The sequence below is a fragment of the Lactuca saligna genome, chromosome 4 (genome assembly GCF_052625555.1).
Source record: "Lactuca saligna cultivar CGN05327 chromosome 4, ASM5262555v1, whole genome shotgun sequence".
Classification (NCBI taxonomy): domain Eukaryota; kingdom Viridiplantae; phylum Streptophyta; class Magnoliopsida; order Asterales; family Asteraceae; genus Lactuca; species Lactuca saligna.
In genome coordinates this window covers 166,598,800-166,670,888 of record NC_136420.1, presented here as the reverse complement: position 1 = coordinate 166,670,888, position 72,089 = coordinate 166,598,800, and the positions used below count along the sequence as shown (strand labels likewise).

At 36.4% G+C, this 72,089-nt stretch overlaps 3 protein-coding genes across 3 annotated transcripts; 1 reads left to right on the top strand and 2 right to left on the bottom strand.

Moving 5' to 3' along the window:
• The first annotated feature begins 12,156 nt into the window (after positions 1-12,156).
• LOC145038907 (flavonol synthase/flavanone 3-hydroxylase-like) lies at positions 12,157-13,729 on the top strand. The gene is made up of 3 exons (XM_078987124.1): positions 12,157-12,563; positions 12,941-13,262; positions 13,356-13,729. Exons 1-3 carry the CDS (start codon positions 12,205-12,207, stop codon positions 13,620-13,622), a joined length of 948 nt encoding a protein of 315 aa, XP_078843250.1. The 5' UTR covers positions 12,157-12,204; the 3' UTR covers positions 13,623-13,729.
• A 24,627-nt stretch (positions 13,730-38,356) lies between these two features.
• LOC145043044 (HVA22-like protein a) lies at positions 38,357-39,962 on the bottom strand. The gene is made up of 5 exons (XM_078991582.1): positions 39,776-39,962; positions 39,284-39,310; positions 39,063-39,185; positions 38,700-38,943; positions 38,357-38,615 (listed from the first exon to the last, which is right to left on the bottom strand). The coding sequence occupies exons 1-5, from the start codon at positions 39,835-39,837 to the stop codon at positions 38,550-38,552; spliced, it is 522 nt and encodes a 173-aa protein (XP_078847708.1). The 5' UTR covers positions 39,838-39,962; the 3' UTR covers positions 38,357-38,549.
• Positions 39,963-40,517: 555 nt separating this feature from the next.
• On the bottom strand, positions 40,518-44,869 carry LOC145038906 (transcription factor BHLH062-like). The gene is made up of 5 exons (XM_078987122.1): positions 44,831-44,869; positions 44,400-44,475; positions 43,508-43,635; positions 43,296-43,423; positions 40,518-40,806 (listed from the first exon to the last, which is right to left on the bottom strand). Exons 2-5 carry the CDS (start codon positions 44,423-44,425, stop codon positions 40,672-40,674), a joined length of 417 nt encoding a protein of 138 aa, XP_078843248.1. The 5' UTR covers positions 44,426-44,475; positions 44,831-44,869; the 3' UTR covers positions 40,518-40,671.
• Positions 44,870-72,089: the final 27,220 nt, after the last annotated feature.

The following is a 72,089-nucleotide window of genomic DNA, read 5'->3' as shown; positions in this document are numbered from 1 at the left end:
TGGATTGCTTTGAGTAATAGTTATCCAACTAGGGTTTGAGTTGTAACCCTTAAGGAGTCTACAAGTATAAATAGACCCTATGGCTTAGGGAAATCGGTACATCATCTAGAGAACCCCTGGCCGAATTCCATCCTCTCTCCTCTCTCTCAAATCATCCTCTTTGCTAGTTGGTGTTTGTAAGCCAATAGAGGAGTGACAATTGTGACTCTAAAGCTCCAAGAACAAGAAGATCAAACAAGTGTTTCAAGGTATGCTTCTAACTCTGGTTTTGTGTTGTTCTTATACCTAATAAGTCATTAGGAGTCTTGGATTCAATGCATGTTTAATTATAGAAACCTAGATCCGAGCATTAGGGTTTGTATGCGCACTTAGGATAGTTCTTATGTACAAAACCCATCACAAGCAACCTTGCATTTGCCCCACGCAACCTCCGAAGGATACCTCGTCTGACAATAACTGCCCTATCTATATACTACCGCTCATGGCTCCTTCAATCCTTTTGATCCATCTGATCATGATAGACTGACAACCTATCGCCACTTAATCTGATGAAAAAAGGTGAATGCTACCAGTACCACTTTAGTCTTACATCACGCCTGATCTCCAATGACCTACCGTTTCCCGAATCTGATCATACTGTGCATACTCACATTCGTGCGGTTGATCTGCCCTGGCCTAAATCATCTAAAGGAATCCGTGAGTGAATCATAAATCTGTCACATTCTCATATTTGAGTAGGTACCGGTGAATGCTATGGGTCACCTCACAGTCTTACAACACTCCCATATTAATTAAGCACTAGTGAGTGCAACAGACTACCCCCACAATCTTACTATACCAATATACTAACGGCTAACTAACAAATGTTATGGGCCACCCCAACAGTCTTACAACGTTTCAACTCTATCTGCTAACTAGTGAATGCTACGGGCTACCCCGCAGTCTTACACACCTCTACTCTATCTGCCAACTAGTAAATGCTATAGGCCACACCGCAGTCTTACAACACTTCCACATTACCTGCTAACTAGTGAATACTACGGGCCACCCCACAGTATTAAAACACTTCTACACTACCTGCTAACTAGTGAATGTTATGGGCCACCCCGCAGTCTGACCTCCTCTTCTCAATATGCTCCAAATCAATCTCCTGATGTCGGGCTCTAGAGATCATATCATTCAGGGTCCTGCACCATGAAATACTCACAAATTTCCTGATGTCATCCCGCAACATATTGTGATACCTTAATTTCTCCAACTCCTCATTTGCTATATATTGTGGTATCAATAAAGCACTCTCCCTGGAACTTGGCAACGATCTTTGCCACCGTCTCAATAGTCTGGCAGAGATCCATGAACTGTCGCACCAACTATTGCACCTCAATTGCCAGTGCAAACTCAGCTCAAAACCTGTTCCATAAGTCATCCCATGACATAGCATCGACCGCATCAGCACCCAACTTCGGAATGGCGATCACGCCAGTGATGATCTTGCCATAGGAGTATACTATGTTCTAAGTACTGAAAAGCTCTACCCCTCCGAGAGCTTAGGACCATCTGAGAATCCTCACAGAAATTTGGTCCAAACCTTTTCAGACCACTACTACTTTCAGATATTCCACAAGTTTCACACCCGATCGATCCACTTCTTAGACTTGATCAACGTTTACCTGACCTCACTCTTCGTATCCCACTCATCTTGATAGAGACCATTGACAACCATAACCTCGTAGATACACCAGTCGAACCCCTATATAAGGGGGAGTGGACTTCATTCCACTCTTTTCCCACACCCATATCACCCTCTCTCTATACTCTCTCTCTAGACTCGTTTTCGACTCGAATCCGCAACCAAATCGTAAGTCCACTTACCCTAGCTTGTTCCAAACATCTTGGCTTGTGATTATACCCCAAAAATCAGACTTAGAAGCTGTGAAAGAGGAGTTTACGGCCTAAGATCCTCCTTAGGCCGTAAACACCTTAAATGTGGCCAAAATGACCCGAACTTGTCCCGTTGAGCCTAGGAACCAATTATGGAATTTATCTAGGAGTGTTTAAACATGAAAACACAATGATTTAGGGCCTAAAATAGATTTTACGGCCCAAGCACATGCTTAGGTCGTAAATACCTCTTATGATGGTTTAAATGCCCCAAAAACACTCCCAAACCACCCTTAGGCTTAAGACATAATTTAAGGGATTTCTATTTCAGGTTTAGAGCAGTCAAACACAAGAAATTGAGGGATTAATAGGAGTTTACGGCCAGACATATGCCAAGGTCGTAAACACCTCCAAATCAAGCCAAATGATGGTTTTAATTCCCTCGAATGGCCTCATACCTCATTATGAATTACTAGGGTTGGAGTAGGGACTTAAAACTTCAATAAAAATCAAGGTGTAGGAGTTCACAGCCGTGAACTCCCATAGGGGTGGTTCATGGGACATAAACTCCCCTATGGTCCCTTTAAAAGCCCTAAACCCATTCATACCTTCCGGATTTGGACCTAGCAAAATTCCACGAACAAGATAGAGCCCTTAAAACACCCTAGAACCCCTCACCATGAGTTTACGGCCGTAAACTCATGGGGAGTTGTCCCTGGGCTATAAACACCATAAGGTGAGTTTACTCTTGAAGAGTAAACTCTATTCCTAAGCCATTTGAGCCCTTAAATGTTACCCAGGACACCCCAAACACTTAACCAAAGTGTTTTCCACTCCTTAGAGTACGTATACTTGTTTAATTAGTATTAAATATACTAATTGTATGTGAACATATGTTATCATATGTTAAATAGGTCTCTAAGTGTGCCCAAGTCCTTACTTGACACCAGACACCCAACCGACACCTTCGTCGGATCCACTTACACCAGGTGAGTTCATACCCCTGAATGAACCTTTTATATGTTTTTACATGTTTTATAGGGGGGAATACAAGTTAAACATGCCAGTTATCATATCAATCATATGTGATTGATAACCCACATGCACACGGATTTACCACACTGTTAACTGTTTTACCGAGAATGATACTATAAAAGGTTTTTCTAAAATGTTTTTCTCTAGTTCAAATCTCTTACTTATATTGTCTTATCAAAGTGTTATTAAAACTTGTTTATGAAAGGTTTCCAAGGAATTTCTAAGTGTTTTCAAACTTATACTAAGCTGTGATTTCTTAAGGGTTTTCTAAATTTTTCATTAAGGTTTCGTTACACTTCTGCATAGTTAAACACTCATACTTATTAGACACTCCTTCTCTTGTTAGACGCTCCTACTCACTCGTCATACACTTATACTTGTTAGATGCTCCTACTCACTCGTTATACACTTATGCTTGTTAGACCCTCTTACTCACTCATTACACGCTCATGCTTGTTAGACGCTCCTACTCACTCATTACACGCTCATACTTGTTAGACGCTCCTTCACTCATTAGACGCTCTTACTCACTCGTTAAACACTCCTACTTTGTTAAGCACTTCGGATAGTTAGATGTATGCCTACGCTTGTATAGATGCATGTAAATAATGGTTGAAGGACTTAGGAAGGCTTGTTTGCCCTATTTCCTTTTCTTCGTTGAGATGTGGTCTGGTGGGATCGGATGTCCGTTTGAAGGTCGTTTGATCATTAGTTATATATTATGTATACAAGCATAGACATATAGGGTTACACTAATCAGCCAGTTGAGAGTCTCTATCACTCGTTCAGTATTTTTACATTAAATTACACTAATCAGTCAGTTAAGAGTCTCTATCACTCGTTCAGTATTTTTACACTAAATTACACTAATCAGTCCAGTTGAGAGTCTCAATGTAACAACCCGAAATTCATATCCTTAATTGTAACCCTTTTCACGACACGTTCCGATCATCCAATCGTCGTTTCCGATTTCGTTTCCGTTTCCGACCTTTTATTAAGTCGTTAATGAGAATTTTATTTTATGACTTAATAAGCATCTTAATACCCTTAGAACTCATTCTAACATCTTGTATTAATGATCGGAACATTTCTAGAATCAACCTTATCGGGTTACGACAAATTGGCCGGGTGCGACCAAAAGCCCTGTCTAACGCCGGTATCGGGTAGAATTCTATCGTGTCCCGAACTTGGACACTATTTAAAGTGATCCAAGTCTCCATTTTGAAGCTTTTGCTCCATTTTACAACTATCACTCCAACCTCTCTCCTCAAACTAGATTTAAGGGTCAAAATCTCAAGTTTAAGGCTTCAAATCACCAAGGTACTTTCCCTAATTTGTTATGCAACATCTTTAGCCCTCAAATTCGAGTTCAAACCATGGGATAGGACCAATATCATGAGTTTACGGCCCTAGAACAACCTTAGGCCGTAAACTCATATAAAAGGGGTTTTTGGAGCAACAAAACCCTTCCAAACCTCAATTGGACTTTGGTTATGGCTAGAGGACTTTATGAAATGGAATTAAAATGCCTCAAACCAAGATTTAAAGCCTTGTATAAGAGTTTACAGCCCTGGAAGGTGCCTAGGCTGTAAACACATATTTAAAGGGGTTTTAAGCCATTTAACCCTTCCTAGACCCAACCAAACCTTAGATATGATTTTTAGAATATTGGAAATGGACCTAGAACACTTCAAACATAAATTTTGAGGGACTTATGTGAGTTTACGGCCAAGGCATGAGCTTGGGCCATAAACCCCTCAATATTGGGTGTAAACTCAATTTCAAAGTGTTAGAAAGCCATCCAACACCACCAAAAGCCTTGGAATAAATCATAGGGTCTACCAAAAATAGTTTAAGGACCTTATACACATCAAAACCCTACATTTGAGAGTTTACGACCATAGAACATAGCCCATGGCCGTAAACTCCTAAAAGGATGTCAAATAGTGCCCAAAATTGATTTCTAGGCTTGTTAGAATTTTTGAATCACATGTGATTAATTTTGGGACCTTAACAACACTTATTCCAAGAGATATGAGAGTTTACAGCCATGGACCCCATGCTTAGGCCGTAAACTCCTTTAAGTATTGCATTGGTGAATTTAATCCATCCCAAGCCTTAGGTAAAATTAATCCAAGCATTTCCAAGTGGTATTGACCCTGTGTGACCCATTAAACACCATAAACCACCCCCACCATGAGTTTACGGCCGTAAACTCATGGCGAATGGGTGTTTAGGCCATAAACTCAATTAGTAAGTTTACTCTTGGGGAGTAAACTCAAATCTCAAGTCCCTCGCTTCAATTCCCGTCCGTAGATGTCACCCGGGTCACTCCAAACACCCGTATTGAGGTGTTTTCGGACGTTGGAGTGAAACTTCATATCTAATTAGAATTTGTAAATCTAATTAGATATATTTGTATGCCATTCCATTTTACATAGGAACCTCATGTGTTATCAGGCCTCGATTCGAAGCTTAGCATCCGAAATCGACACACTTCCGCGTCCGGTGAGTTCATACCCCTACCCCTTTTCAATGGTTTTTCAATGTTATCAGGGGGGGAATACAAGAAAAAGTACAATAATATCTTGTACTTAAATTATTGATTTCAATTAAATGATTTCATATTGTACATTTTTAAAGAATTGAGAACCCTTTTAACAAACTGTTTTAACTTGCAGGGTTGTTTGTTTTAATCCGATTTTCAATTCTTAATATATATATTGATATGTTGTATACTTTAGATTGATTGTTCTCGTTTAAATCGATAAAGCACATAAACCATTGTAATGTCTGTAATAAAACACTAAGGTTCGAGTGTAAAAGTCAGACACCATTAGAAAACATAAAACATCTGTATATCCTTAACAATACACCTAGGTTCGAGTGTGATAGATAAATACCATCACAGCACACAAATCAATTGTAATGTCCTTAATAAAACACATAGGATCGAGTGTGAAGGACAATCATCACTAAATAACACCTAGGCTCGAGTGTAATGTCTTTAATAAAACACCTAAGATCGAGTGTAAAGGACAGATACGTAGAACATAACTAGTCGTAAATACTACTTTCCTAGTCGAAAAGTAAAGAATAATCTTAATGATTGGAGACACGTCCTTGGTAACACGTCGCTTGGCACGAGATAGTGGAGGACTAACCCTGTAACCATAATCTCCGTTCGTAGGAGAGCATGGATTGAGTGTATAGATCTATACGGGACTGATAATCCCGCACCTGGCTGCTAGCTACAGCCGAACCGAAAGGTTCAAGGGTGACGAAAGTCATAAAAAGGATACTAACCCCGACTCGAGTCATATCTAGTCTGATTATGGTTAAGGACTCGCAATCTAGATTATTAAAGTTTTAGATTCATTTACTAGCTTTATGTACGTAGTAAAGCTAATGTACATCCAGGGATGACAGATACACACACACACACATTCAGGAAAACATGGGGTTTTCCTATGGATAATAATGAACATAATCGGAATCAGTAATGGTCCACACTTACACACATAGGAAAATATAGGATTTTCCTGAGTAACAGTAGTTTGTAACTAGAAAAGTGCAATAAGTTAAATAATTAAATTCTACAAATCATAAGAACAATCACGTTCTCACTGTACATCTTTTACTATACAACCTGGATTTGGTAACTTAACTATTAAGAAAATATGGGATTTTCTTGGATAACCACTCTTTCAGGAAAACAAAGGAACTCGTACAATTTCAAAAAAACTAATCGCTTATGAACTCACCAGCTTTATGCTGATTTTCAAACCGCTTGTATTCTCAAGGTCCGCGTTAGACAGGTACTCGAAGATCCTTTTGTGAGAAGACGGAGTTCTCGGAAGACTCGTTTCATGTTGTTTATATATATATGATATGTATCACTTGTATAACTTATGCTTTTGAAACAAATGTAAAACTTTTATATATGTAATGTAATGGTTGATTTACTTTACTTACTATGTACATTGGATTTGATACTCAACGTGGAGTCAACCCCGGAAATGTTTATGCCTTTGGTTTCGGGGTGTGACACTATCACTCGTTCAGTATTTTACACTAAATTACACTACACGAGATACGGCTTCAGTACACGGCCTTCTCCGTTGTCAGGATAGTAACCAGAGTCTCTTGTAAGGAGAGCGGACATTGTGTGTATAGATCTATACGGGATTGACACCCCCGCACCCAGACTGCTAGCTACAGTCCATGGCCGACCAAGCCAAAAGGGTGACAAATGTCATAATTATACCGATGCTTGCAGGGCGTCAGGATTCTCTAGTGTCGATCAGTATGGTTACGAGTATCTCAGGGTTACCTTATAATTCATCGCTTTAAGGTAACGGGTTTTATACATAGTATTTCACTGTATACACTGTGTTCACTGTATTGGACCTTACTAGCTGTATCTTTCATTTGATACTGTCTAGGGTTTGTCTCTATTTTAGACCTTGCTAGCTGTATTTTTCATTTGATAATGTCTGGGGTCTGTAATCTCTGTTTTAGACCTTACTAGTTGTATCTTTCATTTGATACTGTCTGGGGTCTGTATTCTCTGTTTGTAGACCTTGCTAGTTGTACCTTTCATTTGATACCGTCTGGGGTCTGTGTCTCCCTTTGATTAGACTGAACCAGGCGTGTCGTTTGCTCGATGCTCTCCTGGAGTCTATGATTACTTTTGCCTTAGTTAGCAGTCTTCACTGCTGAGGCATATGTCTTTTCCCTGATTTATCTTGCCTTCTTTAATAATCAAATTCTATATTTTGATAATGATAGCGATTAAGGGAAAACTACTTTTTACCACATAACTCTAACCAGTCTTGGTAGAAGATAGCTTTTTAATTAGAAAATATAGGATCTTCTGGAAAGGACTCTATTTCACTGTATACTTGAAAACTACTACTTATATAAGGTTTTGTATAAAATGACACTAAATACTTATGAACTCACCGGCATTTGTAAAAATGCTGATACTCGCTTTTCAAATAACTTGTATTCTGAGGTCAACATTAGACAAGTACTTCCCCGGAGCTTTAGATGAAGACAATTTAGTATCAAGCGGCTTTTATATCATTATCTGTATTACTTGATGTATTGCAATGTAAACAATGTAAAACTATTACTATTAATGCAATGTTTTGTTGTACTTTGATTACTATAATGCATGTGTTGTGATACTTGATATGACGTCATCCACCCCAGAACGTTTCCTCCGTTCCGGTTTTGGGGTGTGACATTTATGATAAGGTTGTTAACGTATCTAATATGGGGACACCTATCACAAATATTGAACTCACAGAGCCAATTATCTTATCTACTTCATTACCACCATTTCCTCTTCCAAATACACATACAACCACATCATCGATATTTGATCATCCTTTGAAACATCCCTTTACTAAATTGTTTCCATCTCACTCACCTGAAACACCACAACCTATACGTTCGCAAGCTCCGTCTGATGAAGAAACCGAAGGAGGAGGTTTTGGAGAAATGTTTGAAGCCATACAATTTGATTCAAAGGAGGAGGAAATACCTGATCATATGCTAATATCAGGTAAGCAATTTAAAATCCTGAATCGAAAGTTGAATGCCATTATTCAATCACAAGATGATGTTGGTACAAAGTCATCTATATCGGGATTGGAGGTTGAATCTATGATCAAAGCAGCAGAGAAACGTATCATTGCTAAAGTTGATGATTCCGACAAGAATAATGAGCTTCGCATTCAAGCTCAAGGAAAATCTTTTGATGGCGTTATAAAAGATTTGAAAATTGTTACAAAAGAATGACATGTTCTTTTTGTACAAGATGTGAAGAAGGTCAGGGAAGATGTTAACTTCAAAATTGAGGAGTTAAAGGCAGAAATTGCAAAGTAGATTCAAGACCTTCATTCGCAAAATTTAGAAGTACAAAAACGTGTTGATATTATTGCTGAAAGCAGTAACCAAGCTTGCTACTGGTTATCAACCATCTGCTCACATGATCGAAGTCAAGCATCAAGAGAATAAGGAGCAGTTTTCAAAATTAATTCAGTTGGCTATTGAATTAAAAAGTTGTGTTTCGCAGCCTTCTCAACAAACGATTCTTACTCCGGAATTTTTAACTCTCAAAGTCAATACTTTAGAGCAAGCTATCCAAAAGGCGTTGGTCCTGATTACCAATTTTACTTCACTGTTGCCAAAGAATGCCCCGCCTGCTTTCACAGGGGTGCAAGGGGGAGAAATAAAAGGAAGTAAAGTTGAAGATGCGAAAACTATTGGGAAGATTCATTCTACTCAGCTCAAAACAACTCTGCCAGTATTCACGAAACCAATTCCTTCAACAATAGTTACAACAAAGCCAATTCTCAAGGGAATTATCATTGGTTCAACTGAAGGAGGAAGTTCGAGTGTGAAACCTCAAACAATTGTTACTGGAAAAGGCAAAGAGGTGGTTATTGAAAAGTCAAAAGAAGAAAAGAAAGCAGAGGCAGAAGCTGAAATGGAAAGATTAAGACAAGTACAGAGTATTATGAGGCAAAGAGCAAATGACCCACCAACAATGAACAAGCGTGATCCTGCGAAGTTGTACTCATATGAAACCATTGAATCTAAAGTCTTGGGAAGTTATCTGTATGAGTTTGAGAAAAAGCCCAGAAGAAGTTATGATGTTGCAAATTCAGACAGATGCCAACTTGACTTTCCGATCAATGAGATGATGTTTGTGACAGCGCAGTACAAGATCAGTGAAAATTTCAAAAATGTTGATGACTGCACTTCAATGAAAATAAGATTTCATGTTGTACTTGCGAAGGATCAAGATGAGGTTTGGTCATCAATGAAGATTAAGAAGGTGCTTACTATTAAGAAGGATGAACTGTTCGAGAACATGCTTCAGAATTTTTGATACTTTGTTGTTCGAGCAGATAACAAGCCTGTTGATTTTACCATTGCTGAGTTTCCATTGATGAATCTAAATGATCTCATTCAAATGGCTCTGATCCTGAATGAAATGGAAGAAAATAAATTCAACGGATATGACCAAATGTGTTCAAATTTGGTTTCGCACATATCAAGAAATTCATAGATAACTACTATGATTGCTTGGCGTTAACTGATGAAGAACTTGCATCAGTTCGTGGAAGACAAGTTACAGTTCCTTAGGAGTCTACACTACCTTAAACAGAATTAAAGAAATATTCAGATGGGGAGATATGCCTTAAACCTTTTGGCATGGTTTTCGCAGGAAAAGATACAAAGGGCAAGCCTAAGAAGTTCTTGTTCAAAGTCTCAGAGATTGAAAGATACACCACTTCGCAATATACGAATTTCATAGTTCATATGAATAATTGCTCAAAGAATAAAGAAGGAGATAGGAAGGAGCTTAAAAAGATAATTACTTGGTATTCAGAAATTAGAAGAACAATGAACTCAGCTATTTAGCATCTCACAAATTGAATAGTTTCGACTGTTTACAAAGGGGGAGATTGTAGAGACTAGATGTTGTAAAATTCGAAATGTTTGTTTCTTTAATTTCGCATGTTAGTTATTTTACTAAGTCTTCATTTGTGCGAAGCTTATAGTTCAGGACTTGGTATATTTTTTGTACACTCAGGTTTCCTATAAATAGGGACTGAGGTTAGAAGTAGAGTATAGAATGCACGAGTGATTCATTACTCATTCGCAATTTCTCTCTGCTTATTTTGTAATCAGTTCTTCATCAATATAAGATATGATTAATATTTATTTCATGTGTTCTTACCTTTCATTCATTCAAACATGATTGCATTCTAAATCTTGATAACAATTCTCATCAACCTTGTGTGCATGAAATCCTACAGTGATCATCAACTCTCTAATATGCTTCAATCCATCCCCTAGAACTTACTATTTTCATTTATCATTGCACCAACAATTAGCATAAAGAAGGAACGATTCATGAGTATAAATGGAACGATGTCAGATTTCACAATATCATGAATCTGACTCATAGTTCGATCAAATCCATCATTTTCCTGATTAGAGTAAAAATCAAGCTAGAATGTGCTTTTAAAAACAACTGAAACTAACCTCAAATTCTATCTCGACATCCAATTCGATGGCGAGCATCAAAACTTGCAAATATTTATGCTTCAAATATCTTGTGTATGAGTTTTTCATGAACACTGGCTTCTGCTTCACTATTCCTCTTCCACCCTGGTTGTTGATTTGTTATGTCCAACATCGAGATTACGTAGATCTTCTCCATCTACACCTTTGAAATGAAGAAACTGAGGCTTAGTTGGTCGTTTATTTGGTACACCTAATCGATAAACCCTAACCCTAAAATCCAAAGCATGTGATTGCCACTCAAACCAGATCGATTTTTCGCTGAAGAGATGGGACGAACGGACATGGTTCTGACGGTGGGAGGAGTAGAGACGAAGGGTATGGCCGTTGATTCCAGGTTTCACGTCGTTTCCTTGGGCCAGTCTAATTAATAAAGTAAGAAATAACTTTTAAATTTAATGGGTCGTATTTTGATAACGAGCAGTGTTTTATAAATATATAAGTTAAAATTTTTTTCTTAAATGTTCTCAATTTAAGAAATGTTCTCATTTGAACACACACACACACACATATATATATATATATATATATATATATATATATATATATATATATATATATATATATATATATATATAAATTGGCCCAAAAAAATTAATCCCTGTCCTCCTTGTCTATTCCACGGCACTCCCATATAAAATTTAAATTTGTTTTTGTGTTTATTTTGTTTAGGTTTTGTTCGTATATGTTTTGATACATATAATACATTTTTATTTGATGGTGCAAATTTGTTTTTTATATTTATCCATCAATAAATCCAATCCAATGTCACCTAACTTTTATCTATAAAATTGTAAAAAATCAGTGTGGCAGGCAAACGACTAATTAATAATACCAAGCACATGTGATATATAATTGTGTGGTTTACTGGAATAATGTCCTTAATAAATAGGATATGGTTTGTCATATTGTCATCTAACTTTGATAATATTAAATTTAAATCATTTAAAATAATTGATTATTAAACCGTTTTGTGATTACGAAACACCTTTTTCTTCTAATCATATAAGGTATGAAGTATTTTGAAAGGATAGCACTTAAACCAACACTTGTTTTTAAATTCATTATTCAGTATTTTGATTATAATATTTGAAATATAATATTCCATTGACGATGAACAACAATCAAAAGGAGACAACAATAAAAGGTAAGACAGCAGAATATACCGAAGAAATAAACAATATGCCAACACCAGCTATTCCTACTGTTGATCTCTCACCATTCTTCACAGCCGGAGATGACGAGTCTGGCCGGAAAAAGTGCAAAGACATGATAGCCGAAGCCTGCAGTGACTACGGGTTCTTTCAAATAGTGAACCACGGCGTCCCACTTGATCTCATGAACCAAGCAATGGAGCTTTCCAAAACATTTTTTAATTACAAGGATGAGTTGAAACGTGAGTGTAGTTCAAGCCCAGATTCACCACTTCCTGCTGGCTACAACAAGCAGCCGGATCACTCACCGGATAAGAACGAGTATCTGCTCATGTTCCCACCTGAATCACCTTTCAATGTCCTCCCTACGAATCCTCCTGATTTCAGGTAAATGTTACATCTAAATGTGGTTTTTAAATTTACAATCAACGTTAAAACAGTAACAACGGTATACAAATCTTGTTAACTCTCCAACTGATCAACTCACTTAAAGTCAACGTCCCTTTTGATCATGGTGTCCAAGAGACATCGCAGTTCGAACGAGCTTTTGAGGTCTGATGGCGGAAACACCGAGAATGGACTTTCAGTTTCACCTACAGCAACGTGCGTCACTTTGGGAAACTCACAATTAGTTTTTTATTGTTTGTTTCTGTTCATAACTCAACTGTACATAATTTGTTTTATCGTAGCAATGTATTTAAAATGTTAAAATAACAACATACAGATTGTAAGTTCACCTAATGTTTAATTTAATAAATTTGAAGGAAAATATTAGAAGAGATGTTCAAATATTTCGTGAAGACAGGCGAAATATTGGAGGCTATAATCAACGAATGTTTAGGCTTACCTCCCAATTTTCTCAAGGAATACAACAATGACAGAAGCTGGGATTTCATGGTGACATTGCGGTATCCTCCAGCAACTGAAACTGAGAACAATGGCATAACTGAACACGAAGATGGAAACTTGATCACCATTGTTCTACAGGAAGACATCGGAGGTTTAGAGGTATGTAAGGATGGGGAATGGATTCCGGTTATTCCTTCCAAGGGGACTCTGGTTGTCAACTTAAGCGATGTTATTCAGGTAATTAACAGTATTCAGCTTCAAATACCAACAAGTGCATCATATGTTTTGCAGTTGTTGTTAACAGTGATATATATATATATATATATACAGGTGTTGAGCAATAAGAAATTTAAAAGTGCGACTCATAGAGTAGTGAGACCAAAGGGAGGACACCGGCATTCATATGTATTTTTCTATAACTTGCAAGGAGACAAGTGGGTTGAGCCACTGCCCAACTTCTGTAGTGCAATCGGAGTAAGACCCAAGTATAAAGGATTTTATTACAAGGATTATCAGGCTTTGAGGATGAGAAACAAGACACACCCACCATCGACACCTGAAGAAATCATCCGCATTGGTCATTACGAAATTTTGTAATCCCATACATAATAAAAGATTGTTTTCTTGCTTTCATTGTTTGTGAGATTATATTTCAGTACGTTTATAAAGTTGGCAAACAAGACTCTTTAAAGTTTATAACCTTAAAGTAATTTCTGGTTGTGTAAAAACCTATGTAAACTATGTTGTTCTAATATTAATTTTCTCTTAAAACAACTAACAAATCCTTTTAATCCTACTAGTAAATCTACAAATTTTCCACCACGGAACATGAACCATAATATTGATACAATTATATTTCTCTACATAACCAAGAACCGAGCTCCTATAAAAATTGGTCCGATCCTAGATTTTGGTTTTGCTGGTTATTACCAACTTTTGGCCACTCCATTATAAATTGGAATCAAAATCCTAACATTTATATTTGTTTTTAATAAAACTTGTTCCTTTAGTACATGTTTGGTTGTATCTTAACCTAACACCAAATTTGATATTACCATTATTTTTGGACAAAATTACAAAAATAATCCATGTGTTTTGTCGAGAATTACTACTTTGGTTGAAAAGGTTTTGGACAAGAACTACCGGTCCAAAATTTTAATTTTGTTGTGATTTTTATAAAAAAAATTGAAACTCTTTATAATGATGGATTTACCATTTGTATGTAACGTTTTTCTATTACAAAAATTAGATAAAAAATAAGAAACGAAAATACATACCCCACCTCTCTCTCTCTCTCTCTCTCTCTACAATATTCATCTTGGCATCTTCCACCTGATTTAAACACAAACACGCCACCACCAGCTGATGACACCGTCGACCCTACCCTTTTTAGCTAACCACTACCGTTGACCACCCTTTCTCCTTCATTCGCTAGGATCGTCACCCTTTTTCTCATATCTATGTCTCTAGAAACTCGAATTTACTTGCAACATTATCAGAGAGAAAGGAGAGGGTACAAGATTAATGGGGTACCGATTGGCTCCATCAACTAATCGGGTAGGAGAAAGACTGGTGGTTGGGTTTTGTTGTCTCCAGCAGGTGGTCGTGACAAATTGGTTTTTTGGCAAGTAGTTGGGGCGGCATTTTGATTTTCCTTATGTGACTCTCTTCATCTCCATCCTTCCAATGATAGCTAGATTTGGAAAACGTTAGAACCTCATAGCGTCACCTCTATAACTAACTATGTCTCCACCGCACTTTGTCTTATCTGATAGTTAAACCCTACATTCATCGACAACGTCATCTCGTTCAAAAGAACTTCATTGTCACAAATTTGGAACACCACCTTCACCATCGGTGTCATCTTGTTAAATGAACCATCGTCGATTCTCAACAGATATATAAGTCGTTGACGATGGTACCCTATCATTGTCATCATAAAGGTATAGCTCCAATGAAAAATCTGACGTGATAATGGCGGTGCTATGGCGAAAGATCTTGTAACATCTTGATTTTCAAGTATTTACCTTTTAACTCCCTTAGTATGAGAATTGTCTGCATTTTGGCCCTTAGTGGCATTTTCTTAAAATCAGGCTAAGACCTAGTATGTTGGGTGTACATAGCATGTTGGGTCATATTTAAATGGTGTATGTTGGTCTTTTAGTTTATTATTATACTTGGGCTTAGAAATAATTGTCTTTTGGTGTTTTCGGTTATGGGGACTGAAATCACTAGGATAATTTCGATCAGCTTGGGTTTGGGCCTGTTAAGACTTTTTACTTGGTATTTATATATATAGTTATCAGTCGTTTAGGTGTTCTAGTTGTTCAATTGCTATAGTATTCGGTTGTTAAAGGTGTTCTTGTCTACCAGACGATTTTATCAAATAAATCGTGTGCATTGAGAGCTATTTTGTGTGTTCTTGAATCGCTATCTGATTTATATTCTGCATTCTTTAGATAGTTTGATTGATATCTTATTGAGCAAACTGTTTTGGGACTTACAATTGGTATCAGAGATTTGAAATTGTATCAATTGATTCAAGGACATTGGGGACTCATTTTTAGATGTTTTGAGATCATTGGTTTAATCGAAATTTGATAAGTTTCAATTGAAATAGATAAAAATTTTGTTGTTCATCGATAAACTGTTCTTTGGATTCTTAGTGTTCATCGTGGATTCATCTAAATTACCAGGATTTTATTGGATCCTTATCAATTAAAATCACGAAAATAAAATCCCGATAATTTAAGGGTTGTTAGTAACTTCCTAATAAGAAAGCAAGGTTTTCGGTTCTAAAATCTTAAGGGTTTTCGGTGATTCTTGGTTAAAGTAGAAGGTTTCCGTTCAATGTTCTGACCAAAATCAATAAAAGATATACGCATTTTTGGTTTTAGTTCTCAACCGAAATCAATATTTTCAGTCAACATTCGCGTTGTTCTCGGTCAACGCCTTTTTGAGTTTTCGGTTAAATTGTTTGACTTTCCTGGTTTTCGATCTATCTTTCAAATTACAAGATTAGACTACTTTTGGTAAATTATGAATTCTTTCAACAGCACAAAAGAGGCTAGTAAAACTTTTTTGGTACTCAAGCCTGTAGTGATACAATTAAACGTTATCGTGATAAACATGATTTATTAATTAAGGAAATTGAGGACCTTTAATATGAAGTATTGTGACATCCCCAAAATCACGGCCAGAAAAGACCGATTTTGTTTATGCTTTATGAAAATCAGAGTACTTCATTTTATAAAAAGGTTGCGGAATTTGTTCCCAGAAAAAAAACACGATAAATACGTTATTAAAACATTTTCGAAGAAACGTATTTTATTCATTTCAAAATGTTTGGGATGTCATCGTTAATACAGAAACATAAGCATAAACAGAACTTACATTTATTTACACTAGTGATCTACATCTCTTTAAATCTCTCAGTGTAAAGTGACATCATATCAACACCTGTGATAAAAATAAACTGAGTGGGTCAGGTTGGGAAACCTGGTGAGTACATAGGGTTTTCAATCCACAATAATATTATTATTATGTTTAAACAATTTAAACAATCAGCCCAATTACCCATTCCCGTTATCCTCACATTACGTCCCTAAAACATCTAACACAAGGGACCTAGTCAAAGGACTATCATTGGGATGGAGTATATCTGGTGAGCACACAATTCACACAGTTCGAATAAACACACAGTTCGAACAAACACACAGTTCGATTAAACACACAGTTCGAATAAACACACAGTTCGAATAAACACCTACAGGTTGCGAGCCTGCTAGTGTTCCACTGGGCTGTCTAGAATAGTCTGTGGTCGTCATCTATACTCCGCTAGATGACTAGATCATCAAGAACATCTATAACGAGGCATCTCATTATTTCATTTTATCACACAGCAACTAATACATCTACCCATGTTTTACCCAACACATTTTGTAGATATAAAATACATATACAGTTTAAATCATTGAAAACATGTATAAAACGTTCATCCAGCATAGATAGCAAGTATACAGATAATATACACACAGCACGTAATTTATATAAAATACTTCATATCTATGTGTAAGCTGAAAGTAACTATGCACTCACAACACGTAAATTATATAATAAATACTTCATATCTATGTGTAAGATGAAAGGGACCATGCACTCACAACACGTAAATTATATAATAAATACTTCATATCTATGTGTAAGATGAAAGGGACCATGCACTCACCTGAATAGGTGGTGACTCAGCACTCGGACAGCGCTTCGATACTCTCAAAACGATATTCCTTCGATAAAACCTAGTACCAGTACCACTAGGGTTTAGTCTAACGATAACCGTGACTAATTAATAGTCTGACTATTATTATTATTATATAAGCGTTAAATAACACTCAATATAACTCATAATAATAGCCTAAATACTCATTATAAGTTCCTAATAATGTTACTATATTAAAACATAAGCTATATTAAAGATAGCGTAGACATAGGTCACTTACAGCGGGTTTTTCGCAAAAACCGGGCTTCGCTGGAGCAGCGTTTCCGAGCCGAAAGGCTCTTTTCTCGGAGCCTTCGGGCGCTCTGGGGCTTCCGCCTCGTGCTAGGGAGTTACCCTAGGCTTTAGGGGGTTAGGGAGGCTTAGGGAGAGAGTTTAGAGAGAGAAAGAAGGGTTTGAAGGTGTGAAGAGAAGTGAATGCCCGACACCTCTATTTATAGGAGGCCTGACTGGTGGACTCGCCGAGTCTGAGTCATGACTCGTCGAGTTGGTCCATGTGGTGGCCTTCTGGTGGTGCCACGTCACCCCCTATCGCGTATCAGCCCTCAAACTTAGAAAAATCATAACTTTCGCATACGAGCTCCGTTTTCGACGTTCTTTATATCCACGCGTAGGTAAAATCAAGATCTACAACTTTCGTTTAGACTCCGTCGGCTAATTCTCGACCGATCTCAAATTTAACAGTAGGAGGCGTTTAGACTGTTAAATGACCGCGAAGAGTTCATAACTCCTTCATCCGGACTCCGTTTTCGTCTGTCTTTTTACTGTTGAGTTCCTATTAATGAGACCTTCAACTCTCATTTAGGTCGCGTAAGCCAAAAACCGCTCGAACTAAAATTCGAGTATCGGGCCGTGCACTGCTAAGCCGAATCTTAGAAAAATCATAACTTCTTCATACGAAGTCAGATTTGGGCGTTCTTTTTATCGATGTTCTTAGTTTAACATATTCTACAACTTTTGTTTAGATTGCTAAGGCTAAAAAGTCTTCTATCGTAAATTCACTATTTACGTCTCCCGGTGCTGTGCCAGTTTTGCTGTAAAACTTCGACGGGCCATAACTTCTTCGTTATAACTCGGATTTTGGCGTTCTTTATATGTACGGAAAGCTTGAGACATATTCCAAAACTTGGTTAAGATTATTTATTCTAAATAATCTTTTGTCGAAAATCCATTTTCGACCCCTATTGCCTCTAAATTGACTAGCCCGGATCTGCGGGCGTTACAAGTATATACTCTCAGAAAGCCCTAAAAGCCCTTAAAAGAAAAATTAATGGCCCAAACCAAAGATCTAAAAAGAATTAAGTAAGAATACAGCACTAAATTTGAACACTATGACTATGCTCCAGAAAAGATTGTCAGTCTAACTGCTGAGCTTGACACATAGAAAATTAAGTTTGGAAATGCAAATTTTAATTTTAAAAAATTTGATGTGTCAAGTAAGAAAGTTGAGACAATGATTGAAAAGAAACTAAGATGGAAAGATAAAAAGAATGTAGATCTAGGGTATGATAGTGTTCCTTCTTCATTCAATGATAACTATGCGTTACTCCTTTGACTGAGGAAGAAATAGCAAAGGAAGCGCATCTATAGTATGGCAAACCTTCTATAGTTGAGACAATAAATAATGATAGTGTAAACGATACTAATGCTTCTACATCATGTGCAGAAAAGGTCAAAGAGCAAGATAGGCATGAGCAGAACAAAACTAATTCAATTTCTGCTAAAAATAATTCAAAAACATGTAACGATGATGATACTCCCACTGTTGAAAATCTCAAGCCACAAAAATCTGTTAAACAGTCTAATAAATGTTCATGTGCATGTGCTTGTGAAAGTCCTTTGAAACAAACTTCATTTGGACAAGGACCAACTCACAATTTTATTTATTTGAAAAGACAGACTTGCTTTAACTGTGGGACCCTCAGTCACATTCCTACAAATTGCCCACATCGTTCATATGTTCCCTACGATGAACAAGTTTAGCAGAACGTGCCTAGAGGAGATCTTCCAAAAGAAATCCTTTGAGGTCACGTTCACACAAGGGTGACTGAAATGCTAAAAATGCCAAGAATCAGATTCCTAGGACAAGAAGGGCATCTTGGACAATAAGCCTAATTCAAGAGATGGTTTATGTAACACTATGCTTGAATTAGAGTAATTAAATAATAAACCTGGAGCCCCAGAATGTAAATTTATAATTTCTATTATTTTATAATGACCCTAGAATCAAATAATATTTAGTGTGGTGTTGGTTTTGGGAAGCCAAATGACAAGATTTGGAATCAAGGGTTAAAATTGTAAGTTTCAGATTGGTTTCGTAAATAATTATGAAGGTAGGGACTACTTGATAACTTCTGGGACTTCATTTGAAGAGATTTTGGAGACTAAGGGGTTGTTTGGTAACTTTTGGATTTAAATTGAAAGTATTCTTAGAAGATAGGGGCTGAATGGTAAATTTTAGATTAAAGTTGAAAAGGTTTTATAAAGGCAGGGGCTAAATGATATGTTTTAGGCTTAGTTTGAAAAGATCCTATGGGGATGGACCAGACTTGTAAAAGGTGTAAAAACTTATAATAGACGGGGCTTATACCCGTCACCACCTTGCTTCCAACCCTAAACCTAATTTGATGCGGCAGCCACCATCACCATGAGAACCATATTCAACCACCGCCTCTATTTCGCCATCAAGCTCGACTGCCACCTCATTGTTGTGGCTTGAACAAACACCGCTCCCTCACCGGTGAAGTCAATGATAGACATGTGGCTGTTGGGGACATCGGGAGCTCCATGAACCTAGGCCGATGTTACCGTCCGTCCTCCCATTTAATCTCCGCATTAGCTATCTCATGTTGTCGCCACCGCCATCGCTCCTTGTGGCTGTCTCATTTTCTTGAAAAACATCTCCAGTCATCGCTACTATTAAGATGGTGGCTGTGGGTTTGTGTTGTGATGTTTCTCAGTGATTGCGATGTGGATGAGCATGTGTGTAGGTTCTCTATCTAGTGGAAGTTGTGAAGAACCACCATGGCAACCAACCATGGTGGTTGTTGCCGTCAACACCGTTATTAGTCGCTGCTGCTGCCCGTTTTCATGTTGTTACATTCCAGCCACGACCGCCGACGTCAAACGCCGATGCTGCTACCTCGAGATTTCTAATGGGGTGTCTTTTACGTGTACAACTCATTTTTGTGTGTTGTAGGTAGTGTTCGATGGCCGAAAAATGGAGATGAAAACCACCATGGCCGCCAACCATGGTGGCTGACACCATCTACCACCGCCGGCCACCACAAGGGTGGTTGTGTGTGTGTTTATTTTTAGGTAAAGCGTTGTATATTTTAATCATAAAATAAATATGGAAAAGAAAACTCAAAACCACCACCGTAGGGTGGTGGCTGCCACCACCAGCCGCCGTCTTGGGTGGCGGTATGCTTTGCATGTGTTTGGGTTACTTTTAGGATGCTTGGACTCGATTGAACTAGAACCCTAACCACCAATGTGAGGTGGTGGTTGCCACCGTGAGCCGCCGTTGAGCACCACTACCCAAGGTGGTAGTGGATTGTGCCCGAATTAGGAAAATCTTAATGGGCCTAACGACATAGTTTTTGGGCCTAATTGTATTGTAATGGGTTGAAAACCCTAATTAGGGTTTAGAAAACCCTAATTTTGGAATTATTGATTTGGACTTATCGGGACCCGTATTTTGGACCATTGGAGTGAAGTTATGACTCAAGCCCGATTACGTTGTATGTTTGGACTTAATGGATTAAGTCCTTAATGGGTTAAGTAGAAACACTTAACCCTAATTGTCATTTTATGTGAAAATCATAATCTTGCTTGGGCTTTAAGTGGGGCCTTTCTATTGGGTTTTGGTGATTGGGCTATTGATAAACTATCCAAGAATAATCATATGGACTAAGAATATATGGATGGGCCTTAAGGTAAGGCCCATTTGAGGGTTTGAGCCCAATTTGGAAGATTAGGCCATAACTGGGCCTTGAGGATTTTAAGAGGATGGATCAGTGGAATGCCAAATGTTTGGACTGGACTAAATGGTTGGGCCTTAAGATAAACCCATGTAGAGGCTTGGGCACAATTTGGAAAATTAGGCCATGTGTTGGGCATTGGTCCATAGTTTGACTTTTGGGCTTTTGGATTGGGCCTTGGACTGAATAATGCTAAGTTAGGGTAAAGTAGTCTTTTTACCACAAGTATAGACTTATGGTTATGTATTCGAACCCAATTATTAATTGGGTGTCGTTTTGATGTTGACAGTTCGGGAACCTGTCAACCAACAGCTAGAGTTTTATCCACAGGACTTCAAAAGTGTGAGGTGAGTCTTCTCACAATACAAAAGGGTCAAAGGCACCAAGACCGATGCATATTATGATATGTGATACACTAGTTCATGCAGTGATATGTGGTATGCCAGTTGGTTAGATGTTATATGATATGTTATTTGTTTATGTGATATTTGCATGAAAACCCATGGGGGAGCCCATGGCACTTGGATGTAAGACCATGTGCGGAGCCCATGGATTTTCAGGTAAAGACCATGGGGGAGCCCATGGCACTTAGATGTTAGACCATGTGGGGGAGCACATGGTTTTCCAAGTACAGGCCATGGGAGAAGCCTACGACACATAGGTGTAAGACCATGTGGGGGAGCCCATGGCATCCCGGAGTAAGACCCTAGGAGGATCCCACGACATCCTTATATGTTTATATGCATTGTTTATGTGATATGTGGTATATTATCTATTTATGCAATGTGTGATATGTTAATTTTCTTTGTGATACTTGCATGAAAGACCATGGGAGGAGCCTATGGCACTTGGATGTCAGACCATGTGGGGGAGCTCATGCCTTTCCAGCTAAAGACCATGGGGGAGCCTATAGCACTTAGGTGTAAGACCATGTGGGGGAGTCCATGGCATCCTGGAGTATGACCTTGGGAGTAGCATACGACATCCTTATATGTTTGTATGCATGGCTTATGTGGTAGAGGTAGCTTTCATAGCTAATATGATATGTGGTATGTGGTAGAGATAGCTTTTATAACTAATATGATATGTGTTATGTGGTAGAGATAACTTTTATAGCTAATATGATATGTGTTATGTGGTTTGTGTGTGGGGTATGCTCTGGGGAACTCACTAAGCTTTGTGCTTACGGTTTATGGTTTTGGTTTCAGGTATCATCGATTTGGAAAAGAAGGGCTCAGACTAATTTCAGTGTACACACCTATGAATTTCGCAATGAATGATTTTGGGATGAACTTTGATAATTGTTTTACTTAATGATGATTTGAAATGTTTGAAATAAATGGTATTAATGTTTTAGCTATATTGAAAATGAATTTTTTTACCCTTTTATTTTTGGGTCGTTACAAGTTGGTATTAGAGCCTTGGTTTGAGGGATTCAGACATATTTTTGGGTGTGTCTGAACTCAAATTGAGGATCTATAAAGTTTTCAAAAGAAAAAAATGTTTTAAGTAAAGAATTTATAAGACAAGAAAGGGTGTGGTGCATGCAATCAGCCGAGCTCAAGTAAGTTTCCGCAAAATACCCATATATGATATATGTTATAACTTGGTTTATGAATCTGAGAATCGCATGCTAGTTATGGCTAGGAGAGATGCCTTTACGTGTTGTATGAGCTGGTAGACTTGCATGCTAGTGCTGATTAGTCAGCGATAAATTAGCCTGATATGTGATGCTTGTAGCCTTAGAATATTGGATGCCATGTTGCAATGAGAATGATAATTTGTATTTGTAACTACTAAGTGTATGCTTTTATAATTATATACGGTTAGGATCTTATATCCTTAGAATAAATGATTTGGCCTTATTTCCTATTCCTCGTTTGGTTGTGGTCCTAGGATAGAGTCAATTATTCAACAATCTATTAGATCCTATTATGTGTATAGTTTGCATGCATAAAGCAGCCGATAGAGATGATGGATAGATGTGGATAACACGAGTTAGGGTTAGTGGGATGAATGTTCTATGGCAGTTTTTTAGATCGGAGTGCTACTGCACGATTGCTACTTGCTTTGTGCTTTGTGGGACTCTTGAGTGATGGGAGTCAGCTACTAAGTGGATATGACGATATCCAGGAGGTGGATGGATGGCATCATGGGGAGTTCTTCAACAGCTGATGGCAGAGCGAGGTTAAGAACCTAGAAATGCCTATGATATAGTGTGGCGGTTCGGTGAGGTTGAGAACCTAGGGGAGCCTAGGAGTTGCTTCGGTGAGTATCGTTCTGCTGTTTAGCGGATATTTGGTGCATCATTAGGGTAGGTGACTTAGAGGATTTGGCAGGATTGCTGAGGAAAGTATGGATAGGTGTGGAAGGTAGTATGGGCCCGTACTACTAAAAGCATAGGATCCATACTCTAATCTACGAGAGTCTTGGAGAATCTAAGAAGCTTATAGGAAGGAGAATTCTTGGTTATGCTCCGATAAGAGGATAGCTGCTTTGCCAGGTGAGGATGATCACACATGAGGGAGGACCAGGGTTTGGTCCCGGCTTCGGTGGTGAGCCAGTTAGCGGAAGGCCTGCCAGGGTTTTGAGTTTGTTGTGGATCTCTCGTATCGGACGATACATATTGATTATGCGTTTTATTGCACTTTCGGGAATGGAGACTATGTATTGGGGATAGTTACTAGCCTAGTTTAGAGCAGAGGTTGCTCCAACTTTTGCAGTTCAGTCGTTGACGATTGAGTTGTTGAGTGGGTAAGGGTGCGAGACCTTGAATGTTATGATTTCTAGAGCCAAGAACGAGGGATCAATTTGGAACACATTAGGAAGAGGGGATTAGATCAGGTACATACATTGGAGGGTCCCAGAAAGGGAACCAAGAGTTCCAGTTAGCTTTTGAGAGTCCAGCAGGGCCGAATTCAGTGTGGTACTTGTGGGATACTGCACGAGGGAGTTTTTCGTTTCAAGGATTTTAGTAAGTGTATCTCTTGGTTTATTTTCCTTCTTGTGTTTGGACAATGCTTTCAAAACATTGTCATATGACATTTGCATATCATGAGTTACGGGGTGGTTAGTGAAAGCTCGTTTCCTTCTTTGCGGGTTTGGAGTGTTCAGTGTTATCCGAGTTTATGGTGAAAATCAGTTCGGGGACGTGGTGAAGAAGGCCTACAGTAGGGATTGGTTACTCAACCATTTTGCTTGAGTCGACCTTTGGAAGTGCCAAGGGAAGTGGTCTACTGTGGAGGCTTTGGTATGGACATCGGCTATTTGGACTTCAAGATATAAGGGTGACATCAGTTAAAGGTGTCTGAGATTATTAGTTTTGCTAGGATTTGGGAAGTGTTCTTCTGATATTTAGGAGTCGTGTGGTCTTTTGGGGGGTTTGGGCAAGAAATAGAACACCAGTATGTTGTCCATAGTTTTGGTATTAAAGAGTAAAAAGGATTGGGAATCTTTCAAATCTCATGTATTACGAAGACTTAGTCAAATATAAGCGGGGGATAATCACACAGGTATTCGGGACAGGGGCAGGTATGGGACCGGGATGAGGTTCTCATCCCCATCGAGGAAAATGGTAGCCCAAGTGGCTATTTGGGTTGAGGATTGTGTGAGTTTGGAGTTCCGTGAAACTCCCCAGCGTAAATCACGTCTTCTTGGGGGTTGATAACAGAATTTGGGAAAGCAGGTTGGGACTCGAGTCATGAACTGAGTTCAGTTCGGGTGTTCGGTCGAGTGCGTGATCGACTCTATATGTGTTTCAAATTAATAGATTAGGGTAAGGCATTGGGTTGTGGTTATGTTAGGGAAAAAGTGTTGTAAGACTACGAGGGAGTCGTAGCATTCACTAACGGTCAGTTAGGATGAAAGTGTTGTAAGACTACGGGGAAGCCGTTGCATTCACTAATGGAAAATCAGGATGAAAGTGTTGTAAGACTATAGGGGATCCGTAGCATTCACTAATGGCCAGTAGGGTGAAAGTGATAAAAGACTACGGAGGAGCCGTAGCATTCACTAGTAGTCAGTGGGGTGAAAATGTTGTAAGACTACAGGGGAGGCGTAGCATGCACTAGTAGTTAGATAGTGTGGAAAGTGTTGTAAGACTACGAGGGATCTGTATCATTCACTAATAATCAGATAGTGTGGAAAGTGCAGAAAGACTGCAGGGTAGCCGTGACATTCACAGATTCATATAGATAACTTAGGCCAGGGTGGGCCAGTTCGAAAGGTTGTGAGTAGGTCACAACATAATTGAATCAGGAAATGGTAGGCCGAGGAAGATCGGATATGATGTATGACTACATTTATTCTAGTAGCATTCACCTTTTTGCGTCAGATTTAGTGGCCACAGGTTGTCAGCCTATCATGATCGGATGGATTAAAGAATTTAAGGAGTCGTGAGAAGCGGTATAGATAGGGCAGTTATTGTCAAACGAGGTATCTTTCGGAGGTCATGTGGGACTGTTATGTGTATGATGCTAGCTCAACAATTGGGTAGGTGTCCAGTGTTCCGGACAACTAGCAGACATGTTGGGACCAGGGAGGTCCCGATTGTTCTGCAGGAAAGCAGCTATGTGGCAGAGGGTTTGGGTGTGGAGTTGCCTATCATTCGGGGCATACACTAAGTTGTTTGTAGTTGAATTAAATAATCTTAGAGTGGTTGAATCTGACCCTGTTGCACAACTCTCGTCTGAGTCTAATCATTGCAGGGATGGGTCTCCTACTCAAAGGATTATCTGATCCTACTGACAAGTGTAGTGATCAGCAGGGATAGTTGGTCAGTGATTCTGTTCCTAACAAGAAATCCCTAATATCAGAAGCCGAGTAGTCAGGTGGGAGATTTATGAGATGGATTCATCTTGGTTTCAGTATGGGCATCTATTAGGGGCTCAGACCATCTCGAGACTACATATTTTAGACGGACTAGAAGTGATCATGATGCAAGGAATTTTGTCATCTTCAGGTTTTAGAACCCTATGAGGGTTGTTTCCGGTTTCCTTGGAAGGGCTAAGGAATGATTTTAGTTGTAGCCGTGTTGCTCCAATTATTTGGCGTGTCAGGAGTGGTATGGAATGATTTCGAGGAGGAAATCGGTGGAGAGTTGTAACACTCTGTTAATAAACCCAGAGCCCCAGAATGTAAATTTATAATTTATATAATTTTATAATGGCCCTAGAATCAAATAATAATTAGCGGGGTGTTGGTTTCGGGAAGCCAAAGGACAAGATTTTGAGTCGGGGGTTAACAATGTTGGGTTTTGAGCATTCTAACACTCCTATGATGTACATACAAACCTATGTGCTTTGGATCTATGTTTTCTTTGTTATATATGCATACATTCAAACTTCCAAAGCATCATCCTAACTAGCATACAATGGAGTATCTATACTACAAAAGTCTAGTTATATGACATACCTTTTGGTGAAGCTTGAAGTATTAAACCTTTAAGAGATTAGTACCCCAAGTGTTGCACCTCAAATGCTTCACACAACACCACCAACAATTGGAATAACTTGAGAAGAATAATACTTTCACCAAACTTGGGTAGCCCTCTTTGTGTATGTACCAGTGCCAATTTCATGAACTAGAGGGGTCCTTATATAATGTGGCCTAATTAGGGTTACACCATGTAAGCCCTAATGTGCATGACCTTCCATATTCTTCATGCACCATGGGTTAAAACCTCCATGGTCTACCACATGGGTTTAGCCCAACATAAAGAACTATAGATCATAAGCCCAAATATATAAGAATGAATGATTTACATAATCAATCCCTATATATTTAATTAATCTCTTTTAATAACAAAATTAATTCTTGATCAATACTAATTAAATAATATTATTTCATATTAATATATTAGAACTTATAATATATTAACAAATCATAAGTATCCTTTTTTCTCATTTGTCTATCCAATTGTTCCAATGCCATGCAAACCAAATGGACCATGCTACTCTCGGGTCAAGTACATACCAATTATAGTTATGCGCTTAGACATCTAATCCAACAATCTCCCACTTGGATAAGTCTAATAACTATTATTACAAGTAAGACTCTGCAACCTGACTAGCAATCGTAGCTCTTAAAGCTGTTGTCGAACTCTGACCTAGTTAATGACGTGTCCATTAGATAAGGGATCATATATTCCTCCATTCTAGATATAATATGGACTGAGACATGGATTATAATAATTCTCTCTATCCATTTTTTGTTTCTTGATTTCTAATTTATGATGACCGACTAGTTAAACAAATCAAATCAGTCCAGGCTTATCCAAGCACTTAGGGGTGTCATCATGAAATCATCGAGGGGCCCACAGATATCGCTTTTATCCACATGAGGTAAAAGGAACGGATAAACTTCGACCCAAATGCTCGCTTGTACTTACTCATCAAATTACACACAACAATATATTTTATAACAACCAAGTTAGTGGTGCGTTTACATATGTCAATGTGCAACCGACTCGCAACTATAACACACATGTCTCCATTTGAAGAATATAATATATTATCATCTCATGATTATTCGTGATAAAATCCATGAAGTGCTCAAATTACCGTGGGTTGAATCCAATACTCAAATCTTATTCCAGGAGCACTCATGAACACTGTAGCCACTTTGTCCTAGAAAAACTACAGACCCATTCATGATAGTCTTTCCTTAATACCTACTTCCAAAGTATAATCGATTGTGGATGGTTTGAATAACCTAGTTATTCGGGAAGTCAAAACATGCAAAGTGAAACACAATAATAATGCTAATCCTATATGGCCCAAAAACTTTTGAGTCATATTGATTACTCATCATTCATTGGATTATGTTTCGAATAATCAACTTAATACTTGAATTAAACAATAGTTATGCCATGCTCCAAGCATACACACTATATATGTCTAAATGATAGTTATGCCATGCACTAAGCATGCTAACTATGTTTGTCTATGGTCCTTACTTTGTGAAATACATCAATTGAAAAACATTTCAATGATGCTTATTTCACAATTCCAAGGTCTTATTGTAAATGTAAGAATTCCAAATACTTGTCATTTACTGAAATCTGTTAGATTCTAAACTTATATACATTGATCATCTTGTAATGATTATGCACAAAAGTCACGGAGACTTGGCAACAGGCATTACAAAGTATTCTGATGGACAACAATTCCATGGAAACGAAGTCTCACATTCAAAGTACATTCCTTTGAACATCCTTCTTGCATTAAGTTTTCTAATCTTGACACAGAATTAAAGAATAACTTCCACCTTATGCAAACATTTCCATATTCCCATTTGACTATCACTTCTGAACAAGAGTTGCCTCTTTTCATAACATGTCAATATGGTACCCTTCCAATATTTACACCATACTTCTAACTATCCACGAGCAACCAATCTTTGGTAAACCTCATATTGTCCTCGATAATTGTTTAATCATTTTAGTCATATCCAGTTCTAGTCATTTTTCCCTCTTAATGAACTAGGCATTTGGTAAATTTAGAACGGATAAATATTATAGTTCATGTAATCGATCCTATACCCGAAGCATATGGGACACGATTCATGATGTCTTACTCAAAGACATGATACTTGACCAGTCTTTCGCTACAATATTTTTTATTTTCCATGTTCTCACAATTCGAACTATGAAGAGGGATGTCGTAATCATAATCGAATTTTGAGAACGCAACATATATAGAATTTCCTTATATTGAACCATTCCAACATAACATTCGTATATATCATTGACTAAAATTCATTAAAATATCAATTTAAGCTTGTTAAAAAAATTGAAATGAAGTATGAATTCCTCTCCCTTAATTATAGCAAAACGACTTTTCAACCCCTGCAACTTTGCGAATTGAAACTTTTGTTTTCTATAACTAACATTGTTAACTTGCAATACTTAACATAATAATCATGCTCCCACTAACATGATAATTATATCCTTATAAGAATAACACTAATGCTCCCATTAGCTTTGACATGTACTCAAATCAGTTGGACTTCTAGAAATCAATACTTTATTGACTTTCTTACCAATGTTCTGATATGAGATGCTTCGATAAGACTTTACCTAGGCTTCTCAAACTCATACACCTTTTCTAATATATCTCAAATGTGTGTCTAATTAATTATGAAGAGGGATGCCGTAATCCTGGACTAATTTGAGAATGCAAACAACACAACTGCTATCTTCTTAAAATCTACATGGTGAAAGCGTTTCCTCACCATCATTTTTATGAATTAGAGAGAAACCTTATGACACTTAGATTTTTTTTATCCTTTATGTGCTCCTATCCATATGAAATTTTCAAACCATAATCATAAGACAAAGTTAGTGACAAATCCGAGCTCATATGGACTGAACTTGTTCAATCTTAATTTCTTGCCACTTGACAGCACTATGCCTACCATTGCTTCCGAGTTGTTATGCAGAACAATTTAGAACTCATACGACTCACATGCACAACCAACTTCACTAGAATGAGCACAGAAATAAGAATATGTCAACACTATAGGTTACAAACCTCAAGTTGTGTGCTAGTGATTAACAACAGGTTTTATTCTTGATTATCTTGAAACTTTTCAAGATCCTTAAGACTCCCACTATCCTCTTGACATATAATATTCTCTTGTCAAGAACCATTCCTTGACAAACAAATATTCAAGGGTTAGTGCAAATTCTTATCAAGACAAACACTTCACATAATTGGTCTTAGTTGGTCTTTGTCTTTTCCAAGACATCACCACATACCAATTTCAAATGTACAAGAGTAGAAAAACATTTTACTCTACATTTGATAAGTGTTATAAACCTTCTTAAGATTAAGTCACTCAAGGCATAATCTTGGTGTATGACTCTAAGATTTTATTTTAGAACGAAGTATGACTCATCTTCTTGACTTCACCATTTCACCCATTCACGATTCCTCTTCTTAGCCATACAAATACACTAAGATATCCTTATAGGGTTAATGGTGACATGGTTTTTCATAATCATTAAGTTGATCATAAAACAGGATACTAAAGTACTCTCCCATCTTTCTGCCTAATTTGATTCTCTTATTCGTCCTGCCATACATTGAAACTTTTCCAATGTTTCAGAATTATACTTAAACTTATAAGCATAACTATATTTACTAAACTTTAGTAAATCATGAAGAATGGTCTCATTGTTCTTTGTAGTAGACCTGACTAGCACACAACAAAGTGTACCTGATCCCCTTGTCCTTCACTTGACTTACATATACATGTGAACAAGGAATTAGTCTTAATATCCCAAAGATGAAAATTATCATTCATCACACAATATTAGTTGCATGATTCCAAGTTTCTATCCAACTAAAACTTGGGTGATGAGAATCTTTCCTTGTTTGGTAAATTTTGATACTACCATAAACGAAAGAATCAAATTCATATTGCTAACATGGAAACATACAAACATCAATTTCACAAATGCCATTGCAAGGAGATATGATATAAAATAAAACAATTTTATTATAAAATGCGGAAAAACTTTCCTTACAATGCAATTACAAGTGAAAATTATGCTATTGCATTTTCCTAGCAATCTATCATAACTCCTAAGCAACAGCTAAAAAATCCGATCCTCGAACCATGCGATTAAAATCCATCTTCGCGATCAGATTCATCATGCTCTTACTTTTAAGCTTCCTTCCTTTTGCTTGATCCTACAAAACATCAAAATGCAACGTTGTCACATCATGTATTAAGAATCAACGATTATGAACTTAATAGAGTTAGATAGTAGATTTACCCGAAGCAGAGTCAGACATTCTGTCTCTACCTTCTTTCAGATCTTTCAAGTAGTCAGGGCAGCTTCGCTTCCAATGTCCTTTCTCTTGACAGTAAACCCATACAGATTCTTTGGGAATGATACACGGGACTATCACAGACTCATCCTTTCTCTCTACCATTTTCTCAACCAGGTTGACCATGGCCAATCCCTTTCCATTGAGAAGAGAGTTTTTCTATACTTCCAATGTTACCATTTTCAATGTCCATGGAAGTTTGAGAAGTAGATCTTCCAATCAAGTTTGCTTTACCAGTGTGCCAAATCATTGTTGATTCAGCAGCAACAAGCAAATAGGTAAGATCATTAAAGGTCATGTCATGGTCTGTCACATAGTAGTCCTTAATGAACTCACTATATGAGTTGACTCGGGAAGTGACTGAAGAACCCAATTAATAGCCAACTTCCTTGCGACAACGACACCCAACATTATCATCCTGTCAGTGTGTGACTTCATCTCTAAGACATGAGTACACATAGGACTTCCATCTTTATGTTTCATTGCAAGTAGGGCTTGAGTGATCTTTAACTTTTCAAGTCTTCGAGCTTGTGGGTTAGGGAGAATACATGGAGGATGAGGAGGAAGTGAAGTATGATTTCCATCTCCACGATCTAATCGTGGAACATCATCTTTGATTGGGAAGCTTGTTCCAAGAGATTTGGGTAGATCATAGTTTTCTGAACTAGACATCTACCAGGGAGAAATTCAAGTTTGTTCATTTAAGTCCTTAATATAACACCCAATTTGAAATATTAAGGCTAGGACCCAACACAATATTTTATAACTTGGAAGAGAGATGCCGTAATCCAAGCTATAAAATATTTGAAGGTAGGTAAATGACGATTTACTAATATCCATCATGAAAAATGAATCATAAGGTTTTAAATGAATAGAAATTCCTAGATCCTTTAGGATTCATTGACTTATTCAATGGCATGTTTAAATCTCAATTGTGCCCTTCAAGTTTGTGACTGGCATGCCAAGGATCACAAACAAGGAGTGAATAACCATCAAATTAGCTTGATACACTCAATGTTACAACCACCTAATCAATGTGTCGGTTAACTACACACGCTCCATTGATCTATGATTAACATCAAGTTACCTGTTGCCACGCATTGACAGTCCCAGATTAGTGTGTCGGTTAACCACACACGCTTCACTAACGACTTATCAAAGGTGTAAAGTGCAATTTCATGGGTTAGCACCAAATTCACATTTTCCTAAAGTAACTAAGATTGTAAATTTAATAAAGTTTAGTTACTTTATATTTATCATTATACTTTTAATGAAGGGAGAATTATAGTCCTATCCTACCCGTTCGGCTAACGACCATCCACAAGTCAAGGAAGCGGTGGGTGAGAGTAGACGCCTATTAAACTGCCATTTTATAGGAAGTAACCTTATACCCCCTTATAGACTGGCTTCGTGAGTGAGACCTACTAACGATAAGATTGACTTTAATTTTATGCATATATATATATAAATATTAACTATTAATATTATAATAGTATAAGGGTCAAATTTTAACTATTAAAATTCTAAGAGTTTTGAACTAAATGTGTCAATAAAAGATTCTACATTTACACATTCCAAAACTTTAGGGCAAGTTTTAAACAATTCAAAAAAAACTTTTGGAATCCATAACATATGAGTTTAATATGGTTTTTAATGTCAAGACTCTTGAATGTACATAACTTGAGGGAAAGTTATGGAGGTCATAAAACAATTTATGAAAAGAGACTCTTCAATTTTATTATAACCTATGACTTTAATAACTCTTTTAAAGGAAAAACTTTTGGTTTTTCATAACTTGATGACAAGTTATGGAATCCATTAAATGCCATTTAGATCATCTAATCCTTATACTAATAAAAGAGTAGTTCTTTTGCCATGTGTCATCATATTAGACCTCTTAATTAATGTATTGTCACTTGTCAATCTATTACTTCTCTATTTTAAATGTATTAGACCTCCTAATTAATACACATTTCATTTTTTTTTTTTTTTTGTCATTTGTCACCCCTATTAAACCTATTAATTAATGAATGCCACTTATCAACCTATTAATTCTCTATTTCAAATTTTAAATATTATAAATTAATAACAATGGAATAAAAATTAAAATAAAATTAATACAAATTATAAGGTGAAATAATTCCACATATTTATTTAAATTAACGATTATAATTGATTAATAATTTTGTGTTATAACTATTAAAGTTTAATGAATTTTGTAGCCGTGGTTTCACGGGTTATAAACTATTAAACTAATAAACATGTCTAGCAAGAATCATGATCTAGATTAAACTCATATAAACAAGACAATTCAAATCAAACAATTTTCATGTAATTAGCCTAACCATTAAACTAATACAAAACATGAAACTTTTGACAATTATCTTTTTGAATTGGACTAGAATGATCATTACCACATAAAAAACAGGTTTATAAGTTAAAAACAACTTAGGGTAATGATTCTAGTCCAATTCCAGCCTTAAAACTTGAAAGTATGCTGTCAGAGGCTCCAACTCGTCGAGTGCATGAACAAAATCGACGAGTTGGATGAAATTACACATGGACTCGTCGAGTCACTCTATGGACTCGTTGAGTCTCCTGTCCAGACAGCAGACAAAGTCGATTTTCAAGCAACAACTTCAAGTATAATTGAAAACAGCCCTAGGCTCTAATACCACTTTTGGGTTTTGAGCATTCTAACACTCCTACGGTGTACATGCAACCTTATGTGATTTGGATCTATGTTTTCTCTATTATACATGCATATATTCAAAATTCCAAAGCATCATCCTAACTAGCATACAATGGAGTATCTATACTACAAAAGTCTAGTTAGATGACATACCTTTTGGTGAAGCTTGAAGTCTTGAACCTTTAAGAGCTTAGTGCCCCAAGTGTTGCACCTCAAATGTTTCACACAAAACCACCAAGAATTGGAATAACTTGAGAAGAAGAATACTTGCACCAAAAATCGGCTAGCCCTCTTTATGTATGCACCAGTGCTAATTTCATGAACTAGAGGGGTCCTTATATAGTGTGGCTTAATTAGGGTTACACCATGTAAACCCTAATGTGCATGACCTTCAATATTCTTCATGCTCCATGGGTTAAAACCTCTATGGAGTATCCATGGGTTACCACATAGGTTTAGCCCAACATGAAGAGTTATAGATCATAAACCCACATATATATAAGAATGAATGATTTACATAATCAATCCCCATATATTTAGTTAGTCTCTTTTGATCATTAAATTAATTCTTGATCAATACTAATTAAATAATATGATTTCTTAAGTATCCTTTTTCTTATATGTCTATCCAATTGTTCCAATGTCATGCAACCCAAATGGACCATGCTACTTTCGGTTCAAATACATATCAATTATAGTTATGGGCTTAGACGTCTAATCCAGCATTTCCGTGGGTGGATTTGGGTGCCCTATACAGGTGTGCACTTTACTTCTAGGTTCTGGAAGAAGTTTCAAGAGGAGTTAGGTACACGGTTTCATTTCAGTACCGCATACCACCCACAGACAGACGGACAGAGTGAGCAGATGATTCAGATGCTAGAGGATATGCTACGTGCATGTGTTATGGACTTCGAAGGGAGTCGGGACACCTAGTTGCCCTTGGCTGAGTTTTCTTACAACAACAGCTACCATTCCAGTATTGGTATGCCTCCCTTTGAGCTCTTATATGGAAGGAGGTGTTAGACTCCTATCTGTTGGGGAGAGGTAGGACAGCGAGTGATGGGTGGCACTGAGATAGTGCTAAAGATGACCAAGCTGATTCAGCAGGTCAGGCAGAGGTTACTGATAGCTCAGAGTCCCCACAAGAGTTATGCAGACTGGTGACGATCCGAGCTAGAGTTTTAGGTTGGAGATTTTGTCCTCCTGAAGGTATCCCCATGGAAAGGGGTGATCCAATTCAAGACACTTAGCAAGTTGGGCCCTAGATACATTGGTCCTTTCAGAGTGACTGCCAGAGTGCGTAAGGTAGCTTACCGGTTAGAGCTACCAGCAGAGTTAAGCCGGATCCATAACACCTTCCACGTGTTTCAGTTGAGGAAGTATGTAGCCGACGAGACGACAGTGGTACCATTAGAGGACATTCAGGTAGATGCGAGTCTAAATTACATAGAGAGGCCGATAGCGATCTTGGATCGGAAGGTGAAAGCTTTGAGGAATATAGAGGTGACCCTGGTTCAGGTTTAGTGGCAACATCGGAAGGGGTACGAGTGGACTTCGGAGCCAGAGTCCAAGATGCGCGAGCAGTATCCAGATTTATTTCTGGAGCATGACTTCGAGGGCAAAGTCCGATTCTAGTGGGGGAGAAGTGTATCATCCCGATTCCCAGGTATAATATTTATATATTATATTTACGAGTTAATTGAGTGACTTGACGAGTGAGTGCCTCAACTCATCAAGTAGAGTAGATTTAGCCATGTGGGTTTTACAACCAACTCAACGAGTCAGAGAGACCAACTCGACGAGTTGGCACTGTGAGTGGAAACTCTAATCTTCCGGGTTTGTGTCTTATTTAAAGGGCCTTAAGCCCTCATTTCTGCGTCACCAGCCATTCAACTCCCCTATATGAAACCCTAATCGATCATATTGACGAGAGAGAGAGAGAGAGAGAAAGAAAGAAAGAAAGAAAGAAAGAAAGAAAGAAAGAGAGAAATAGGCTAAATTGAGTGGTTTTGTGCATCTTTGGAAGGAGATTTGGACAGCTTGGCGTGTTTGATCAAGGATGGGCTGTAGATCCGGAGCTCTTCAGTGATTACCTTCAGTGCAAAGGTAAAAAGCTTCTATCTTGACCTTTCTTTTGTGAGATCATAGTTTAGGGAGGTTTAGGGTTTTCTCCCATCTATCTTGAGATAATGAGTTATTTTGAGCTATCATGAAGTTAAAACCTCATATCTGGACTGTAGTAGGACTTGAAAGCCCAAAGATCTGAGCTTTTTTTTGAGCTAGAGACTAGCTTTGTGCATTTAAGCCATGTTGGAGTTTATATTGACATTATGAGCCTAATATGCCATGCATAAACGTAAAGGCTTGTAGCTTTACGTGACATTCAAGCCTTGGGAGGCTAGATCTGGAGTTTGGGGTTACAGATCTACCTTAAAACGTCTGAATGAGAAAACAGAATGAATGGACTCGTCGAGTCAATGAGTTGACTCGACGAGTTGGCTAGGGTTTTCCCCGATAAGTCTGGACATGGGTAACTCGGCGAGTTGATGAGACAACTCGACGAGTTAAGTTGGGTTGTTGCGACATTTCTGAAGGAACAATGGGGACTCGACGAGTCATATAAATGCATTCGGCGAGTTGGATCAACATGGATTGTTGACTCGAGTGTTGACTTCTGTTGACTTTAGGGCTTCGGTCAAAATAGGGATTATGGGGACCATGGAGGGGTAAGATGGTCTTTTACCCATTCCAAGAGTTGAGAGAGAAAATAACTTAGTTTATTTAGATTCGTGATTAAGTGTTAATTAGAGATAGTTATCCTATTTGTTAGGTGTAGGCTAGTTCGGAGATTCGTGTACGAGATTATTTGCTTGCGTGCTTACGAGGTGAGTCTTCTCACTATACCTACCTAGAGTGGTAATCTTTGTGTGACCAGAGGGTCTTATGTGTTTATATTGAGTATTGTGATATCCTGCATTATGTCTTTGTGATTTATGTTGTGTATTATGCCGAGCTTACTGAGTTAGGACCGGAGGGTCCACCCGAGTTGTGGGACCGAAGGTTCCACTGAGACACATTGATCGGAGGGTCTTATTCAAGTATAGCCATGAGAGGCTAATGAGATATGTGTGATATTTTGGAACACTCAGTAAACTTTGTGCTTACCGTATTATATGTTTCAAGTATTTCTCCGGATCACGGGAAGGTACCGACTTGATTGTACATGATTGTAATCACTTCTCCTATTTCAATAGCCCTCCTCAAATACAACACAATCAACTCATTTTTTAAGAAATACAACAATAAATACAACTTAAGATGCTTATATCAACAAGAATTGAATCTCAAACCAAAAGAATTACCAATCGTAGGTTTTGAAAAATGAAATATTTTCATCGTTCTTATCATCTACCTATTACTCTTGACACTCTTAGAGCATCTCCAACCCATCCCCATTCTCAATTTTCCCTCATCTTTTTTCTCATTCTTCTCCAACCCTTTCCCATTTATTCCCCCATTTTAAAGGATATGAATAGTATTACACCAAATATGGTGTTATACTATTCATTTCTCCCAAAATGAGAGTGAACTTTATATTATCGGTTTTAATCCCTCTGTTATATATTTTTATATTTTTAGTTCATTTTTACCTACTAATTATAATTTAAATATAATATTTAATACTTTTAATATTTTGTTATATATTAAATTATATTAATTAATTATACATATAACATTTGTTTTTTGGTCATCAAATTAATATAAAAATTTAAATACATATTGAAATTTTAAAAAACGATAACGTATTTTACAAAAACTTATTATTAAAACATATATTACAATCATGATAACTTATTCTATTAAATTTGTAATTAACATATATGTTACAATAATAATCTAATAAAAACCAACAAGTGGCAATACTATTATTTATTTATTTAAAAGTGTGGATGTGTAATATTTTTATAAATGCTTGTATAATATTTAGTTATAAGTTTATTATAAATATAATCTTTTGTATTTAATATTAAGGTAATAAAAAAATATAGATTATATATTTGTTAAAATTAATTAGTAGAGAAGTGTGTTTGACAATCTATATAAATTGGAATAATAGAATATATACTAGAAATATACTTTTTGTGAATAAAAATAAAGTAAAAAATAAAATAAGGTTAGAGATAAAACACTATTTACTTCATTTTTTACTCCATTTTTAAAGGAAAAAATAGAAGTGGATTGGAGATTATCTTAAGCCCCAAATATCCAAATCAAGACATGACAAAACAAGTTATACATTAACACTAGGATTATTGTCAACAAGATTGAATGACCACCTAAAAAAGTATGACAAGAACTTGTTCTTAATCAAAAAGACATGAATACCACCCAAAAAAGTATCACAATCACGTATTCCGATTCTCTCATATGTGCGAAAAACATGAATACCCTTTTCACCATCACCATAAAAATTAGCTCCAAAAAGTTTATCCAATTGAATTTTGTCCAATCCCATCATACGCAAGTCAACAAATAGCATAATGTGGAAGTCAAAACAGATAATGTGTTATTAAGAAATATGTGCATAAAAGTCAACCCAATATACACAAACCAAAAAGAACAATATTTCTAGGATCAAATTTAAGAAACCTACAACATCAACATGGTTAACACTCAAACATTACCATATCATATCATATAACAATCAACACAAAGACAAACTCCTCTTCCAAATCCTCAAAATCTGTGATCATCTTCACCAAAGATGTTGCTACTACCTCTATACCTCACTTCCCTATCAGACTACACAACAAATAAAATTATTTCTTTTATGAAAAAAAAAAAAAAAAAAAAAGAGAAAGAGAAAGAGAAAAAAAAGAGTCTTACACGATGGATGATTTCTTGAAATGCATCTGGACCATTTTCTTGAATGTATTTTTCAGCAGCAACTAAAATGTCATCTGGTTTACTGAATACATCTTTCTTTCTTGGAACATACCAAATGTTAATCGTTTGTTTTCCATTGTAAAAAGGTCGAACATATTGCTCATAAACATATGCAGCACCACTGAAGTATGGTATCACTAACCAGCATGTTACAATCAGCTTTGCGTATGACCAAAATGGGATCCTGATCATATTTAGCACCATTAAAAGACATTAAAGAAAGATATACCTTTAATAAAGTAATCTCAAGATTACATCTTTTCAAGTATTTGTAGAATACCAGATGAAGGAAATAGCATTTACCATTCAATGAGTTTAGCGAAAGTTAGCTCAAAGAGTGTAATCATGGAATACAAAACCCAATATGTAAGCCATTGTTGATCATCGACTGGAGATTTAGTCTCTATTGCTCTCACTGATGCATATCTGTTAAATTATGAATAGAAAAAGGAGTAAACCATATAATTAAAGCGATTTGAATGGTTGAAGTTGTTTAATGGAAGGAAATCCCGAATTAAACTTACAGAGGATATGCCAGACTAACCACCGGGCTGAAAGAAGAAATATACAAACCAAATCAGCTTCTATACAAGAATACAACATTTAGAGATGAAGAAATTATATATATTTACAACAAAGTAATAGTAGAGAGATAAATCTCCGAAAACCCTGAAAAACGGATAAATATGGATTTCAGTTAAGAACATAGTTATAGTTATAATAATATAAACTTGTAGAAACTAATGATTTGGACAGTTAATTAACGAAATCACACAATTTTTTTCCAAACAGAATCGTTAAAAAGTGTAGCCTAATCGCCAATTTTTTGTTCGATAACCTAAAGGAACTTCTTGCCCTAATTGAAACCGAAGTTAAAAGATGAGAAAAACTCCTATATATTAGCAGCGAGTAACACAAGTGCGCATCAATTAACAAGTTCCGAATTCAAATCTCCATTTCTATGTTTGAAGAATCGAGAGAGAGAGAGAGAGAGAGAGAGAGAGAGAGAGAGAAACCCGGCAAGAATGTCAAAGTTCTGAGCGATGAGCTTGAGTAAATTGCCAGCTCCAGATCCCATCTTCGATCAAAACCGCCAATCAATTTCTTTAAGGAAATCCGAATAGAGATGAATGCGAAGATTGGGGTTTGTAGAGTTCAGTTGTCAGAGAGAGAGAGAGAGGTAGAAGGACAAGTGTTGTTGAAGCAGCTAGAAAAGGCAACAAAAGAAGAAAAGGCTAATGGTAGGTACCATGCATTGGTGACTTGTACTGTACAACTAAATATTCTTTTATCCCATTTAATTGGTTAGAATGTCGACCATTATCAATGTATTTTTATTACTTTTACTACAGAAATCCGAATAATATATATGTATTTATTGAAGAAATCAAAACTCATCGAAAAGATAGGGTTCTAGTTCAACTTTATTGGTTGTTATAATGTTATTATTATTATTATTATTATTATTATTATTATTATTATTATTATTATTTTATTGAAATTGAAATTGAAGGTTAAGCACATTGCAACGTATATGGAATTACGAGTAATTAAAACTAGATTAGATATTATTGTTAAAAAAAAAATAAAAAGATATGCTATCATTTATGTTTTTTAATTATTTGGGAGTCAAAAGTTGATCCATATAGACTTAGAAAAATATAAATGACTTTTTTTTTTCCTATGAGGAGGTGAGATAAACATTATTAAACACGATTTTCCTAAAGGTTATATCATTTTATAAAGTAGAAACTGGAATTAGCAAAAGAGCATTTAGCATTTAGAAGATTTCAAGAGTGGGATCTTCTCTTAAACGTTCACATAGAATATTGGTTTGTTCACATTTGACGTGTTATTACTCCAACAAGTCTCAAACAGGAATCACAAAAACAGGATTTATAAATTATAATGGTCATAAATGTAGTTCTTGGGATTCTATAGGGGATTCATTAAGGTCCGGCATCTTTTGTACCGCACTCTTCAATTCACCAATCTGGATCTCTAGAGCACGAGTCTCGTATTCAAGCTCATTCTTCTCGGTTGTCACCTGTTCAACAAAGAAGTACAAGGTATTGTAAATCAACATATGACATGATAAAACAAATTGTATTATCTGTGTTATGTGTGATTAGAACATGTATCATGTATTACTGAGAGTGCACTGATATCAATCGACAAATGTTATAAAATTTTATATTACAACTAGAAAAGCTAGAAACAAGGTGGGGATAGAATGATGTGGAATGTAGTTTTTTTAATCAAGAATGCCTACACAAAAATCTTATAGGCCAAATTCCATAAACCCGATTTATTTTTTTAAACATATGGAATTTTTTTAGTTTAATCATCAAGAATTTATTATTTTTTGTTTCTCATGGTAACTAGTTGCAAAGTACTATCGGGAGAATATTTTTCTTGTTGGTAGTTGATTGTTGAAATCTAGAAATTGAAAGTTTGAACATTCATTTGTGTACAAGTGTTGTGCAAAAGTAGTCGAAGTCTTTTAAAAGATGTAAATACATAAAAGATTCTAAAATCTCTCAAATGTAATTGAAATATCTTTTAGATTATAAAGTTTTTTTGTTTAAAATAAAAGTTTTAAACATGTATTTCCATATGTAGCTATTTCTTAATTTCGGTTTTTGTTAAAAACCAAAAAATCTCAAAATACTTAGCCGTACATACCCTATAATGGTTTAATCATAAATAAAACTTCTTGAGGATAATAAGTTGAAATTATTTTCTAATACTATGGTTCTTATAAAAAAGAAGAGTATATTACATGAATGGTCTTCTATGGTTTGAGTTACTTAGTGTATTTGCTTCCTAAATCTTTCTTTTAACTTTGATAATTCCTAAATTATATTTTTGTTGCATCTTTGGTTCTTGACATACATAAAAAGACTATATTACCATTTATTTATTTTATATTTTTATTATTTTACTTTTTATCATTAATTTTGATTTTATAATAAGATTAATGCATAGACCCACCCATCTACATCACCTTCTTTCTCCTTATCCCTCCTTCCCTCTCTCACTTTCTCTCTCCCAATCTCGCCCTTTTACATGTGACTATCGCCCCCACATCTTCATTGTCTTCTTCCTCACAGTAGTATTTACAAAAGCCCAACATTCCACCATTGAAATGCAAAAATGATGAATCGATCCATGTACACCCATTTCTTCCCAATTATCTCTTTTCCATATCAATTAAGAACAACAACTTCAATTATCAAAGAAAGGAATAATCACAAATTTTACTATCACACGTTTGAGCATTTACATTCATATCTTCGATCAATGGATTTCGGTGTTCCTCCTCCATCCTTATCACATTAATCTCCATAGCCACCATCACAATTCATTTCTATGAGATTTGACCATAACTTGGCTATCATCCCCTTTGATTACTTAAGTGTCTCTTTCAATGGCAAAGTTGAACTCAATGTCTCCAAACTATCCTTCTCGACAATAGCCATAAAATCATTTTGTTAAGCCTTGTTCATCATATTGGTTCTTTGTGTGTTTGTGTGTGGTTTTGGTAATCTTTTTTGTTGACCCCTATTCACCATATATGTTCTTCGAGGTTTTTTCACCCAGATTCAATAATAGGGAAAACCCTTATTCGTATTTAAATATGAAACTTGAAATCCATTGCATATCTAAACAGTCCATCTTCAAAATGAACAAAAATAAATGATTTGCGGGATCTAACTTCTAACCATTTTAGAGTTTAGGGTGCAATTCCATATTCGAATAACAATTGTAGGATGCTAAGTTCTTGGTAATCTTTTTTGTTGACCACTTTTGTTCACCCAAATTCAATAATAGGGAAAAACCTTGTTCGTATTTAAACATGAAACTTGAAATCCATTGCATATCTAAACAGTCCATCTTCAAAAAGAACAAAAATAAACGATTTGCATGATCTAACTTCTAACCATTTTAGAGTTTAGGGTACAATTCCATATTCGAATAACAATTTTAGGGTAGTAAGTTCTAACCATTCCATATTGCATCTTTTGGTCCGGTAAATAAGTACAATCATAACATGTTAGGGAAGATGACTCTAGGTGAAGAAGATGTTAGTAGCGGATTGGTTTTTTGTTGATGGAGATGTTAGAAGGGTGATATATGATATTAGGTTGGGAGCACTCCGTTTAATATTATTAGAAATTTAAAATAAGTAGTAAAAAGGTTTTTTAAAACAAAAATTAGAAAGGATAAGATAGACATTTTAGGTCTCTCAAGGACTAAAAACACAATAAAAACATAGTTTAAAGACCGAACGTGCAAACTACTCAAAACCACAAGTACTATTTTTGTAATTTATTTTAGAAAGAAACATAGTTTATTCATGGTTTTTCTTCTGACTAAAATATATATCCGGTGGCTAATTGTTAAACCGGTTTTATTTTTATATAAAAAAAATGTTATGTCTTTTTTTGAAAAAAAAAAAGTTGTAGGTCAAAAAAAGGAAAAAAAAAGTCAAAATATAGAATCTATGGAAATAACACTATTTAAAAGTCTTACATATTGTGATTCAGATAATAAAGTTGCATTCTCTTCTTTGAGTCGCGTAATTTGATCAATCATCCGTTTGAAAATCCCGGTGGCTTCATCCAAGATAAAGGCCTTACCATTGTTTTCCTCTCTAATTTCTAAAAGAATATTCAAATTCAACTGTTGGGCAAAAAAAAAAAAAAAATACAATATGAACAAAAAATGAGTAAAAATTTGATTACCAAGTGCATTAGATAAACCGAGAAATAGCTCATTCAAATGCTCACGCTTCATTTTCTCCCTTTTAGCTCTGCTAATAGTTATATTGGGAACTTTATTCGGATTAGTAATCTTCTTGCAAGGGAGCAAGCTGCATATACATCATCCGCTAATATTAAGTCTTTTTTAAATGCATTTGGTTGTGAAATTTTAGGATTTTATGATGATGAGTGTCTAACACAACATATATATATATATATATATATATATATATATATATATATATATATATATATATATATATATATATATATATATATATATATATAATATTTCAAGATAATACTAATTACTTTAAGGGTAATATACATGATCAAGGCGACTATATTTCGGCCATCTTATGGTTTAACCATTAATTTTATTTTGATTAATGAAAACCATTTTTTAAAAAGAATTTTCATTATGACCATTATGACCCTTTATTTACGGTTTAGTAGATGTTAAAGTGACATTAATTTTTATTTATCTATATCACATTATATTTATTTATTTCCTAAAATGACATCTAACTTTCTGAAATACCTTTTCATTTAGTACATATATGATATGTGTATATACAAATGAGAAGTCATTAAGTAAGCTATTATTTTATGAAATACATATGATTAGTGTAAGCAAATTAGAATCCATGTAGGTTTTAACACTAGATAAACTGAAAACAAAGAGTCATAGATAGTAGTTGAGATATCTTTAAAACAAGATGCATTTTTAAGGATCAAAATAAAATATAGTGGTTAAACTTCAAAAAAGGCCACAATATAATGGTTTTTTTGATGTATATTGTCCTTTTTTTTTTTTTTTTTTTTTTAATGTAAGTTGCTTATAAAATTACAATAAGTTGTAAAAACCATCGACCTAGGTGGCAATATCTTTGCTCCCATCGTGATTTCGTTTGTGTTCCCTTATCGTGTTTAGCAGAACTCCTGAATAACTAAAACATAAAAAGGAAAATTAAGCACCAAATTAATTGAGGAAGTATTTTTATGAACATATCGATTTAGAAATTTCATATACATGTCTCAATAACTAACCACAGATATAAGAAAGCAAGAACACTATATGATAGTGCAAATTTACTCATATTTAACAAGTAGAAACTGTAAAATCTAACTCATACTCTTCGTAGAAAGAAGGATTTTGGATAATCGATTACAGACAGCAGTTATAAACACCACAAACAGTTGAATAAACAAGCAAATAACTAACAAACATGGTTAATTAAAATTTTCAAGAAAAAAAAAAGAACAAAAATAACAAAAACAAGAACATGAAGAACATAATCTTACAAGAGAATATTTCTGTGGGGATTAAGGAGGAGAATGGCCGGCACCTGTATGGAGGATTAGTCAGGTTACATTAATCCGTGCCTTAATTTACCTTTTAGGCCCTTTAAGTTTACACAGTTCTATTTTATTTTCCATCTTTTAATTGCATGATTTTGGCATGAAATTTCAAATGTATTTGACAAATAAAAGTAGCCAAAACATGAAAGTAATATTAACGTTATAGTGATAACATAAACTAATTAGTTTATTTATATTAATTATAAAATGTGATAATTATAAAAATAATTAAAATATGAAGCTTTTTTAAATGGTTAAAATATTATACTTATGATTTTTTTATATTAATGGTTATATATTTTCTAGACGCGAATATCACTTTTTTTTGGCTACGAGAATTGCTTTTTATGGTCCTTATATAAGTCTAAATTAATAAAAAATTAAAAATATATATAATATTTTAGTTTTCATGGATTTATTTTTTCGTTTACACAAAACTGTTCATGTTAATGCGGATTATAATTTTTTTGTTACAGGGATCTTTAAAAAAACATTTCCCTATAAAAAAAAAACCTAGTAGTGACAGATTTTGAATATTTTTTTAAAAATTAAAAAAAAATTATTTAAAGAGGCCGATTTTGCAATGTGATCATGTTTCACAATAGCAAAATTTAGAGTTCATTTTGATTAAAAGATGAGGGTTGGTCTTTTTGTTTAATGCTCAAGGCAAAGTGGTTATTTTTGTGTTTTTACCTAATGAAAAATTATCAAAAGCATGTTTGCTTGTTTGTTTACCTAATGAGATATTACATGCAAAATGTATCTATTTTTCATTGAAGAAATTTTGAACATACAAGTAAACTATGTACGGAATTTGTTTAACACGCCCTTTTTTCTTTTATCAATTTAGCAACATTCATGTTTTTTCTGATTATTGGTTTTCCCATAACATTTGTGATTTTTTTTTTTTTTTCTATTTAAGTATTAGTAGATATTTTCTACCGACATCTACTTAACCTATGAAAACTCTTAGATCTTGTCAAGCATGAATCAATACTAGTGGCTGATATCGCATATCCGACGTAGAGTCATATGGTGTAATGTCGTCCTATCACTGCAAAAGTAGAGGCCTCTAGTGCAAGTACAAATATGTCGTTATCTTCTTCTAATAAATAAATATTTACAATTCCGTTAATAGAATATTCAAGAATGCCCCAATTTTAAACAGATTTTTACTATTCCATTATGTAGCAAATAGGAGATTCTTTTAATGAAAGTCTTATTGGGCTTGGGCTCATCATACGCGATAAACATGTTAAGAAGACCAGCTGTGCTAAATCTAAAGTGTGTATATATATATATATATATAATTTTTTTTACTTAGTTTTTAGATGTTTTTTACAATCTATTTTTATAAGTTTATTTTTTTATTTATTATATATGTTTTTTCATAATTCATTTTAAAACTTTATTTTTTGTGTTTGTGTTTAAATATTTTTCTCACAATCTATATTTAATTACATTAAAACTGATATTTTTTCCCGAATTACCTCACTTTCGTGCTTATGTTAAAACCATTTTCATCATGAAATTCATATGCTACAATGTGACAACGGTGAAGAATTAAACTATCACTAATTTCATAATGTATGTTATCCAATGGATTAGTATCCACTTTTTGTGTCCCCACATCCCAAGAAAATATAAGGAAATAATGCTTCATATCATTAATTGTTAGGTTAATTCAAGCTTACAAGGTTTCCTTATTTCTAAAGGCTTGACGGAGTGCTTCGGTAAGAAACTCAGCGAATTTGAGGTGGCTTCCACGCACATAGCGTAACGACCTTGTGGACGAAAGCTCGGCGACGGAATTATGTAATCGCTTACCGATGAAAAAGAAATGATTAACACATTTATCGCTTAGTTTTTTTTTTTTTTTTTTTTTTTTTTTTTTTTTTTTTTTTTTTTTACCATTTAAACCCTTTTTTCATTTAAAAAAAATTACATTCTCTCAAAAAACATTTTTTTTTTCTTTTCAAAATTTCAAATTTTAAACCATCACTACTCTACTATAAATACAACCTTCATTCTTCATCACATTCAAATCATTTTAACTCAATTCTTCTAACTTTTTTTATATTCCATCTTATTCAAAATCCCATTGCTAAAAAATAGCTTGTGTTGGGCTTGGGCAACTAATGAAACGATGATATTAACCCTTTCACATGTTGATGTAACTGAATCCTCGATCAATATTAACATTACTACGACTACTTTCTGGAGTAGAGACTCTGAGAGTTTCAACCGCAAAGTCACTCTACCTCGAAGTAAAGATCAAATCTTCCCCAAATGGAGATATATAAGTACGGTCTCAATTCAGGTTAACAATGTGTTTCATAGGGTGATGAGTGAAGTCGAGCAAGGTGAAAATGAAAACTTTTTGTTTGTGAATCTCTCGAGGCTTTCCATGAAGAAACTAACAAACCTTTTTGGCATGCAGTTTTGGCAAATTGTGAGGCGGTGCGCCAAAGGGCGTCCATTTTAAATTCGTTGTCTTTTAGTTTCTAGTGGGTTGTGTGTTTTAATTTTAATGGGGTTGTGTGTTATGTTTTTTAATTTCAAATGTGTAATTTCCTTTGAAGTTGAAATTTAACTTTTTACTAAAATAATTTGTAATTTTAAATTATATGTTTCTTTTGTAATTTTATTTTCTATGTTAATGAAAGTTTAGGTTTTATAAAAATAACTTGTTTGAGATTTAAATTTTTAATATTAATTAATTTTAAAGTAAATTAATATAACAAACGTGACAACCTATATCCTATAAATGATAAAAATATAAAGGAGTGTGACAAATCCTAAATAAGGACTCTAGCACACTTGACACCACCCCTTCTATCTTAGTATTATATCTTTGCCAACCATCCAACATGATACTTCCTAGCACAAACTTTTCTTTCAAAAATCTGTCCTACTCTCACTTACGTGCCTTTGAGTTCATTTGTTACCTCCATATCAACACTCCTTATTTAACTACCCTTAAGTAACTATCGTTGTGTTTTTATTGGTTTCTCTTCTTATCATCGTGGTTACCGTGAAAATCTACTCTAATAAATGAAAATCTATTTTGTTATTTGTCAACGTCTCATAAATGGTAACACTTGTCATTTTGTGGTATTTTTAAAATAAATAATATGCACATATCAATTTTTAAGTGTTTTTAATTTTTAAAATTAAAAAATTATATAATACATACAGTTATATAAGTAAAGTATTAAATATAATAAATATGATTATAAATTGCAATAAATATGTTTTTTTTCTTTCTTATTTTAAAATTTAATTTTAAAAAATACTTAATGTTTAAATTTTGATATTTTTTTAATTAACACATATAATATTGTTTTACACCTAGTTATTATACTATAACATTCTTTGTTTGATGAGACCATTTTTTTTATTTCGGTTCTATGATATCAAATGTGTTTGACGAGACCATTTTTTATTTTATTTTTTTTTATTTTTGGTTCAATGATATCAAACATTAAAAATAATAGCATTAAAAAAACATTTATTAGAAAATCGATTTTATAATAAATAACATATCACAAATGTACTGATAAATTTGGATCAATTTTGGTCAACCAAGAATAACCATAAGCGACTAGTATTATTACCTTAATTGTATAGAGATCCTTTATTTTATAATTGGATAATGAATTAAAATGGTAATATATTATTTGATTTATATATATTTTGTCATCGAGTTTTTTTTTTTCATATTTACCCTTTCAACTTATTAAACTGTATACATTCAGTTCTTATGATCGATTATTTCAATGTTAGCCAGTAAAAATGATTTAATAATGTAATTTATTTCTTAGTTTGTATACATTTAGTCATCAATATTTTTGTATACATTTAGTTCTTAATATTTTTTTTTGTTGCAAAACAAGACATTTTTGTTTTTATATTCATGTCCATCACGATCTCGACTACTTGGTTGCTTAGATCATTTGTTCTGAACGACATAACTTGTGCATACGATCTTAGAATATTGATGCGTTCGTATTTTAGTCTACTACAACTTTCGTTTAGATTACTTATGTTAAAAAATAATATATTTTTACTTTCGATGTTTATATACATAAGTTTTATGAATACATATATGGATGTTTTTCTTATAAAATCGTAAATAAAAATATATTACATTTTAACGAGAGTAATCTTAACGAAAGTTATACTAGACTCAAAAAAACGAACACCTAAATATAAAGATCGTTATAATCTAATACCGTATGAAGAAGTTAAGACATTCAAAACACCAAAGCCAAACCACAAGACCTACGCAACAAAACAGTCGAGATCGTGATAGAAATAAGCATCAACAGCCTAAAGAAATCGTTCATAAGTACTGAATGAGTACAAATAGTTGTCGATGCCAAACTAGAGCCCTTTCCTTGGCTTCTATTATTGCTTTGTCTACTTATGCCTCCTCCTCGGATGGCCCCTGCCTCCGAGCCTTTTGCCTCCTCCTTGACTCGCCTTTTCTTCATATCTGTTTTCTGAGTCAACAGAAATAGGCTTCGTTCACCGCAGCTCGAACCCTTTTTCTTTCTTGTCGTCTTTCTTCGGACTTCTTTGTCGCCGACTTCATGATTGTCGTCGTTGCCGCTCCTCTCTTCTTCTGCAATGGAACCGCCGCTGGCCAATTCTTATTCTCATTCATTCTCTGATAAGTAGCAATTGTTATTCGTCATCGTTAGAGCTCTGTCCCTACCATTATCGGTGTCTCCTATTATGGTTTTTACGTTTTATTCTTTTGTTTATTTTTCTAGTTTACTTGACTCTTTCTGATCAAACTGTGATGAGATGTTAGTATGTTAGCATCTAGGGTTTACGCCTAAGGACCTTAGTGAAGCGTCCCAAAAATAAGACCCAAAATTTTCAACCCAAAACATCAACATAATTCTCAAAAAGTTCAAATGTATCAAAACATCACAAATTATTAGAGTTATCATGAAAATGCGGAACTATATCGTGTGTGCACGACAATCACCCTAAGCTCTTCCCTTTTGCACCAGAAGTTCCTAAAACATACACTGAAATCTGTAAGCATGTAGCTTAGTGAGTTTCCCGCAAATACCACATACCACACATATCAAACATATAATGGGCCCCGCCCAATGAGTGTAACGGGTCCCTCCCCACTCGCATAACGGACCTCATCCACTGAGTATAACGGGCCTTGCCCTAACTCTCATAACAGGCCCCGTCCACTGAGTATAATGGGCCCCGCTCTAACTCTCACAACAGGCCCTGCCCAACATACAAACATACAAGTAAAACAAGTAATGACATACGGTTTACCCATTAGTCCCTGCCCATTAAGCATACATACACATGCAAGAGTCACAAAGACATCTAGCACCCTAACATATCAAACCATTGGTTGGCATTGGTGCCTTCAACCCGCTAAACACAGTGAGGAGGACTCACCTCGAACTGCTGAATCACACTGATAAATCTATAACTGCTAGTTCGGTAAATCTCCGAGCTATTAATACCAATAACATCCAATTAATAATTGGATTCCAATCCATAACCATCAATCGAAATTAGGGTAAAAAGACCATTTTATCGTTTACCTAGCTTGGTCAAAGACTAAGGCCCAACCAACTACTCTAGAAGGTCCAATTCCAAAATAGTCACCCAAAGCCCAAATATGGCCTAATTTTCCAAATTGGCCCAAGTCCCTTTCGGAGCCTTCAACCAAGTGAACCCAAAATAAAAACATCAGCCCAACTAAAACTTGATTGCCCAAAAAGGCACTAAACACCTAAGTCCAAACATGACCCAAAACTGAGAGCCCCAAAGTCTAAAGCCCATCTGATGAGTACGCGGGGTGTACTACACTCGTACGCTTAGCATACTCTCTTTAGGGCTTATACGCATAGCGTACTTGCTTGTATGCCCAATGTACTCCCCAACTTGGCCAACTTCCATTATTCAGCTCTTAATCATTTAAGACTTCCACCAACATTCATATTTGACTTCCTTAAGGTGGTTTATCACGTAAAGTTGGCAACTTTGCATGCATGCATGGCTTAACGAAGCTCTTAGATCTAAAAAGAGCTTAAAAATGGCTTAACACATGCATGAGTCCATAATTGCCATAAAGATTGCATTTTTTAGCTTTAGAGACCTTTAAAACGTCCAAATCTACAAGGTTTAGCTTCTAAAACGGTCGTATCTCATCAAGACCAACCAAAAGGGACCAAAATGACCATAAACAAGCTAAAGAGTCGATCAATGCAAAGAGTGGACAAGGTATGGACTTTATACCTTGAAAGTCACCAAATGATGTAGCTAAATCTGGATCTTTAAGCTCTCCTCCAAGGAATGAGTCTTCAAACTTCTTCTTCTACCACTTCAAGATGCACAAAACCCAACAAATTTCAAAACAAGAGCATAAGAGCACCATAATTCTCCCCCACTTAAATTAGAATTCGTCCTTGAAATCCGTTGCTCCAAATAATTCTGGATAGTGCTCCCTCATCTTATCTTCCAACTCCCAAGTCCACTTTGAACCGTTGCAATGCTGCCATTGCACCTTCACCAACCCAACAACTTTGTTCCTCAAGGTTGTCGTCTTTTGATCAAGAATTTCCACCGGTCTCTCAATATAATTAAGTCGGTCGTCCACCTGAATATCCTCCAAAGGCACCACTGTGGAATCATGTGACATCCCCAAATTCATGGTCATTTTAAAAAAATTTTTTATGCTTATTTGAAAATCAGAGTATTCATTTTAAAGAATAATATTGCAGTATTTGTTCCCAGAGAAACATGATAAATATATTATCAAAGCATTTCCGAATAAATGTATTTTATTTATATTAATACTTTGAGATGTCATCATCAATACTGAAACATAAGCATAAATAGACCTTACATTCCTTTACACTAGTGATCTACATCTCATTTATTCTATTAGTCTAATGTAGCTTCGTATCAACACCTGTGATAAAAATAAACTGAGTGGGTCAGGTTGGGAAACTTGGTGAGTACATAGGGTTTTCAACCCACAATAATAAAGTTATTATGTTTTATCATCAAACAATTAACCCAGTTATCCATCCCTGTTATCTTCTTTATTCTTAAGGATCTACCTTTATTCCCAAGGATCTACCCTAAGAATCATCTATTCCTTCATTCATTTATTCCTAAGCATTTTCCTGAGAAATAGGCACGAAGTCCATCGCTGCCAGGGTTCATTTAACAAGCACTAACTCCATAGTTGCTGATGTTATCTATTATGCACTAAGTCCATAGCTACCAATGTTCATCTATAGGGTACTAAATTCATAGCTACCAACATTCATTTGTAAGGCAATAAGTCCATAGATGCCAATGTTCATTTATGAGGCTCTAATAGGTGCCAGGGTTTTAGAGTAAATCTGATAAACACATCTTTCAAAACACCTACAGGTTTCGAGCTTGCTAGTGCTCCATTAGACTCTCTAGAAGAGTCTGTGTTATCATATATACTCTGCTAGATGATTGGGTCATCGCTTAGGTCACCATTTCTCATCATCTTTCACCTCTCATCATCTATATCATCTTTTATCTCTCATCATTCATCTCTCATCTCATCTCTAATCTAGCCATATTTACCCATCATAATTATAGGTATAATATACGTATACGGTTTAAATCGAATAAAATATGTATATTTTGTTCATACAACATAGATATCAAGAACACAGATAATTTGCGCACATAGCACATAATTTATATTAATTACTTAATATCTATGTGTAAGATGAAAGTAACTATGCACTCATTTATTAAAGTGATGATTCCAAACTAGCATTGCTTCGCTTCTAACGATTCTATTTTGCTTCTACGAAACCTAGCATTATTATCGCTAAGTTTTAGTGTAATTTTTATTGCGACTAATTATTAGTCTATATTCATCATTAACTCAAAGTCTACTTTCATGATCTATCAAGTAAGGAACAACCAGGTAGGATTATATCGGAGGTAGGGTCTATTTGGTGTACAAAGTATACTATTTGGAAATCCCACTTTAAACACCTCACTAAATCACAAGCTAGACATCATCCCCGTAAGTAGATCAATCAAAATAATGACTTGGAATCACTGATAAAACTTTTTTATAGGTTCATAATAATGATAAAGAACTTAAACATAAGTTATACTTAAAGTCGATAAGCACAAATCAACTTACAGGGGGTTTAGCGAGGAACCAGGCTCTGCGGGGGAAAAACTTCTTAGTTGAAAAGCTCTTTTTCTCGGAGCCTTAGGGCGTGCCGGGGATTTCCTCTAGCGCCTTGAGGATACTAGGGCTTTGGGAGGGTTTTGGGAGGCTTAGAGAGAAGTTAGAGAGAAAAGTGAAAGGGTTTTTGTGTGAAAAATGAAGGCACTCTCGCATGGTATTTATAGGCTGAATTTTATACCTACTCATCGAGAAAAGTGAAAGGGCTTTGGTTCCATTAGATGATATCCAGGTGGATACGAGTCTGAATTATATTGAGAAGCTGATTGCAATACGAGATCGGAGGGTAAAGGTTCTGAGGAACAAAGAAGTGCCTCTGGTTCAGGTCCAGTGGCAGCACAGAAAAGGATCCAAGCTGACGTGGGAAGTGGAGTCGGAGATGCTTGAGCAGTACCCCAAGCTATTTACAACACAGGGCTCCGAGGGCGAAGTCTGATTCTAGTGGGGCAGAATTGTAACATCCAGAGTTTCGAGTATGATTGATTTTTTTTATTTATTCAGGAAAAAGGAGGGACTCGACGAGTTGGTGCCATGACTCATCGAGTAGGTGAGGAAGTTTCTACGAATCTTCACAACCAGACTCGACGAGTCGGGCATATGACTCACCGAGTCTGCGCTGACAACTGAAACCCTAAATCCCAGGTTTTGGAGCCTATTTAAGGGCACTCATAGCCTCCCATTGCGGCTACCAATCCCTTGAGAGAAACCCTAAGTGAGCTAAATCGTTTGTGAGGAGGAGAGGCCATATTTGGTCTTTCTACCTTTGGTATAGTAAGAAGAAGGTGATCAATATCAAGAAGAGGCTGAAGGGGGTGTTATTTGGGGGAATTCTGAGCTCAGGAGTGCTTATTTGAGGTATAATCTCGATCCATCTTCTGTTTTGGTGATTCTTTATAGAGTTAGGGTTTTCTAGACCCTTTGGTAGATGGTTTTGATTGAGTAAATGGTTTCTTTTCGTTTTATGGTCTTGGATTTGGATCCATAGAGGTCCATAGACATTACTCCTTTGAGCTTTATGTGGATTGATGGTGAATATGAACTTAGGATGCCATATTAGAGGTCATTTCTTCAATAAGAACCTTGGAACCTTTGCATGGGCATCAAGCTTCCAACTTTACGTGATAATTAGGACTGGAAATGGTAGATCTATTAAGTAGAGTATCATATCTGACCTCAGGAAGCCATTGGAAGTATGCGTGGATTGGACTCGCCGAGTCCATGAACAGACTTGATGAGTCGAGTCGAGTTGTCCCGAGACTGTGAATCTAGAGAGTAACCCACCGAGCTAAGTGAGTGACTCGGTGAGTCAAAAGAGAATCAGATGAGTAGAGTCCATGTGTAGACTCGCTGAGTCGCCCAAGTGCACTCGACGATTCAGGTCAGTCAGGAGAGATACGAGATCATCACTTCGATGATCACGACCAAGATGAGAGACGGAGAGTCTGTCACTACTCATCTACATAAGATGCTAAGATATGTCGACCACTTGCAGAAGCTAAATGTTAACTTCGATGAAGAGCTGGCGATTCATATCATTCTTCACTCCTTGCCTCCTTGCTACAACCAGTTCCACATAACCTACCACATGAATAAAGAGGAGTTCACGTTGAGCAAGCTTCAAGGGCTGTTGAGGACTGCTGAGAGGAACCTCAAGGACAAATCCGTTGCACAAACTCCTACTCCTACAGCTACCCCAGTCTTGGCTATTAGGCAAGGAAAGGGTAAGAAGACGAATGCTCCGTCAAAGAGCCACCATAAGGGAAAGTTCCAAGATGGCACCTCTTCTAATGGAACCAAAGCTGGTCCTACTGCACCCTTTTCAAACCCAAAAGATGCAGAGTGCTATCACTACCACAACAAAGGGCATTAGAAAGAAAGCTTCCCGAAATATTTGCAAGTTATCACGGATGGAAAGATCAAGCCATCCTACGCAGGTATCTATACTATTCAATCTAATGATTCATTTCATGCTATTTCTTGGGTTCTCGATACAGGGTGTGGTTTTCACATTTGTTCTGATTTGCAGGGCCCAAGAAGAAATAGGGATGTGGAGCATGGGAAGATAAAATTGATCATGGGGAAAAGAAGAACGTCGCTTGTCACCAAGATTAGTGTTTACTCTTAGTGCTTAGTAATGGATTAGGACTAGATTTGAATAAGTGTTGCTATTCGCCAGAAATGGAAAGAAACATCATTTCTTTTCATGGTTTATATAGACAAGGATTTAGATATTCATTTTATAATGAAAAGGGTTCTATTAATGCTTATCTTAATGGTGTTTTCTATTTTGAAGCATTACCAGGTAATGGAATATATGAAAGTGTGATGATTGTAGACAACTTAGGAAAAGATGTGTTTCATATCGATTCTTCCAATAATTTGGACAAAGAATGTCTGTGGTATTGTCGTCTTAGACATGTCAACAAGAAACGCATACGCCAAATCCAAAAGGACGAAGTCTTAGAGTCATTCGACCTTAGGAATGATGATGTGTGCGAGTCTTGTTTACTTGGAAAGATGACCAAGTCTCCCTTCAGTGCTTCTTGTGAAAGGGGTGAGTATTTATTGGATCTCATACACACCAATGTGTGAGGGCCCTTTAGATCCACCACAAGGGATGCAAGCCACTTCTATGTGACTTTTACCACTGATTATAGTTGATATGAGTATATCTACTTAATGAAGCACAAGTCAGAAACCTTTGAAAAGTTCAAAGAGTTTAAGCATGAAGTGGAGAATCAGCTGGGTATGAAAATCAAGATGCTTCAATCCAATCGAGGTGGAGAGTACCTTAGTCTTGAATTCCATGACTACCTCAAGGAATGTAGAATCGTTTCGCAATTGATACCACCTAGGACACCACAGTTGAATGGTGTGGCTGAGAGGTGCAATCAAACCCTGCTAGACATGGTTCATTCCATGATGAGTCGTGCTTTTCTACCTATCTCATTCAGGGGGTATGCCTTAGAGACTGCCACCCACATCCTTAATTTAGTCCCTACAAAGAAAGTTTCCAAAACGCCTTACGAGATGTAGACATGGAAAGCTCCCTCGTTGGCACATATAAGGGTTTGGGGTTGCAAGGCTTTCATAAGACGAGATACTCACGGAAAGCTCAAACCTAGTAGTGAGCGGTGTATTTTCATCGGCTACCCATTGAAGTCCTTTGGATATCTCTTCTATAGACCGAGTGACAATGTTGTCTTTGTTGCGAGGAGAGGGGTTTTCCGAGAGCGAGAAATTATAAGCCAAGGGTACTGTGGGAGGAAAATCTATCTTGGAGAGCTTCAAGAATCGAACGATGAAGGAATCTCTAACACTGGTACTCAACCCAAGGAGGAAACTCTGGTTGAACCAATTTATGAGTCCTTACCTCTTAGATGTTCCAGTAGAGTTAGTATTCCACCTGTGTTATATGGTTTTCATATAACAAGTGAAAGTGATATGTTTATTAGTGATAGTACACTGATAAATTTGGATGAACCTAACAACTACAAGGAAGCCATGGCAGGCCCGGAGTCTGTAATATGGAAAGAGGCTATGGACAGTAAGATTCAATCCATGTACGACAACCAAGTTTGGAATTTGGTTGAGAATGTACCAGGTTGTAAGACGGTCGGGTGCAGTTAGCTTCCTGCGAAGCGAGGATGAGTCATGTGTATATGTCAAAGCCAGTGGGAGTATAGTTAGCTTCCTCGTATTGTATGTCGATGACATACTACTCATAGGAAATGATATCCCGACCCTGCAGGAAGTTAAGTCATGGCTTGGGATGTGTTTCGCTATGAAGGACCTCGAAGAGGCTGCTAATATTCTGGGAATAAGGATAATGAGATACAGGAGTAAGAAACTAATAGGACTTAGTCAGAATACTTACATAGAAAAGATACTAAAACGTTTTAGTATGGAGAATTCCAAGAAAGAGGAGTTACCGATCCAAAGTAATGCCAAGTTGAGTAAGAATTATAGCCCGAGTACCAAAGTCGAGATAGCAGAGATGAGCCGAGTACCTTATGCTTCTTTAGTTGGCTTGATCATGTATGCTATGACTTGTACTCACCCTGATGTGGCCTTCTCTTTGATCATGGTCAACAAATATCAAGGGAACCCTGGAAGAGCACATTGGACCGCAATCAAGAATATTTTTAAGTACCTTCAGAGGACCAAGGAATGGTTTCTAGTCCTCGGTGGGAATGATGAGTTAAGGGTATGAGGGTATAGTGACGCCAATTTTTAGCCCGAACGAGACAAACTACCGTTCTCAGTTAGGCTGGGTCTTTACCCTGAATAGAGGAGCGATGACTTGGAAGAGTTCCAAGCAAGAGACCATAGCTTATGCAACATATGAATCAGAGTACATAGTGGCGAGCGAAGCATCAAAGGAGGAGATATGGTTTAAGAACTTCATCGGAGACCTTGGAGTTGTGCCAACTATAAAGGAGCCTATGGATATTTTCTGTGATAATGAAGGAATGGTTACCTTGACCAAGGAACTGATGGACCATGGCAGATCCCGACATATCGACAGGAAATATCACTTTATTAGACATCGGGTAGAAGAGGTACTCCTCATAGTGAAGTGGGTATCGTTAGAAGAGAACCCAAAAATCCCCTTACGAAGGGACTAGGTAGGGTCAAGCACTTGCAACATGCTTGGAGCATTAGGATGAAGGACGATATTAGTTTAGATTAGATAGTTTTGAAACTTGTAATAGATAAATTGTAATTGACATTAGATGATTAAATAAAGGAGTATTATTTATAAGTAAACTTACTATATTATGTTAATTATTTACCTATTGTTTCACTTTGCATGTTTTGACTTCCTAGATAATAAGATTATTCGAACAGTCCACAGTCGCTCATACTTTGGAAGCAGGTATGAAAGAAGACTGTCATGAATTGGCGTGTAGAATGTCTAAAAGTGTATTATACATAGAAAAATTTTGCTGCAACGTTCATGAGTTCTTATGAAATAAGATTTGAGAATTGGATTAAACCCACACTTGCTAGTATCATTTCATGGAATTTATTATGAGTGATCAGAAGATGATAATATCATTTGGTCTAGAAAGCTAGATATATGGTTTATTGCTTGCAAGTTGGTTGTGCATTAATAATGTGTAAACGCATCAGTAACTTGATGTTATAAAACACATTATTGTGCATGATTTGATGAGTGAATGATAAATTTATATAAGTTGAAGTTTATATGTTCCTTTTATCCTAAGAGGGTAAAAGCGATATCTGGGCCCTTCGATGATTTGGTTTGACTTATGTGCCCGACCTTATCAGAACTGAATTGATGTGTTCAATTAAGTTCTATGTCAGATAAATATGAAATTGAGAAACAAAATAATGGACAATAAGTATGACTATGTTCCATGTAATTGTCCGCACGATATATTAAGAACAGAGTACTATACGATACCTTATCTAAAGGAAAGGTTATTGATAAGGTCAAGTGTTTTAAGAACTGCGATTGCTAATCAGATTAAAGTAATACTTGTACTTATACTTATTAGACTTATCCAAGTGGGAGACTATTGGATTTGTGTCTAAGCCCATAACTATATTTGGCATGTACTTGACCCGGTTGTGCAGGGTCCTTTTGGTTGCCTTCACCAAAGCAACTTGATTGGATGAATAATGGAGAAAAAGGATGTTATGGTTTATTAATATATTATAAAAATAATATATTAAAAGAGAAATCATATTTATTTAATTAACATTGGTCAAGATTTAATTAAGACTTAGTTTTGTGATCAAAAGAGGTTAATTGAATTAAGGGGACTGGACTTGTAATTATATGATAGTTGAAAAGTTGGGTAAGGAAACCCTAAAGAATAGGGTGGAAGAATTCTAAGGATAAGGGCCTTAGAAATTCGTCCAAGGGGATTCTAGAATGATCTGTAGGCTGCTTGGTGGCTAAGTAACCAAATGTCACACTCCGGCTGTCGGCCGAAACACCAGGAAGTGTAACGTCATTTTTCGTATCACAGGTATATAACATACATTGAACAATACTTAAAGAAAATACATACCTTTATTGATGTTTGAAAGTTACATTATTGTTTTCCTAGTATTTATTACATAATATCTGACTATGACATACTTCATAATGAACAAAAAGATAATAGTAAAACTTCTCCTGTTCGAATACATACCAGCTTTTCAAGTTCCTGAAAACACATGCATTTTAAAATACGTCAACATAAAGTTGGTGAGTTCATAGGTTTTGACTCAATAAAATAATACATTTTTACACATTCAAAAGTATAGTTTTGAAAGTATCATTTTGACTCTCCAACATTAGGTATAATAGTATACTTATCAATTAAATGTTATACCTAAACATTTCTTAATCTTAAGGTATAAGTAGGGGAAAACATATACTTAACATTAATACTTGTATAAGACAAGGTATAATGTTTCTAACAATTTACTACCATGAGCCTATAACTGATGCTATGCCATAATACCTTTAATAGAACAATACACACATGATTTACCATGAGAACAAATACAATCATGATTTAACATGAGAAACACCACCGTACGCTTCATCGACGCCGAAATAATAATAAATAAAAGGATAGTTCATCACTTGTTTTTGGTTGACTGTAGCTAACAGTCACAAGTGGGGTGGTCATCCCGTATACTAATTATACATGACTTCCTCGCTCACACGTGATTAACGGTTACAGTTCAGAGGATTTCCGCTAAGATCCCCAATCTTAGTTGATGAATACAATTACTCATGTAGACTTTGATGGCTTCCTATAGCTCTAACAACAAAAGCATCTTCATGTCTAAACCCTTAAGTTACTAGACTTTTCTTTTAAACATTACTCCTAACTTCATAATATTTAGGTAGTATAACAACTATATCTTGAAGTAAAAACTAGGTTTTATCTTGACGTAAAACCACTAACAACAACATATAACGTTCCTAGTTTTATCTTGACATTAAACTATCAATAACATTACCATGTTTTATCTTAACATAAAATTAACAATAACAATATATAACATATCCAGTTTTATCTTGACATAAAACTATTAATAACAACATACTTCATAACTTAACATATAGAACTTCCGAACATAACATCGGAACTATATCGCACACAACATATATATAGAATCCTAAGTATAACTCAAGATCTACATTAATATACTACTATAACCATAACATGTTGATAACGTTACGATAGTTGTATATTTTCAGATACGAAATAACTATATTCCAGTTATTATAACTATCTATGTTGATACTAATATACTATCATATAGACATAATAATAATGTATATACATTATTTAGCATGCGTTTTCCCCCGAAACTATTAGATAGTGGGGCCGTGAAACTCACCTTAGTAGCGTGATTTTACGATATCTAAGCAAAACAGTCAGCGTTACGAGATCATCGGGGCTCGGGATGCAAGATGGCTTCAGCAAGGGAGAGATGAGATAAGGAAATGGTGTAAGGAATAGCTGAAGTCAGACCTGCTATTTATAGTAAGATTTTAGGACTTTCACGTCACGAGTTTTATAAAACTCACGTCGTGAGTCTTGCATACTCATCCCGTAGACTTGCAATTTGCGTCCGTAGCTTCGGAAGGTGGTCATGTGACTCCTCACGTAGTGAATAACTCTTTGTTCACATCATGAGTTTGGATTCTATCCTCTCACAGCCTTGTCACACCTTCTAGATTCCGAGATATGGATAAATGATTCCTCACGTCGTGAGTGTCATAAAACTCACGTCGTGAGTTTAGTTACATTTAGGGTTTCTAAAAGCTGAATCTTTGGAAGGCCATAACTTTTGCATACGAACTCCGTTTTTGACGTTCTTTATATGCACGCGTAGGTATTTACGAGTACTACAACTCTCTTTTAGACGTAAATAGCTAATTCTAAGTCTATTTTAAATTCCTCTTATTATAGAGATTTATAGTGTTCGGTTATCATAACTTCTTCATGCGAAGTCAGATTCAGACGTTCTCTATATTTTTGGAATCGTATGGATAGATACTTTGAGTTGTATCATAAAGAAAGTTCATATTTGTATTAGAATTTATCATGAACTACATAACATTCTTACCACATTACTAGGTTAACATAATCATATTACATGATTGGCATAATCACATGCGATTGTCTATTGACCTATTTTGACTACTGTTACATTCTCCATCCGTTAGAATAATTTTGTCCCGAAATTTATCTTGTGGATAGGGGTTTGTCAAATAGTTGGGGGTATTTTTCTTTCATCTGATCTTCACGTTCCCAAGTATATTCAGGTCCTCGCAAAGTGTTCCATCGAACTTTCACTATGGGAATACGACTTTGCTTTAATCGTTTGACTTCTCGATCCATGATCTCGACAGGTTCTTCTACAAAGTTTAGTTTGGTATTAAGTTGTATCTCGTCGAGAGGTACAACAAGAGTGTCATCGGATAGACATATTTTGAGATTTGATACGTGAAAAACATCGTGTACATTACTTAGCTCTTGAGGCAACTTGAGTTGGTATGCAACAGAACCCATTCTAGCTAGAATTTCAAAAGGCCCTATATACCATGGGCTTAGTTTGCCTCGCTTACCGAATCGAATTACACCTTTCCAAGGAGAGACCTTCAACATTACTTTATCTCCAACTTGGAATTCTAAAGGCTTACGTCTTACGTCAGCATAACTTTTTTGACGATCACGTGCAACCTTTAATCGATCCTTAATTTGCACGATCTTTTCAGTTGTCTCGTGGATTATTTCTTGTCTAGTATGTAAGGTATCTCCTGTATGTTCTCTGGCCATCTGTGTATCTCCAACTTCTGCCTAACATACCGGGGAACAACATTTTGGTCCATAAAGAGCCTCAAACGGTGCAGCCTTGATGCTGGTGTGATGACTATTGTTATAGGAAAACTCAATTAACGGTAAATGAGTATCCTAAGCATTTCCAAAGTCTATTACACAGGGTCGGAGCATATCGTCTAAATTCTAAATGGTTATCTCACTCTGACAACAGTCTGTGGATGGTAAGCTTTACTCATGTCTAGACGTGTTCCTAAGGATTTTTGTAGAGATTGCCAAAATCGTGAAGTGAATCTACTATCTCGGTCAGCAATAATAGAACTTGGAACTCCATGCAATCTAATAATTTCCTTAAGATAAACTATAGTCAGCTTCTCCATCTTTTCGTTTGCCTTAATTGGTTAGAAATGAGCGGACTTAGTCAATCTATCGACTATAACCCAAATAGTGTCGAACCCACTAGGAGTTTTGGGTAACTTAGTGATGAAGTCTATTGAAATCTTCTGCCATTTCCATTCTGGTATTTACGGTTGTTGAAGTAAACTTGAAGGCTTTTGATGTTCTGCCTTTACTCTAGAACACGTCAAACATTTGCTCACATAAGTAGCAATTTCTGCCTTCATGTTTGGCCACCAATAATGTACTTTTAAATCTAAGTACATTTTTTCAGAACCTGGATGCACGTAATAGAGACTTGTGGGCTTCTTCTATGACCAATTCCCTGACTCCACCAAACTTAGGCGTCCGAATTCGGTTCATAAAGTGTCGTGTTCCGTCATCTTTTTGTATAAGTTACTTTTCCATTCCTCGCAAAGCGTCGTTCTTGATGTTTTCTTCTTTTAGGGCCTCAAGTTAAGCTTCTCTAATTTGTGCGACAAGGTTAGAATGGATAGTTATGGTTAATGCTCGTACCCGACGGGGTTTAATATATTCTTTCCGGCTCAAGGCATCTACTACCACATTGCCTTTCCAGGATGATAACGAATCTCACATTCGTAATCATTCAATAATTTGACTCATCTTCGTTGTCTCATATTAAGATCTTTTTGGTCGAAGATGTGCTAGAGACTCTTGTGGTCGGTAAAAATATTATACTTGGTACCGTATAGGTAATGTCTCCAAATTTTTAGTGCAAAAACTACAGCTCCCAATTCAAGATCATGGGTAGTTTAATTATTCTCATGCGCCTTAAGTTGTCGTGATGCATATGCGATAACCTTTCCTCTTTGCATCAACACACATCCCAATCCTTGATTTGATGCGTCGCAGTATACGACAAAATCTTCTGTTCCCTCTGGAAGGGATAGGATTGGTGCACTACACAACATTTGCTTCAATTTCGGAAAAGCATCTTCTTGTTTGTCTTCCCAGTTGAACTTCGTATCCTTCTGGGTTAGTGTTGTAAGTGGCTTGGCTATTTTGGAAAAGTTCTCTATGAATCTGCGGTAATAGCCAGCAAGTCCTAGGAATTGACACACCTCTATTGGCGTATTTGGTGCTTCCTAATTCCTAATTGCTTCAACTTTGGATGGGTCAACATGAATTCCTTCATTGCTAACTACATGACCTAAAAATTGTACTTCTCTAATCTAAAAATCACATTTGGAGAATTTAGTGTACAACTTTTCTTTTCTTAGTAGTTCTAAGATTATTTGCAGGTGTTGACCATGTTCTTCCTTGGTTCGTGAATATAACAATATATCATCGATAAATACAATCACGAATTTATCCAAGTATGGTTTCCAAGCACGATTCATGAGATCCATAAATACTGATGGGGCGTTGGTCAATCCAAAAGACATAACTAAGAACTCATAATGACCATAACGAGTTCTAAATGATGTTTTTGGAATCTCGTCTTCTTGTACTCTGAGTTGATGGTATCCTGATCTAAGATCTATCTTTGAGTAGTAGCTAGATCCTTGCAGTTGATTGAATACATCATCAATTCTTGGAAGCGGATAACGATTCTTGATCGTTAGCTTGTTCAGCTCCCTATAATCAATACACATTCGAAAGGATCTGTCCTTCTTCTTGACAAACAAGATTGGTGCTCCCCAAGGTGAAAAATTTGGTTTGATAAAGCCTTTGTCAAGAAGCCCTTGTAGTTGCTAGACAATTCTTGCATTTCGGATGGATCCAACTGATAAGGAGATTTAGCTACTGGTACTGCTCCTGGAATTAAGTCGATTCGAAACTCGACTTGTCGGACGGGAGGTATTCCAGGTAGATCTTCAGGAAATACGTCACGGAAATCACATACTTGAGGTATGTACTTGATTTCTTTTATCTTTCTTATCTTATCTACAATGTGGGCTAAGAATGCGCTACATTTCTTATGTAGATATTTCTAGGTTTTTGTACAAGAAATAACTTTGAGGTTCTTCCTAGATTTATCACCATAGATAATCAGCGCTTCGCAGTTTGGTAAGGGTAGTCGTATGGCTTTCTCATGACATAGAATTTCGGTGCGGTGTGAAGATAACCAATCCAGGCCAATTATGACATCAAAACTACCGATAGGCATTGGCATGAGGTTGACGTGAAAAAGGTATTTATTAAGAGTTAACAAACAATTTTCTAAGATTTCATGTGTTTTCTCAAATTGTACGTTAGCGATTTATACTTTGTAAATTTCTTTTAATTTGCTAGACTTATGACTTATCAATCTTCTAAATGTCGGAGTTATAAAACTTCGATCTGCTCCAGAGTCGAAGAGTATGCTAGCATATAAATTATCTATGAGAAACATACCAGATACAACCGAAGGGTCCTGGATAGCCTCTTCGCTTCCAATCACAAACACTCTGCCACGTCCTATGCTTCCTTGACTCCTTAACTTTGGATATTCTTTCTTGATATCTCCAACTTCTCCACACTCATAACACTTTCTTCTTCACCACGACCTGTTCTAGTATTTGTTTGTTGATTGACTGTTGCAGTTGTTGTGCTCCTGCAGTAACTAGCAGTGTGCCCCTTCTTTTTACATTTTGTGCAAACAAATTAGTTGTCACACCCCAAAAACTGAAGGCGGAAACATTTCCGGGGTTGACTCCACGTTGTGTATCAAATCCAATGTACATAGTAAGTAAAGTAAAACAACCATTACATTACATATTTAATGGTTTACATTTGTTTGAAAAGTAAATTTATAAAAGTGATACATAGTATATATGAACAAAATGAAACGGGTCTTCTGAGCACTCCGTCTTTGCCAAAAAGGAATCATCGGGTACCTGTCTAACGCTGATCTGAGAATACAAGCTGTTTGAAAATCAGCATAAAACTGGTGAGTTCATAAGCGGTTTTGTTTTCTGAAAAATGTAGAAGTTCCTTTTTGTTTCTGAAAAAGTTACACACCAAGAAAATCTCATATTTTCTTAAATGTTAGTTATCAAATCCAAAGTGTAAAGTAAAAGATGTATACTAAAAACATGTTTACCCTTGTAAATTGTAAAGTTTAGTTGTCTAAATCTGTTATACGAATCTAGTTATGTACGAGTATTACCCCAGGAAAATCCCATATTTTCCTAAATGTTGGTTACTAATGTGAAAGATGTATACTGAAAACCTGGTTGTTCTTGTGAGTGGTATTAGTTTTAACACGTATATAAAACTAATGTATGTAAAGTAAACATAGTTACTTGTTCGTTATTACCATTTAGTAAATCTCTGTTATCCAAATTGCGAGTTCCATAACCATACGATAGACTAGATATGGCAATAAGTAGTCCATATCACCTTATGACTTTCGTCACCCTTAAACCTTTCAGTTCGGCTGTAGCTAGCAGCTAGGTGTGGGGTAGTCAGCCCCGTATAGATCTATACACTCAAGTCACGTTCTCCCTCCAGGAGATTCTGATTACGGGGGCGGTCCTCCACTCGCGTATCTCTGTGGAGTGTTACCGAGGACTTGTCTCCAATTTATAGGAATTACAAATTTACTGGTAATAATATAGAATGGTAATGATGCAAACGATGATCCTCCACTCGCGTATCTCTGTGGAGTGTTACCGAGGACAAAACACTGTACTATGTTTCATGTTTCAAGATTAAAGGTTATGCTTTTAACTGATATAATGTGGAAAACCATTTGTGAAAATATAAAACACAACATTTTATAATGTTTTTCACAAATAATACGATGGTGTGTTCAGCGTGTTCAAACTATTATCTGTTATGATTATCAGCGTTAAACGCTGTCACACCCCGAAAACCGAAGGCGGAAAACATTTCCGGGGTTGACTACCATGTTGAGTATCAAATCCAATGCACATAGTAAGTAAAGTAAAGCAACCGTTACATTACATAATAAAAGTTTTACAGTTGTTCAAAAGTAAAGTTTGTACAGTTGTGATACATTTTATATATAAACAAATGGGACGGATCTTCATGTACACCGTCTTCGAGCAAAAGGATCTTCGGGTACCTGTTCTAACGCTGACCTGAGTACACAAGCGGTTTGAAAATCAGCATAAAGCTGGTGAGTTCATAAGCGGTTTTGTTCTATGAAAATGTATCGGTTTCCTTTCTGTATCTGAAATGTTATGTTCACCAAGAAAATCCCGTATTTTCTTAACGTTGGTTATTGTTTCACAAATGTAAAGTATAGTAAGTTTGTATACTGAAAATATGTTTATTCATGTGAAAATGTATAGTTGGTTATCTGACTGGTTGAACTGTTCTGTTTACTTATCATGTGTTACCAGGAAAGTCCCATACTTTCCTTATTGTATGTTACAAATTGTAAAAGATGTAATGCTATCCAGTTTGCTACTCTTTCTAGTTATGTAAATGTTACCCAGGAAAGCCCCATGCTTTCCTGCATGTATGTATCTAATGTAAACGATGTTAAAGATGTAAAAGATGTAATCGTGATTAGGTTCTATGTTTTCCCCAGGAAAGTCCCGTACCTTCCTGAATGTTGGTTACAGTAAGTAAAAGATATAAAAGATGTCAAAGATGTAAACGATATATAAAGTAATCCATTATTACTGTAAGTAAATCTCTGTTATCCTAATTGCGAGTTCCATAACCATACAATAGACTGAAACCTGTGGCAATAAGTAGTCCACATGTGGCAATAAGTCGTCCACATACTTATGACTTTCGTCACCCTTGAACCGTTTCGGTTCGGCTGTAGCTAGCAGCCAGGTGTGGGGTAGTCAGCCCCGTATAGATCTATACACTCAAGTCACGCTCTCTAAATACCAGAGATTCTGGTTATGGGTGTAGTCCTCCACTCACGTAATCTGGGTGGAGTGTTCTCTGAGGACGTGTCTCCAATCATACAGGAATAACAAATTTACTAGTAGCAATATGATAGTCCTCCACTCGTATATGTGTGGGGAGTGTTACCGAGGACAAAATAGTGTACAGGTATTATGTTCAAATGTTTTAATGTCGTGCTTTTAACTGATAAAATGTGGAAAAACCATTTGTGAAATACATGTAAAACATACTAGTTTAAAGTCTTATTTCAGAAATATATGTTACGTGGTCTGTACGTTCGATCTGTTATCAGTTGTAATATCAGTTATAAAAGCATAAGAATATGAAACACACATTTGAAAACATGTTTTGAGTACAAGAATTCCCTTGTACTTTGCTTGTGTTCCCCCCCTGAAAACAGTGAAAAAGGGTAGGGGTATGAACTCACCGGACTCGGAAACGTGTCGGTTTTTGAATGCTATACGTCGGTTTGGGGTTTGATTACTCGCGATGACCCTATGTAAAATGATATAATGTCCATATATATACAATTAGAGATACATTCACTAATCATATGGAACATTACACTCCAATGAGGTTAAACACCTCAAAACGAGCGTTTGGAGTGACCCGGGTGACATCTTCGGACTTGTAATGGCACTAGGGACTTGGGACTTGAGTTTACTCTCCATAAGTAAACATTTTAAAGAGTTTACAACCATAAAACACACATATACATGAGTTTACGGCCGTAAACTCATGTGGGTGTGGTTTTGATGGTTTTAAGGCTTAAATGGACATAGGGTTGCTAGAATGGATTATCTAAATTGCCTTGGAACACTTGGAATGAGTTTAAATCATCAAAATGATTATTTTTATGGGAGTTTACGGCCCAGTATAGGCTCCTGGCCGTAAACTCCTTAATCTTCATGAAAATGATGTTTAATGTTGTTAAAACAAATCACATGTGATTACTAGGATTATTCCAAGACCTTACATGAGTTTTATGGGACATTTGAGGGGTGTTATGGAGTTTACGGCCCATGAGACCCTCCTCATGCCCGTAAAATCTGATGTAGGGTCATACAAAGTGTTTCAAGGCCTAAAACTTGTATAGAAGGGCTTCTAAAATTCATCTAAAGGCTTTAGGGGTGTTTAGTTTGCATTCTAACACCAAAAGTTTTGGAGTTTACGGCCCAAGAACAAGCCTTGGCCGTAAACTCTTATAAATCCCACAAATGATGTGTTTTAGGCCCTTAAAGTATTTTTGGTTGGTCCCTTGATTTATTCCAAGGCTTTTGGTGGTGTTGGATGGCTTTCTAACACCTTAGAATTGGATTTATGTCACATTTTGGGGAGTTTACGGCCTAAGCACTCTCATTGGCCGTAAACTCACATAAGTCCCATAAAATTCATGTTTCAAGTGTCCAAATGCTAAAACCAAGGTCCTATAATTCATATCTAAGCCATAGAGGTGATTTGGAAGGGTTTAAGGGCATGAAACCCTAATTATATGAGTTTACGGCCCAAGAATGTTCCTTGGCCGTAAACTCCTTCAAATGGCTCAAAATCTATTTTTTAAATGTTTAGAGTCCAAATCTTGAAGTCCCATAGCCATATCTAAAGTCCAATTGAGTTTAGGAAGGAGTTTAAGGGCTTAAAACCCCATTTAATGGAGTTTACGGCCCAAGCTTGTTCCTTGGCCGTAAACTCATGTTCTTGGACCTAAAACTCAATTATTTCATCAATTTGAAGGTTAAAGATGCTGAATAACATGCTAGGGAGGTTACCTTAAAGATTTGAAGCCTTAAACTTGAGATTTGGACCTTAATTCTAGCTTGAGGAGAGAGGTTGTAAGAGTTTAGTGAGAAACTTGCCAAAAGGCTTCAAATGAAGTCTTAAACACGTTTATATAGTGTTTAAGTTTTGGACATGGTGGAATTCTACCCGATATCGGCGTTAGACGGGGTTTTTGGTCGTACCCGATTAAGTTACCGTAACCTGATACGGTAATATCTAGAAATATTCCGATCACTAAAGTTGAGTGTTAAAATGATTTTTAAATGTATTAAGACACCCATTTAGTCATTTTAAATGTGTACCAGAAAATGACTTAATTATACGGAAGATCGGAAATCGAAATCGGAACGAAGATCGGTTGCGCGAATTGTACTACGAAAAAGTTACAGTAAAATGATACGGAAATTTCGGGTTGTTACAAACGCATATGAATTATGGAACGCAACACATGTAAAAACAAGTTTAAAGTACAAGTATTCCTTGTACTTTTCTTGTATTCCCCCTGAAAATAGTGAAAAACATTGAAAAGAGTAGGGGTATGAAGTCACCACTTAATGTAGGGTTCGAGTGTCAACGGATGCCCTGAACGCCTATGGCCCCTATTATTCATGTGACGACACATAAATGAGTTAGAACTAAGGTGTTTCATGACTAAACATGATGGGAAAACATCCTTAGGTCTTGGAATTACTAAGAATAAGTGTCCTATGATCCAGACTTAATGATTTATGCAAGTTTAGGGCCAAATATGGGCATTAGAGTGGGTGTATGGTCTTGAAAATGAGTGTGCGGCTGGGGAGTGCGGCCAGGAGTGTGTATGAGGCAGCACACAAGAGTGTGCAGCCATACACTCCTCATTTGAGTCCATATGGTGATTTTGAAGTGTTTGCTCTTCACACTTGGGATATTTGGATGTATGCTGCCCCTATGTGAAGGTGTGTGGCCGTACACCTTCAAGGGATGATGAACATGATGAACATGATGTGTTTTAAGCTTAGGATTCAAGTGTTTACCACTATACTTAGCTTGAAAATGGAGTAGATCACAATTATGAAGCCTTCCAAGTGTTCTTGGTTGATGATTTTAGAGAGAGAAAGTAGAGAGAGGAAAGTGAAACATCTAAATGAATGAATGAAGGGGTATCCATCCATATAAGGGATTGAGTGTGAGGTTGAGGGTGAATGCGGTTGGGTGTGCGGCCGTACACACAGGTGTGTGGCCGCACGCACCTTATTTGGTGTGTTTGGCCCGATTTTGTGACACTAAAGCACTTTCCAACCCTTCCTAGGACTTATATCCAAGTTATACTAAGTCTAGAGCACCCACATGGAGCCACAAGATGTAACAAAAGATAATGAACTCAAGTTTTAGTGCTGAAACACAGATCAATTACATGGTTAGAAGTTTCGGGTTGTCACATTATCCCCCCGTTAGAGGGAATTTCATCCCGAAATTCAGAGTTAAGATACAAATCATGGATTTGGAAAGAGATGCGGATACTTCTATCTCATTGAGTCTTCACTCTCCCAAGTAAATTTCGGTCCTCGCTTGGCATTCTAGTGAACCTTCACTATCGGGATGCGACTTTGTTTCATGCGTTTGATCTCTCGATCCATGATTTCGATTGGTTCTTCCACAAAGTTTAGGTTCTCATTGATCTCTATTTCATCAAGAGGGATCACAAGAGTTTCGTCGGATAAGCACTTCTTGAGATTTGAAACATGGAAGACGGGATGGATGTTACTGAGCTCATTGGGTAAACGAAGTTTATAGGCTACCGGACCGATCCTGGCGAGGATCTCGAAGGGTCCAATGTACCTCGGATTAAGTTTACCATGCTTTCCAAAGCGTACCATGCCTTTCCAGGGCGAGACCTTCAACAGGACACGGTCTCCAACCTGGAACTCCAGAGGTTTCCGTCGGTTATCAACGTAACTCTTCTGTCGGTCTCGTGAAGCTTTTAGTCGTTCTCGGATCTGGATGATTTTCTCGGTGGTTTCACGGATGATTTCAGGACCGGTGAGAGCACTATCGGGAAATCGAGTGGCTAGCTGCGTGTCCCCTACGTCGGCCTAGCACATAGGGGATCTGCACTTGCGACCGTAGAGGGCTTCGAACGGGGCAATCTTGATACTGGTATGGTAGATGTTGTTGTACGAGAACTCGATCAATGGCAAATGTGTGTCCCACGATTTGCCGAAATCGATGAGACATGCCCTAAGCATGTCTTCCAGGGTTTGGATAGTTCTCTCACTCTGTCCGTCGGTATGAGGATGATAAGCCGTGCTCATGTCTAGTTTGGTTCCAAGAGACTTCTGAAGAGACTGCCAAAATATGGAGGTAAACCTGCTATCTCGATCTGAGATAATTGATGCAGGTACACTGTGCAGTCGAACTACCTCTTGGATGTAGATCCGTGCGAGTCTTTCCATCTTAAAGGATTCTTTAATCGGGATGAAGTGAGCGGATTTGGTCAAACGATCGACAATTACCCAAATGGTATCGTACCCACTCGGACATTTGGGTAACTTGGTGATGAAATCCATGGTAATCATGTTCCATTTCCACTTAGGTATTTCGGGTTGCTGGAGAAGACCCGAAGGTTTCTGGTACTCGAATTTTACTTTGGCGCAAGTTAAACACTTGCCCACTAACATAGCGATCTCGGATTTCATGTTTGGCCACCAATATTGTTTCTTGAGATCTAGGTACATCTTGTTCGAACCTGGGTGAACAAAGTATCTGGTCTTGTGTGCCTCTTCCATGAGAATCTCCCTGAATTCTCCGATCTTTGGAATCTAGATTCGGTTCATGAAACAGTAGACTCCATCACTTCTGATTTCAAGTTTCTTATACATTCCCCTCAAGGCTTCGCATGATTTGTTCTCGGGTTTAAGGGCTTCTATCTAAGCGTCTCGGATTTGCATGGATAATTGGGAATGGACAGTCATCGTCAGTGTTCTCACTTTACGGCTTGAACTTTCCTTTCGGCTAAGGGAATCTGCTACCACATTGGCCTTGCCGGGATGGTAGCGAATCTCACATCATAATCACTGAGCAGTTCTACCCATCGCTGTTGCGTCATATTTAGGTCCTTCTGATTGAGGATGTGCTGCAGACTCTTATGGTC

Bases quoted from the DNA above. Each gene is read 5' to 3' on its own strand.
- LOC145038907 (XM_078987124.1), top strand. From the start codon at position 12,205: ATGCCAACACCAGCTATTCCTACTGTTGATCTCTCACCATTCTTCACA. The intron at 12,564-12,940 runs GTAAATGTTACA...ATAAATTTGAAG, and splicing joins ACGAATCCTCCTGATTTCAG to GAAAATATTAGAAGAGATGT. The intron at 13,263-13,355 runs GTAATTAACAGT...ATATATATACAG, and splicing joins ACTTAAGCGATGTTATTCAG to GTGTTGAGCAATAAGAAATT.
- LOC145043044 (XM_078991582.1), bottom strand. From the start codon at position 39,837: ATGGGATCTGGAGCTGGCAATTTACTCAAGCTCATCGCTCAGAACTTT. The intron at 39,311-39,775 runs GTTTCTCTCTCT...TTCTTCTTTCAG, and splicing joins AACTTTGACATTCTTGCCGG to CCCGGTGGTTAGTCTGGCAT. The intron at 38,616-38,699 runs GTAAGACTCTTT...TTTGTTGTGTAG, and splicing joins TTCAAGAAATCATCCATCGT to TCTGATAGGGAAGTGAGGTA.
- LOC145038906 (XM_078987122.1), bottom strand. From the start codon at position 44,425: ATGGGAGCAAAGATATTGCCACCTAG. The intron at 43,424-43,507 runs GTAATCAAATTT...ATATTCTTTTAG, and splicing joins CGGTTTATCTAATGCACTTG to AAATTAGAGAGGAAAACAAT. The intron at 40,807-43,295 runs GTAAGACTTTTA...TTTGTTGAACAG, and splicing joins TATTATCTGAATCACAATAT to GTGACAACCGAGAAGAATGA.